The sequence below is a fragment of the Leptinotarsa decemlineata genome, unplaced genomic scaffold, assembly GCF_025532065.1.
Source record: "Leptinotarsa decemlineata unplaced genomic scaffold, Ldec_3_MD MMD2_tig00026328_RagTag_RagTag, whole genome shotgun sequence".
NCBI classification, from domain to species: Eukaryota; Metazoa; Arthropoda; class Insecta; order Coleoptera; family Chrysomelidae; genus Leptinotarsa; species Leptinotarsa decemlineata.
In genome coordinates this window covers 22,383,177-22,455,265 of record NW_027412688.1, presented here as the reverse complement: position 1 = coordinate 22,455,265, position 72,089 = coordinate 22,383,177, and the positions used below count along the sequence as shown (strand labels likewise).

Here is a 72,089-nt window from a genome sequence, read left to right as displayed (position 1 = left end):
GAGTTGAAATGAAAGCTATTAAGTTGGAATTGTGCTGAGATCGAAAGATAAGTAAATATCTTAATCGATTCAACAAGACTCTTTCGTTAAGAGAGGTGAACTTTGGGCTCTATAGCGAGAGTTCTGAACTAATAAAAAGTAGATTTAGGAACTTCATAGACGTGAATTGGAATGGGTTACGAACCTTGTCTACAAAGCTGTATATTACGGGATGTATTATAAAAACGGGATCAAACCCCATACTTTATAATGAATGAATTCCTTTAGTGGAAAGTAAGAAATTTTTTGGCGAATATATATTCGATGTTTGAGTCAGAAATATAATTATATTGTCCCATTTCGAGTCTAAACACAAACCGGTTCTTTATAATCCAATCACAGTGGTTCATTTTCAGAAAAGTTGTATTTCAGGACGATTCTCCCAGTCCTCCTTTTTTTCTGCATCTCACAATTGCAATTATCCGTTGTCCTCAGGAATATTCGAGGTTACGACTGTGGCAACCCCAGAAACTTCTGGCATATGATCAACCATTTATTTTAGATGGAGGATATTCAACTCCATGATAACTCTGGAGGAAGGATTTCCATCAGTCGTTAAGGCCTCCACCGCAACCCGCAAGGGTTTATTGTGGCTCACACATATTCACACTCTACCAAATAACTCCAACTTCTTAACAAAGTACGGTGAGTGGTGTTTCAGGTCGAATTGTGAGAGTACGGCTCTGCCGAACTCTAAAAACCTGATTCAGTCCTCAGCGGGGCAGGCACAATGTATGAGCTCTGGTATTTCATCATTTTCCAAACAGAGGGGACACACACTATTTTCCGACAGTTCGCTCACTTGGAGTGAGCCAATCTTGAAAGATTCTGCCAGAAGTCCATAAATCCGCTTGCCATCCAGGTGTTCAATTTTTGTTTGGCAAAGTCTAAAGCAATGCCAATGACAGGTTCAGGTTCAATGAAGCTGCTTGCAGCACCCTCCTCTGCAAGGGAGTGATCAGCCTCAGACCAGAGACAATATGTTGAGTCTTTCTATCGAGGAGAGTCGTTTCTGGTAATTTGCTACTAATTCGACGTTACTTGGTAGGAACCAAGAGCTTCCAACGCGGTTTGACTGTCCGAGAATATTTTTATTGACTTGTGTATGAAGTTGGATTTATCCAATATCTCCGCATATAAGTCAATAGCATAAACTTCTGCTTGAAATACAGTCGCATAAGTTCCTGGGCAGGCACCAGAACTGAAAGGTGTTTTTGATCCATCTGTGAACCAACAACTATCCGCTCTTAATATTTCCTTCTCCCGGAGGATCCAGTCGTCTCTACTCGGGAACAGTACTTTATAAGGTATTTCGTAGTTGACAGTTGGAGGAAGTCCGAGGTCATTTCCAGAATGTTGTGACTACCAGTGTCAACCAACAGTCTGTTGCATTCTGCATCAAATTGATTTTATGCAGAATGCAACACACATGCACATTGCAATTGGCAATGTGCACAAGTCTATGTGCACTATAAGCATTCTATCTAACCTCTCTCTCTAGAAAAATGTGGAGAAGAGGTAGATCTAGAAGAAACTCTATGACCAATTACGGTATGGTACTGATGGCATTACTGATGACCAGACAAGCCTGTGTCTGTAAGTCAGAGAGCTTCGCTTGGGCTGTTTTCTGTAAAGCCTTCGACCACCAAGCAACTGCACTATAAGTGATCATTGGTCTGACAATCATCACAAAAATCAAAATCCGTTCAGCAAAAGACTTACGTGAAGACCACACTACTGCGACAACAGGTCGAGAAGGTTGGAGACGAAAACTGAAAGGTACATCAAGGCCCGCCAGGATGGTGTTTTCAACACCTCAGTCTACAGTAGTAGCGTAAAAGATATAGACGTTCCTGAGACCCTAATGTACTTGCTATGGGCATATCCGACATGCCGGTCTCAGCTATATCCATCGACATAACGCGGTACTAAGAGTGTTTCATTATTCCAAACAGTATTGACGAGAAACAGGCTTTGCCCTACTCTCCGGGGAAAATTGAATCCGTTGTAGGAAATGATAAGTATCGAATTCATTGAAACTATTCAGTCTTCATCCACAGGCTCATGTAAACTGATAAGCTTGATGTAGTTTTCACCTCCCGATGACGACGAACCATACCGGCTTGCTGCATCAAGGCAGACGTCCTCGCCGGATAAATATAGATGGCTATCATCAGCATGAAAATCATGTTCTGATTTTTGGACCCAGTAATCAGTCTTCTTAAGGCGTGGGGAATTGTCATTGAACGTTGAAGCCACCACGCCCTTCTATAATATCGTAGCTTCATAACCTTTGTCGTGAACATACTGCAACATACAGAGTTGAATACAATGAATACATGAGTTTCGGAATCAGACTGCAAAAGGCAGAAATAACTCTTGGCAGTAAGATAGTGAAAAGAAGCGCTATTCCACTTGACGACGTCTTGCATATACCATTTTTTCAAGGACAAAACACAAGCACTACAGGAACATCTTCAAGTCGCTCTAAAAGCAGTGCCTGTGTGAAAGTAGCGATTCACATTGCATTTGAATCGATGAAGATCAAACCCATTCAGAAAAACGTTCTCAATAAGTTTAATTCAGACAAATCTCCAACCTTTCTTCGATTTTCCAAACTGTCAAAGTTGCAAATGATGTTCACGTCCCTAGTCAGGCGGATAGCTCTTTTCTGCATGGAATCCAGCAGCTTCAGGGTATGCTTAGGGGCGGAGTTCCATACATGAGAACAATACTCCAAGGAAGGTCTGATCTGAGTTTTATAAAGCATCAAAAGTTGCTGAGGTGTGTACAGTTTTCTGATTCGGAACAGTGTTTCAAGCACTTGAGAAGCATCCTTTGCAATTCCAACGACATGATTGTGCCAAGACATATTGATGTCCATTTAAACCCCCAACAATCTTATCGAAGCAGAGGGAAATCGTCTGTCCTGACACTATTATATCCGGTTCGAAAACATTTATATTTTTGGGGAAAACTGATGCCTGGATTTTTGTGGTATTGAATTGAACCTGGTTATTTTTACCCCAATTCGAAATAACTTCTAGATCCTCATTAAGATATGTAACCTCCTGCTGCCGGTGAAGATGTGCATCTGCAGCCGATGTCCAGGAATCAAAATGGAATGACGAGACAAGTGTGCTGTCGTTAGCAAAGCAATATATTGGATTCTTGTTTTTTTTTCAATTAGTCGTGGATATACAATAAAAAGCGGGTTGGAGAAAATATGGATTCCTGTGGAACACCAGATATATATCGAGATATATCCTTCGAAGGCCACTTGCAGGAAACGTTCTTCCAGAAAGCTGCAGAGCCATTCAGAAAAATGATCCGACAAGCCATAGCATTGAAGTTTCGCCAGCAAACCCACATGTCGCACATCGCACATGGTCAAAGGCCTTAGAAATATCAAGCGCAACAGCTCTTGACTCTCCGTGTTTCTCGTTTGCGTTATTCCAAATACGACATACGATAGAATGTCGCCATTTTTTTCGTCATTCGTCTTCTTGTGTTAACTTCTCGGAAACAATTCTTTGCTAAAGGCGTACGAAAAGGCCACAGCGTTACAAAAATGAGAATTTTGACCCGCTCTCATGACACTTCTGGTTAGAAGTGGTCACCGGATGCGACTAACAAATCTTGTTTTTTCAGTAGGCACTGAAATAAGTTCAGAGAGAATTAGTATTCTCAAATCGCCATGTTCGAAAGATCAAAGCAATTATTCCAGTGACATCTTTATATGCATGGCTAATTGAAAATTGAACGAGTTTTATTTCTAGGTCTTTTTTGACATCCGGTTTTACATTATTCAGCGTTCCTATAAATACTCAAATGTTCGCGTTTATGACAAATTAATTCACTTGGTGATTCTGAATTATGTGGAAAATATTTTTTCAGGCATAATTACTTCGTAGGACTGTTAATAGAAGACTGAAATCAAATGGATAAGTCATACTACTTTTATCTGCAAAATATAGTGTAACAAATTAAAGAATTAACTGTCTCTAACAAATTTATTTTCAACAATATTTCACTAATCACGAACTGATTTATTTATTACAACACTTAGCATTTTTTTTATTTCCACTATTTGAATTTCTTGTTCAGCCATTCGATTCACTTTATGAACTGCCCTCTTCGGTCGGGAAGACCTGCTTATACCGGTAACGGTCCTTTCTAGAAATCTATAGTCTGTTCGGTCCTAGAATTTTACCGGCGATTCCCGACTGCGTTCTTCCGCAGTGATGTCATGTGTTTGTTGGCTGAGTCGGCCGGCATATCGGTCAGGGGTGGCTTTAGATTTGTTACAATAGGCAAATACGAGTGATTGTGAAATAAAATAGAATTGCCTACATTTGAAATAGCAATAAATTTCCATAATGCAATTACTTCATGAGACACATGGATGAAACTGGAGAGGAATATATGTCGTGAAATCATCTTTCTCATGAACGAGGCCTTTTTTTTCTTATCTCGGCGTGTTTCTTCAACCAAGGTGTCTTCTGGCTACTATATTCGTTCATGCATTTCAACTTTCTTTATTTGTTACTAATATTGGGAAAATTTCATTACATAGTCATATATCATTGCTTTCAATCAGTAAATTCTAAAAAGGAAATATAATTTCATCGTTCTATAGCCCCTTTCCGTGCCATGATGAATGACTATAGACTATTGTTTTAAAAAATCGGGTGAAGTCATGAGAATAGGTTGATATCCAGCTACTCACGCTGAATTATGAAACTTTCTTCTGGAAAATGGAAATGCGGATAAGAAGTGTTACCTTGCTCAAAGAAGCAATGGAAAGAGAAAATCAATAGACCCACACAAACAACCTCGTTATTGAGAGAGTCGTATAAGAAACTAGATCCTTCAGCAAAAGGAGTCTCTACAATTGTGCAGAGCTAGTACATCTGCAAATGAACTATTAGAAACTATGGCCATAAATGAACATAAAAATGAACAACCAGATAAGGGGGAGAAATAGGATGCAAAGTTTTGCTTTGCGACACTGATTTGAGGAGAGAAGAAAGATCGCCAACATTCGAGGTGAGACGCAGAGTAAAAGCACTTATCACTAACCCCGGAAGGAATATAAAGATTTCTAATGAATAGAACACAGCAAGATAATATACGTTTTGAGATCGATGTAATATAACATGGGCTGAAAAGTCACGGGCCTAAGAAAGAGAACGCGTTTTATTGTCCAGTTGGCTTTATTCATCAACGTAATCTCTGTTAAGAGCCGCTCTAACATTTTAATATCTTTTGCCTCAAAATAGGCCTTAGTTTCAGCAATAACCTCTTAAAAATCTCTTACCGGTGAGCATTTTTTTTTAGGTCTGCAAATAGCCAGTAGTCGCTGGTCGCAAAATCTGGCGAATACAATGTATGTGGGAGTAATTTGAAGTTCATTTCATATAGTTTTGGTTTTATTTTGATTGACTTGTGACACGGTGCGTTGTCTTGATGAAACACCTTCAACAGCTTCCTTTCGAAGATAAGTAGGTACTATCTGAATGCAACAAGACCAGCGCCATCTGTTTGTTAGGTCCGAGATTTTTCAGACCAAGTCATAGTAATTATTACCTCAATTTCCATCATTAAAACTGTCAGTGAGGCTTATATTATTTCCTTGGTCCAGAATGTGCTAGAGGTAGTCTGTCAGGATGTTCTCAATTGAATTTCAGTCTAGATTTCAAATTATATAATGTATGGGCCATACTCCCAATTTCATAAAAATTTCATGAGTGAAATTATAGTCTGAAATATCAGTTACTTACATCAACTTTATCCAAGTAATCAGGCAATCACTCAAAATACTTCAAAATATTACAAAATATTATATTATAAAAACATTTCTCACATTGAAATATAATTATATCCTTATTTCTCTCTATTTTTCATACAACTGCTATCAATAAACAACTTTTGTTAGCCAGACTGAACTTCAGAAGTGGAAAACGGGTAGGAAGTATCACATTCCAGAAAAACAGATGCCCCTTGTCGTTGATACCTCTTAGACTGCGAACCTTTGCTTACAAATATCAAACTTAGATAGATAGATAGTAATTAGAATAGTTAAGCTACAGATTGTCTCAGATAACTATGAGTTGCGTAGAGTTTTTTTTAGATAATATCGGCTCCGGAACACATTCGAAATCGGCGGAAGCTAAAGAATAAGTGACGTACCTTAAATGTCCCTCAAAATTATGTACCATCGTGGTGGACTATGTTGAAGATTCGAAATCAGATTTTCAAAGCACTCTCAGTACGTGTCACATGACCAAGTTTGAAGGAAGTGTAATTGTATCAAATACTCTCTCACTAAAGGAACATCAGTTTTTTCATTTAACGAAATGATTCCGCCACTATATCGGCTCCTGAAATACCTGCAACTGTCTAATTCAATATTCTCTTTGTCCTTCAAATTGGATCGAATGCGTACAATCCGATTCTGGCTAACACGAGATGTAATTTCCTGTTGTTCTGTGTAGTAAACATGTAGTTATTTGTTCATTTTCATGAATACAAATTAATTCATAACTTCATTTTAGTCATTTTTGACGAAAAAATTTCCTTTGTCTCTCAATTTAATTTCAATTTAAAATAGTTGAGATACTGCTTCCGTCTCAAGAGAAAATAATAAAAGTATATGAAGAACGAACGAATTCTGAAAGGAATTCATGTCAGTTCAGAAAAGTGCTTTACAATGTTCAATATTGTTTTATAATTTCCGGTTACATCGACGAGATAGTTTTTGCGTCCATAGCAACTAGAAAAAACCTAATGAAAACTGAAATATTCCTCTGAGAAGAAACTTCAACAGGAAGCTCATTAAGTTCCAGTTCAGAGTTCAGTCTACCTCAGATTTGCTCTTGATAACTTTCTTTGATGTGTCTTATATTTATGTCGGAATATGAACCGAAGTCTTATAGTTTTACTTTCCCAGATTAATTAATTTCCCGATGTCAGGAATGCAGAGAGACGTACCAGTCAGTCTCGTGTCTATTTCTAATTACTACCATCAATGGATTCTAAAAATGTACTGGAAAACTGATTTTCAACGGTTACTTCTAATATATTCCTGATTTTCGGAAATACTAAAAAAAATGACTTAGATCAGCCATGAAATATATGCAAAATCCTCACCTTTTTGCTAATAATTTTGTTCTGCCTTCTATCTATTTCTGAGTTCATTTTCACATCTTCCATACTTTTGTGCATTATATGTTTCATAAACTTAAATAGTAATATTATTGAATACACTTATCAGCGGAACGGTAATTGGATATTTATACATGCTTCATTGATTTGTACCTACGAAATAGATCAACAAAGTTATAAAATAAACGAACTACGTTACTTTCTATTGAAGAATTGCTTTTCATTAGTGCATCCACTGAAAAGTCACTCACTTTCACGGTTTTAAATCATTATTAGAAAAATAATAAGCGCATTATCAGTTACTATAAACCCGCCCTTTTTTCTCCCTCATTTTTGTAGTCATAGCACATCAGTTTGTTCATGAATGAAATTTTCGTTTTCATTTGAAGAGCTCTTTCTTGAGTTTCGCCCTCTAGTAATTTCTAGAACAGGTCACAATATTCAAGAGTATTATTTATACTCTGTCCATCCAAGCAACTAAGTGCTTCAAAACATTATCATGCATAGTACACGTGATCTCCCAGACAAGGCTGCTTGTACAGAGTCGTACTAAGCAACGAAGAAATTTCATTGTTTTTTTTAATAATATGCGGTTGGGTGTAGAAAAATGATTTATAATTCAACTAATTGAGAAAACAAAAACAATTTTATGTATTTAACATTAAATGAACTACAAAAGAGGGGTAATTTTATTTCAGCAGGACAAACGGGTAAACAGTTTTGATATCAAATTGACGTTTTAGCGTATAAATAAAAAAAAATAATAAAATTATAAATTCTTTCGTCATTTTAGACCGATTACACAAATTCTGCTACTAGAAGAATCATCATCAAGATTAATCATGAACGGATTTCTGTGAACTAAGTCATCCATTAGATGGTCTAATCTCAACATTCTCATTTCTACTTTATCTTTCACATGCCCCACGCAATTATTTCAGCGGTAATAGATGAAACAGCTTCACTAAAAATATTTTTAATATCACAAAATTTGAAAGTGGTGTTTTTTGGCAACATCGTGTTTCACCCAAATAAGCTATTTGATTTGAGCTCGCAGTGGTGAGAGGAAAGACGTAATACTAATACTATTACTACTATTATGTGCTTTAGCAATTTCGTCAACAATATATTCATTATATTTGGTCTTATGTTTATCCACTACTCTTGAAAATTTTGGTCATGTTATCCTCGACTAGTATACTTTACAAACGCATTCAGTCTTGAATTATAGCTTTCTTTGTGGCTGTAGCAGGAATTTTTTCAGCTTTTCTGGAACGGTATGGAGCATTGTCTGAAACAATTACACAATTTTCTCCTATTTTCAGAACTATGTTCTTAAACCAATCCTCAAATGATGTACCTACCATCCATTTCCTCATGATAGTTGCCCGTTTGACAAAACTGGTTTCGCTTTCTATGTGAATTACTATCAACCTTTTTTTTTCCTGAACAGGGATTAATTTTGTTTTAGTTGAAACAGGAAAAGCGTTTTTTTTCACACGAATAACATCACATAACGATAACAAGTTATCTTGTTCACAAACATACGAGGTTTCTTGAGATTATAATAAAAATTATTCTTACCTGAAGCGTTTTACAAGCCAGTTGAGAGCCATCTGAAAAGGCTTGTCTTGAAGAAGTTATTGATTCATCAACCCAAATTTTGGAGTTAGTATGGCATGCGTTTACCCACGTTTCATACAGGCAATAGATATTTCTATTATCTCTTCTGTAGGCTTTTATGTTAATTGAACATTGTCGTTTCCACAAATACTATTTCTGATTTCTCGAGCAACAAACTATTTCTTTATATTTTTCCGATATCAAACTCAATTTTTTTATAATTTGTGGAATGTCGACTTTTGGAATTTGGTAGATCAGGATCATCGCTTACAACTTTTAGAACTAACTGAATCTATTGTTGGCATTTCGTTTCGAAGAAAAAATGATCTGCTAATACCGTTCACCATACGTCTATCATATCAATAATTTTCTTCCGTGAGGGATATGGTTGTGGAGCCGACAAAGAATACTTTTGTTTATATTCTCTCATAACTCCATAAACACTTGAAGGAGACACGTTTCCTACTTTTCTCTTAATTTCATCAACAGACAATAAAGGATATGCTTCAGTTTGATTTATTCAATGTTCATAATTACCATTCAAGGTGCAGTTTTTTGGTCATTTTTTAGGTGGAGACTTGGGATACAAATTAGCAGTTTTTTCAGCCGTATCAGTACTTGACATTTTGAATATTTCAAACTTTAAAATACCTTATATGTACACACAGCCGTTAAAACGTAACTGACCACTCCGACCCTGTAGCGACTACCTGAAACAATGAATTCCGCCAGCCGATTGCAGCTGATTAACCAGCGGCGTAAGGAGGCTTGTTTATTTTACCCAATAGATGCAAGTGTGCATAGTGATCAGGCTTTGATCACGCATCTATGATTGTTAGGTTAGGTTAGGTCCAAAGTGAGTGGGTCTATTCGACCCTCCACCTTAACCCACAAGGGTTTATTGTGGCTCCACACCTATTCACACTCGACCAAATAAACCCAGCTTCTTAACGAAGCCGATTAGTTTGTATGGTGAGTGGTCTTTCAGGTCAGATGCTTTGTTTGTTTAATGGGTCGATTTTAAAACTGTTCGGGAACATTCCGTAACAACCCAGGTCATTTTTTGAATGCGTAGGGAGACCTATTTGTAAGGGTATATAAAACAAGATTTGTAGACCTCTCATAATTTAAAGTTTATCTAACGTCCACCCAAAATTCATATCAATGCCCTGAGCGAAGTTAGGTACCCCAGCTATTAACTGGTGATCATGATGGAATTTATATAACAAAAGTATGTCGCAACTATAATTTTTGATTCTGAAACAGTTGAGAACCTTTCTCAAAGACAACGCAAAATCAAAATACGACTTTGTCGTATCGGTTTGACAGGCCTCTTGAATTCACTTTCTCACACCATACATTCAACTATGCGATATCAATTTGAATTGTATGGTGTAAAAGGCAGTTTTGATGTGCATTGAATATTAAAGGTAACCAAGGTATTCGGATGATGAGGAATAATATTGTATCCATCTGAATTGATTTCCAATCACCACAGTATCTCAAACATCGAATTAGGTATAGTAAGCTACCCTCAAAAGATATACATTATGCCATCGCGGGCTTTTTTGTAGACCTATGAAAAAAACTGTGAATAGTGGTATGTTTTTATATCTCAGAGGAATTTGGCAGCGTTTTTAACCAGTTTACAAACAGCACGAGAAAACGAATTAATAAATTATACGCATAAAAAATTTCAGCCTTCGAGAATCTAGCGGTACGGAGAAACAGTGCGCATCTTTTACCCACACGGGGGCCGCCCCAGTTGGAATATTTGAAAATACTACCTTAGTGCGCATCTAACACCCAAGCAGCACCTATATACCAAATTTTAGCTTCCTAGGACTTACCAGTACTGAGAAACAAAGATGAATGAGTGAGTGTTAAGTGAGTGACTACCGCATTCTTAAGTATAGATTGAACAGAGTCATTTCCAATTTGAAGTTCAAAGTTATATTTACGATATAAAATTCACTTACTTGGACAGGTTGCACAACATTCTTCTATTATATCACATAGAATTTCTTTCATTGCCCCAGTTACGTTATGTTGTCTCCTGGTTTCCTCATACCCTGGACATTCTACAAGTATATGTTGTACTGTTAGTACTGTTTGGCATGTGATACATAGAGATTGTTGTTCTCCTAGGAGCAAGTAGAGGTGTGTCATTTTTGTATTACCGATTTGCAGCCGAGTGAAAACTACTTGTTCTTTTCTGGTCAATTTCAATAGGTAGATTCGCTAATTCACACTTGGTTTTGAGCATTTTAGTTTCGCGTCAGTTTCATTCCAAAGATATTGCCAGTCAGATTCTTCTTTGGTTTTATTTTAATTCTTCAGATCTTCTACGTGGAGTGGTACATCTTCATGTTTGTTGGAGTTAGCAACCATTCTTGCTACCTTATCCACATCCTCGTAGTTCTTTATGCCACAATGACTGAGCACCCACATGAATCTGACAGTTCTACCAATTTCCTTCATAATATGAATTCTGGCAAGAATAATATTTACAAGGGGATCAAGAGTAAATTTATTTTGAAACGATCTTATGAAACTCAATGAGTCGGTACATATTAGGAAATGAGTTTCGTTTCGTGCAAATTCACAGAATACTAAAGATTGATATATAGCGTATAATTCTGCTGTGTATTCGCTGGTCGTTATGTGCATCAGTCAGCTATAGAGGTGTCCATCTACAAGGAATGCACAGCCCACCCCATACTCGGTGTTTGATCCATCAGTATATATTTTACAGTAGTTAAATTTACTGATATTATTGTGGTAGTTTCGTTTGTGTTGTTGTGAGTTCAATTCTGACTTTTTCATTCCACTTCCCGGAACATTGCAATAGCTAGTTTCCATGGAGGGAACTCCGGGAAAGCGAGCGTAAAAACTTTTGAATCTGCGATAATACGTTGCTCTCTTATGCGTGTACCTGTTGGTCTGATTGCCATGGGTTTTTGTAGGAATGAATCATGAATTTTGTCATTGACCAGTAAAATAATTCTCAACTGTCTATAAATCCTTGGTAAGTAACTCTCTCGCTTTTGCCATGTTTGTTTTATTTGAATAAAATTTGGCAGCTGCTGTCACCAGATGCAGATTTCTCCACATCAAAATTTGGATATCAGGCAATTTCGAAAAGGCTGTACGGTTCGTGCCGATCGCACGAAGGCCGGCCTTTTTGAAACCTGATCATTTGGTATACCTACTTATTTATCCGTCATTATGTGGTTCCAGGACTGAATTTTAATCTCAGTTAAAATGCTTTTCACTTGCTATTCTCTTCTTGATAGATTGACGAAGAAGTCTCTAATTTGTTTTTGTTTTCTTAATTTCATCTTACTCTACGAGGATGGTATTTTTCTCAGTCCAGGGGAAAATGAAAGTCCACGGTTTCAAATATGAAGTATAATAATTAAAACAACGAAATGAAAAAAACAAGGTGTAAAATCTTGTTTAAGAAAATGTCAAATTCTATAAAATGAAAGAAAATAGAACAAATAATTTGCCGCCAATTTGCTATTTACTATCAATGCAACCTGTTGAACTACTACAAATGCACCAACTCAGTACAATTTTAAATTTCGCCCTTTTTTGTAATTGGCTTATGAACTCTAGCTAAACAATCAGCACTAGGAACCCAACAATATATAACCTCTTTGCAAATAGGAAGTGGACTCAGACAAAATAATATGTGAACTCTCTATCAATATCAAATGGTTAGTAAAAAAAACAAACACTCTTTGGTGGTTCATGGTCAACCATAGGTTCCGTTGAACCGGTGTGTCTTCAACACCAGCATTTTTATTTCAAACTCCCCTGTACCTACCCAATACCGGCTTACGATTTCACTACCGATTTTCCTTAAATATTGCACTACGCGCTTAGACAAAATAACACCTTCCTTAGCCTCGAAGCCTGAGAGATAAGACCCCGATCTCGTCTCGTGGGGCTCCGGAGACCGACTTTTTGTGTCTCCTGCAAAAACTCCCAAGCCCTCGTGTCAGCAACGCTAGCCACAAAAACCTCATCTCAGCGTTTCAAACTTTCCCAAGCGTATGATCATTGGCAGCATATAATATATACATTTGTTTAGTCTAGTTCAACTTGAACATGACCACAATGACGCTCGAAGGTCCGATAATCATAAAATAGTTCGAGCGCTTTTTCAACTGGAAACATATCGATACCGAAGAACCGGGTGATTGACCTCGATATCTATTAATAATATAATATTTTTCTTAACCACCGCAATGGCAGTTATTACAGGTTGATAGTATATTTCCACACCATAGTTTGCAAGGAGTCTCGTTTTTCGGAGTTCAAGAGGAGGGGAAGCAGTCTCACAGCAGAGTGACATTACAGAACTCGTTCTGAACTGCTCGTTATCAGCCTAAGAGAATTATTTTGAAGTTTGTTCAAAGTATATTACACTACTATAATCCATTCGAGAGAGAATAAGGCTGCGATAAATATGAAGCAGGATTTCATGGTCTGCTCCCCATTTGATTTCTGCAAGAGCTTTTATGATATTCAGTGGTTTCTAGCATATCTTCATTAAATGCTCTATGTGAGCTTCCCAATTCAGTTTAGAGTCAAATATCATCCCTAGTAATTTTATTTTGAAAAACAACTATTATATAAAAGACTAAAAAGCATAGCAACTTCACAATAAGCCACATTGAACTGTCAAACCACAGCGATACGTCAACAACCATCAGCGCCCACTGATCAAATTTTCTTTTGCCTAAATTTTTCAACCTCCGAAAATGAAAACTATACAAAAATATGTTTCATCAGGTATTATTGATCGCTCTTTATATCCACTAGATAGTATCCAGAGAGTTTAGATTATTAAATGCCATAAACAAATCATTTCCGATCTAACTTCTGGTACCAACAACTCACAATTTCTTTCGTATCTCCACTCTAATCGAACAATAATAATAAGCGAGAGACGAGACGGTCTCGATCGATTTCTTTCGTTCGTTTTTTGTTTGTTTTAGGATCGCTTCTGTCGTAATTGGCATCGGATGAGCGGCTCTTGATATCAAATGAATAAGCCCGTATTGACTGAAATGACACTCGAGCGAATTTTCTATCGAAAATTTCTCATAGCAGATGTTCCACTCTCGAGAGTTCGATAGACATTCCGTCGATTATTTGCTTGTTATAAAACTCAGTCTGCGTGATGGTTCAGCTCATTTATTCATCTGTTATAGTTTACATTGGATTACGAAGTGAATAGTCCAATAATTCAAGTGAAATGATGTAGCCAAACAACCTGATTTGCACGAAAATTTGGATTCCGGTTCTGCTTTTCCTCTACTTCAAACTTGACCATGGGCGTTGCTTTTACGATGGGGGTGGATGTACTCCTCAGGAATAAAACATGTTTAATTGAAAAAAGTCTAAAAATTGACTTATTTTAAGCAACGTTTGTCAATTTTTCATCTAATGAACCCACTATTATAAATAATTATTTTATCCAAAAAATCATTCCTAGGAAAAATTTAGTAAAATAAAAAATGACTAGTATATAGTGTCCGTAGAATAAATACAAATGGATCACTGGCTTCTTTCTTAATCGGCGACTACCAAAATGGAAAGATTCAATGTAAAGTGTTAAAAAATACTGTGTATTCTTCTGGGAAATCTCATAAAACTTTTCTAGCATCAAATCAAAAATCCTTTGTCTTACTTGATAAATAGATGCTTTGATAAGGGGTGTTTTCCAAGGATTCCCAAAGTTGGAATTATCAAGCCACTCCATAAGAGTGGAGATAAATTGAATAAAATCTACTATAGAGCGATTTCACTCATCTCAAATTCTGCGAAAATAATTGAAAAAATACTCAAAATGAGACTGCTGAGCTTCTTGAACAAACATAACGTCATTTCTAGTTTTCTGTTCGGATTCAGAGAAGGAAAATCAACAGAAGATGCGATCTATCATCTTACAAGTTATATTCATAATGCATTGGACAAAAAAACCTACCTTGTGTATCTTTGCCCACCTTTCTAAAGCATCCAATACGGTAATTCATGAAACGCTTTTGATCAAACTAAAATGCAATGGGATAAGAGGAAATATTTATTGAATCTTAGAAAATTATTTATCAGATCGCTAACAAAAAATTGACATTGGTGGTGCTCTCAGTGATCCTATGACTGTTACATATGGCCTACCTCAAGGAACAGTACTGGGTCCTCTTTCAATTATAATCCATATGATACCAAGGATTCTTTTATAAACTTTTTAAATGCTCTCAAATTTGAGTCCCTGTACTGAATGGAGATAGAATTGAAATTTTCAATAGCAGTATATGTAAAGCTCCTCTGGAAAGTAGCTGTCGAATGATGTGGCTGTAGTCCAACAATTGTTTCGTATCAAGCTTCGAAGAGTAAATAAACGCCTTGGAGTGAGCCAATCCTAGAAGATTCTGCCAAAAGTCCATAAATCTTCTTGTCATCCAGGTGTTCAATTTCTGTTTAGCAAAGCGTAAAGCGATGCCAATGACAGATTCTGGTCCGATGAAGCTACTTGCAGTACCACCCTTTGCAAGGGAGTCAGCAGCCTCCTGGCCAGTATGGCCAGGAATCCAGACCAGAGACAACCTGTTGAGTCTTTCTATTCTATCGAGGAAAGTCGTTTTTGACAATTTGCTACCAATTTAGACGTTGTTCGGTAGGAGCCAAGAGTTTCCAACGCCAGCATTGTGATAGACAGACATGGGATCTTCAAATTGAAAATATAGTAGGAAAACTGAGAGAGTCTTTTTACTTAAATTCAAATACTTGAAAGAATGTTTAGATGTAGATCATTTGAAAGTGTTGTTATATGCTCTAGTACAGTCACATATATCTGTATAATTGGCTGGGGAGGTGTTAACGACTATCACTTGGAAATGCTCAATGTTATTCAGAAATTGATACTGAAAATCATCCTTGGAAGAAGAGCTACATATTGCAGTGAAAAATTATTTAAAGAGGCCAATGTATTTGAAGTAAGGCAGGCTTACTGCATCAACTTATTAGTTGATGAGAAAAACAATAAAATTCAACTTGATTCTGTCGATCACAATTGTAGTACCAGAAACAAACAAAACAAGATACCTAGATCGGAAAAAGAAATTGGACAACGATTTTCAAATTACCTCGGACCTCGCCTAGATAATATGCTACCAGACTTCATAAAAAAAATTAGTAGTTCTATTATTTATAGAAAACTTATAAAAGCTTGTTTTATGATTTTGTCAACAAAAGTTTCAAAAAGTGACTAAAGTTGAAACACCAATCGTTTGTATACTCGTATAGCATACATATACACAAAGCTGACCATAAACAGAACATGAGACGATACCCGAATATGACAAAGTATCGAAAGTAGAAGAATTATATACTATGGTGTTATACTTTTCAGTTTCAAGTTTAATATCACATACACGCGATAGTTTTACACATCAAACTTTCGTTTTCGTTTTATTATTATTATATTAACAAAGCTTTGTTGTGATTTATGACACAAATAATGTTGGTTTCTATTCCCTGATTACCATCCTGATTGAAAATAATAGTTACCACTTCATCACTTTGTTTATGTTTTCTAATATATATGATGTTTGACCGGTTCATAGTGCTTAGTTTTGAAAAAAATGAGCTTGAACGGAAAAGAGCACTCTTGTTATTTTGTGAAAAATTGCAGTATAGATGAATGCATAATAATATTCTCTTTATTCTTACTAGGCTTTGAATTATTTTGAAAAAAAGGCAATTTTTACAAACTTCTAAAAATGCTCTGTTCATTTCAAGCTTATATCTTTGTGAAACTAAGCACTTCAAAACGGTTGAACTAGAACATGTACATAGCTGAAGTGGATTGTAAAGTGGTAATGATCATTTTCAATGGGGGTGTTGATTAGAAGGTGATTTTCACATTTTTTTGTCGTTATTAATTTCATCATTACTCATTTAGTATTGATGCTAGGAGTTTATCTAATACATATATATATATATATATATATATATATATATATATATATATATATATATATATATATATATATATATATATATATACCAATGGAAAAAGGTTATTGGACAAAGCACTCATAGGAAGGTGGGCAAACCGCAGACACGTGTTTCTGGCTATCTAGCCTTCGTCAGTACGGTACAGCCAAGTGTAAAGGATATACAACACTTGGTTGCAAGAAAGGGGTCAAACAAAGCAAGCGGATTCATCATCAGGGGCCAACTGCGATTTCGTGTCATCGTTGGAAGATCTTGTGATTACAAGGACTAACTCCCAACTTCGTCACGGGAGCAGCTATAGCAACCTGCGTGACATCCGGGTCCAAGATAAATAAAAAAAAAGATAGAGGGATATTGAGTGAGATGGTATTATCAATGGAAAAAGGTTATTGGACAAAGCACTCATAGGAAGGTGGGCAAACCGCAGACACGTGTTTCTGGCTATCTAGCCTTCGTCAGTACGGTACAGCCAAGTGTAAAAGATATACAACACTTGGTTGCAAGAAAGGGGTCAAACAAAGCAAGCGGATTCATCATCAGGGGCCAACTGCGATTTCGTGTCATCGTTGGAAGATCTGGTGATTACAAGGACTAACTCCCAACTTCGTCACGGGAGCAGCTATAGCAACCTGCGTGACATCCGGGTCCAAGATAAATAAAAAAAAAGATAGAGGGATATTGAGTGAGATGGTATTATCAATGGAAAAAGGTTATTGGACAAAGCATTCATAGGAAGGTGGGCAAACCGCAGACACGTGTCACATGTGTGTCACGTTTTTTGTCCGCGATAGACTTCTAAACTACTTAACCGATTTTAATCATGATTTCTGTTGGCGATATCTATTGACTGGATTGAGTAAGTAATCAATAGATGGCGCTGCTATGTTAAACCTACAAACGTGTCATATAATCTACCATTCAATAGCATAACCATCACGTGTTGTTAAGGCTAAAGTATAAGTTGATTTTATTATGTAGTAAACGAAATCCCGTGAATTTCAATTGTTTTTACTTTTTAAATTTTTGGTGTTAGCATAGCCGGCCACGTGTTACTCAGACTGAAGTGTGAATTAAATGAAAATGAAAGTGTAAATTTTCCAATTAAATTTTTAAATTCCCTAGATATACTTGGAATGCCACCACATAATCTTCAATTGAAGATTGGTTCCCCTATTATTCTCCTACGTAATTTAAATCCACCTCAATTATGAAAGTGTATGCATGGTCATCAAAAAGATCACCGGAAATATTCTTGAAGCAACCATTTTAACTGGGAAGTTTGATGGAAAAGTATTCCTGTTGCCACGCATTCCAATGATACCGTCAGAAGGCTACAGTTTCCAATTCGTTACTAGTCATCTATAAATAAGTCTCAAGTCCAAACAATGTCCATTTGTGGTTTAGATTTGGAAAATCCATGTTTTTCTCATGGACAACAATATGTTGTATGTTCACGTGTAGGGAAACCGTTGAATCTATTTGTGTTAGCTAAAGACAGATTAACCAAAAATATTGTGCACTGCTTAGTGCTAAATTAAATTGAAATTAAAAGTATTTCTTATTCAAAATAATAAATATTATTGTTGAAAATTTAAGACTATCTACCCTACCTACCTCATTCATAAGTTCAAGTGTCACATGTTATTTACTAACAGCTCATTTGTTACAAAATTGAATAAAAATAATAATAAAATTTTAAAATTGAGTCTTCTTTATTAATTTTTGCTTAATATCAACTATACGAAAATTTTAATCAATCGTGTTCAAAGTTCTTCCCCTTCAAATCCCAATGCAGTGGATTTTTATACCAGCTTTAACGTTTCCGTGTTCGTTCGTAAATAATCATTTCATTGTACTGAGGATTACGGTAGTAGAAAATCTGTCATGGAAGTCGTCATATTTTTTTTACAAATGGCATCTATGTGAAAGTATGGTGGTCCCCGTGACTGATGTTCTCCTATCGTTCCTTTTAAATAGTTTACTACAATGTAATATAACAAAAACCTCAGCCACAGCAACGCGTGGCCGGGTCTGCTAGGAGACTTATGAAACACAAACATGTGTGTTTTTTTAAAGAACTTTTTATGTTATTTCACGTTGCATCATTCAATATTGGCATTTGACGAATTTGCCGTTTGTATTGGGTCTGCAGACACTATAAACTCACCATTCATTTAAGGTATATTTTTACTGAGAATGATTTTTAAATGAAATACTTTCACCCAAAACCATCTGAAAACAAGGGTTATTGGTCGAAAAGTATTGATTTTCAAAAAAACTTTCATATACACATATTAAAGGTTTCTTCAAATTAGTCAATCTATCCATTTCAGGACGTATTTTGAATGAAGCTTTTTTACCCTTGAGAAGGGGTGGCAACATCATTCCAAATTTATATGACTATCGTTGCTGGTTGGCGAAATCATAAGGGAAAAGACCAATGTCTGTACTAATATTTTTATTGAAGGTATTGAAATCTATTTATATTCAGCATGAATGCCATGAAATGTTAGAAATAGCTTAGGAGCCATTTTAACACGATTAGCTGGGGCATGAGTCGAGTTCATCATTCTCTTCCTTTTGGAGTATTTTCTGAAGTATCTCGCTCATTTTTATCAATTTTGAACAACCGGTGGAGTCAGTCTTCAAGTTTTTTCCTTTAATATACATATAAGTAACGCAAATGATGTAACTAAAAGACAAAATTACATATGATAAATAAAGTATATCCAGACGAAAACGATATAGAAAGTATCGTTTCTGCAGAACCAATATTCCAGAAAAACGCAGAAGTATTGAATTTTGACATTTTTCCTACAGTTTTATGGAAAGATGATAAATGCCGCCATTTCTCAATAATATTTTTTTAACGCCTTCGTACATCCCAAGCATTTTTTGAATGATTGGAGAGCATTTGTTGACAATTCTTGATGCATATATTCTATCATATGCAGATGATCTGGTGATTCTTGCCCACTGGGAAATTGATGTCGTGAAAAAATGGAAGATTCTAGAAAAATATACTACATGCAATGAGCTGACCGTTAATTTACAAAAAACTAAAATTATGCAATTTGCTCGAGGTGGATATCGTAAACCTAATTGTGCTTTTCAGTTCAACGGGCAACCACTAGAGGTAACAAACAAATATGTTTATCTGGGAGTAACTTTCACCTCGTCAGGATTATTCGGGGAAATGGCTTCAGTTGCTAGCATTGAGGGAAAACAGGCTATTGGCTCTGTAATCCCTATTTTGTCTAAAGCTAAAATTGACACCTGGTATCCACGAGTGTCTATTAAGACACCCAACGCGATAATACGTTAGGAAACGGAACGCGTTAAACTTGTACTTAATATTTTTAAAATTACCTTAAACTGGCTGCACAAGATTCTTACCATGGAGAGTGATCCTTAACCAAGACTTTGTTTTGAACAACAAATAAGATTAATGAATACGACAAGCATAGATCTTCCACCCATCAAAGTTCAATTATTGAACGGCTGAAAGAAGGGTGTTACCCTCAATTTTGTCATGGTTTTCGACTGTCCACAAAATGCAAGGCAGCACTGTAGACCACGCAGTTGTGTATTTAGGTTCGAAATTGTTTGAGGAAGGACAAGCGTATGTGGCCCTGAGGCGATAAAGTCTTTAAAAGGTTTGTTTGAAGGTGATTGACAATGTTTCATGATAAATTTCACTAGTTCGGACTTCCATTGTCCATTATATAAAATTATTTGAAATCCCTGAAACAACTAAAAAAAAGGAATTGAAAATGAATAGCTGAAAATAACAATTATATTAACCCAAATAAACCTGAAATGAAATAATAGTGAAATAAAATACAAGTGAAAATAGAACAATTGAATAAATAAAATAAAGAAATGAAAAAAGAAAATAAAAAAATAAAAAGTGGAGAGATTCCAAGTCACATTAGTTCACGACGTTTCGATTGTTAGTATCTACAAGCGTCTTCGGGTGATGACTGACTTGGAATCTCTCCACTCTTTATTTTTTTATTTTCTTTTTTTTTAGTTGTTTCAGGGATTTCAAATAATTTTATATAGTAGACAATGGAAGTCCGAACTAGTGAAATTCAACTTTAAAAGGTTCATGTATTGAGGAGTAAAATTGCAACAAATCGTCGAGAATTGAACCTTGTAACAATGAGGTACTGAATGAACTAAACAGTATTAGAAGAATTGAGTAACAAAATTCTAAACTGAAAACTTGAAAACAAAATATCAAAAAAAACGGTGTTGAACGAATTTATTGAAAAACAAAAAGATAATAATGATGTAGATAATATACTAAAAGCTAAAAAATAATTCGAAAGGTCCTAGGTAGCAGTCATCACACCACTTTCCTCGTTGGGCCAAATTATCCTTAAATTATCATTTATATACTGCAGGTAACCATAATTAAGACTATCTCTAAGAAATTACCTAAACCTCTACATAACGTACCTGTTCAATTATGATTACCTAAAGCATATTGCCTCACATCTACATCAATAATAATTCTTCCACGATTTTTAAGGAAACAAGTTCAATAATGGTGATCGATTCAAATCTAGTTGGTCATTCATTGAAATGTTTAAATTTTTAAGTTTATTAATTTCTATTGCTTCCAAATTATTCAGTTTCAAACCTTTATTTTCTATGTGGAATCATTCGGAAGTATATAAATAGGATAATTTGATGTACAAATCACTTGAAAAAGCTAATGTCTTAGCGAAACATGTTGTGATATATTTTTCAAATGAAGTTTGTGGAGATCAAATCGTTGAGGGGTAGTTTTTGAAATTAAATGTAAATACTACGCCCAACGATTGTATTATTTTTTCAACTGATCAATACCGTGGAGTACTGAGGAGAGTGATGTGATTACTGCTACCTAGGACCTTTCGATTCATTTTTCAGCTTTCAATGCATTATCTGCATCATTACTATCTTTTGTTTTTTCAATGAAGCCGTTCAACATAATTTTTTTTACCTTATTTCTCCTCGGAGAAACAGACAATAATGAGAAACTAGTGAGCGAGCAGTAAACGATCTAAAATTCCTTGTTGATGTGTTTATTCCGTGGATGCGATTTCATCATTAACGGGATACAACGCTTTCAGGCTGGTATTAGTACTATTAGTCGGATCATGAATGCAATGTTTGAGGTTTTTCATCCTCAAAAAGGGCAATTTTGAGTAAAAAGTGGGAAGGAACGTTAAGTTACGAAAACAATCGCTCATGAAGTTGGAGTTCTACTACATTTATCTTCTTCAAGAGCATTATTGTTTTTCAGTATTATGTTTCTATTCAGTTTTTGTCACTTCATGCTGGAATTCCGTTCAAGTCGCATCATATTCACATGAAACTAACTTTCTGAAAAGATTTGATGACAGTTGGATTACGTGATTCATGATCAATTAGCAGATATCAAGTTTCTGTAATGTCAGATCCCGGAAGAATTATATTGCCAACATCCCCAAAACCTTATTTTCATAGATATTAGTCATCCAAAGATGCATCTGCAACAGGTAATTTTGTTCATAAATAACTATCAAGTCAACCCTATTTATCACAATAAAGATTTCTGAATTTGATTTTATCACTTCAAGCCTAATATTGTTTGAAAATTGATGAGATGGTTTATAAAACAGGACCACAGGAGACAACTAAAATTTGGTGTTTTTTTTCCTGTGACTGAAACCATTTTTTATTTTAATCGAATTAAACAATGTCTCAAAATTTCGAAGTGTCCATAGGCTGAGAACTATATGCTTCTCAGAAATGTAATTTACAATTTATAATCTCTGTTTTGGTATTTTTCTTTCAAAAATAATTCAACTTTATTATAATTATCATTTCAAGCATCGTCAATTCGCTAATTTTTAGATGAGTGACAGATATTTATGCAGACTAGAATCATCATGTATTTATCTATAAATGAATCTGTTTATGCCATGATGGATAGTTTAGTGATCTAATAATATTTCTGGAAAAAGATTGGTCGGGTAATTGGATAATTTTTTTCCTAAAAAAAAAACAATTGTTTTCTTGCCAACGTTCCCAATTCAATTGAATTATTCTTCAGGGCTCTGTAACAATGAATTTTCATAAACATACCTCCCACAAAATTTGTCGTTTCAAGTTTACAAGAAATAATGTGCTCTCAATTAAATTACCCACCGAAAAGCAGTTTCTTCGTGTTAATATTACTATTTCAAAAATTATTAGACATATTAGATACATTAAAAAAAACATTGCAACAACCAAATTTTAGAGACATCAACACAGAACGACATGAAACCAACGAATGGTTTTGTCTGTGATTCTGTTAACGTGGTGTCTGTTTTAATCAATGACAGAAATAAAAAATAATGAAAAAAGGGTAGATTATTTGTTATATTTGCCTGCCACTCATTCTAAGTGTATGCTGGTATAGTGTTTTGTGGTTTGCATTTTTTCCAATCTGCCAAATGAATACAGTTCAACATATCGAGATATCAAGTTCCATGCGTTCTTCGAAATGAAAAACAGTATTATTTTCCATAATATGTGCAGAGTTAGCGTTTTTCTGAAAGCCAGACGGTTCAAATATCATTCCACAGCAGACATTCGAGTAAGATGGTAAAGATTTAGTCGAGGACTTTACGACATTTTTTGTTCTGATACAAACTGTCATTCAAAAATGACTTTTTTCATCAAATTTGTTTTTGAATGGATTATTGCTTATGAAGAAATGATAATAATAAACAACCCATTGAAGCATGATAGTTATAAATCGTCAAAAATACGAAAATGTCGATACATGCACTTAAACATTAAATTTTAAGAAAATTCGTCAACAAGTACAAACTGAGTCTGAGAATTCAAAGAATTTTCAATAACTGTTACTTTTTTTAACTATATGAATGTCATCAAGAAAATTTCTGCAACTACAGAGTAGAGTTATATGTCTTGTTTTTACTCAAATGCCAAAATCATATCAACGACATGTTCACTGATGTATTCCAAACAAAAATTCCAATTCAATTTCTTTTCATATCTAAATTATACCATACTAGTTGACGGCACAAGTTAGCTTATGGCTGACACTTTGGTATCTCTATATCCTAATATCCTCACGGAAACATCATAATTCAATATCTAATAACTCAAAGATTTGAACTCATTTCAGAACACACATAATAACATGTTATTATAATAACATGTTATTATGTGTTGGGAATCACACGTTAAAAGATAAGACCTCGTTAGTCATTAGCTCACACAAGTTTCAACTTCTGAGGGTTGTCGTTCTCGTTCGTAGGGGTGCGACAACTGGTTAACGAAAAAACATATTTTAAACATATTTCAAACATCATAAAACAAGACAATACACGATGATAGAATGTAACCTATTATACCTACAGAAATTTGTACGCTTCATAGCCGACGTCACGAACTGATAGAGCCTTGTGATGTAACAAAGAATTGTTAACTATTTGAATTTTGGCATTTTGTATGGCTTTCTGAATTTGGCATATTAGGAAAATATCTCATGAAAGCAATGTTGAAAGGGTTATTTGTGCCCATGAGAAAACATTTATGAAGCCTATTCAGCAGGAGAAGTTTCACTCAGTGAAAATACTCAAAAAAATAGAAGCATTTTCTGTGTGAGAGAAAATATTCACTATGTTAGATGCACTCAGGATATTTTCAAATCGAACAGCAGATGAACAAAGTTGAACATTATGATGAAAAATAAGTAAATACTCAAATATTATCGTTGTGATACTTGCCTCAAAAAAAAACTAGAAAAATTCAGCCAGATGAGTCACAGCTCAATGAGAAAACACCTATTTGTGGACAAGAAAATTTTCACATAAATGTTTATTTCCCTATTTTAGATATTTTGAGAGTGCAATTAGGCTGGCGTTAAAGTGCATATGAAAAGGTTAACAAAAATCTCAATTTCTTCGACAATTTATCCGAAATAGACACAAACGAATTGAAAAACATTGTCAATAAACTAGTCGATATGTACCCTGACGATCAGGAAGAGACATTAGGGAAAGGATGTATTTATTTACATTATCAACTCAAAGATTCTTCAGCAAATGCGGAAGATGTAGACTCTACAAAAAATATATGTAATTTATTACATTCACGGAATCTTCGAGATGTTTACCCAAATGTAGACATTGCTCCACGTATTTCTTTGAGTATTCCGGCTACAAATGATTCAGGAAAAAGATCTTTCTTCACTTTGAAAAGAGTAAAATCTTATTTACGTGCAAGAATGGGTCAAGATAGACTTAATACACTTGCATTACTACTTATTGAAGCTCAACTAGTCTAGTCTTTGCGCGGACCAAAGCCAGAAAAAAAAACTCCTGAATTGATTAATATAAAAAAATATTTAATCATTTGTCTAATATTTATTACTGATGTATTTGTTATGTCTATTAGTTATGATCAAAAATTATATTCTAACGAAATGGAGTTATTATGAATTTGAAATAATAATATTGAATCAAAATTAATAAAATTAGGGGCGGCGCGATAAACAGGGCCTAGGGCGGCATCAAGCCTAAATCCGCCAATGTTAATATAATACTGTATATATAACTTAACTGTATATATAACTCAAACTTTTTGGATAATATTCAAATAAGTTAGTGTATTTGTATTTCTCCGTTTATTTTGTCAACAGTATTTCAAGGAAATTTCGGATGGGTTACTATATTTGAACCATTCTCATAAACTCCGAACTTCAACTAGAAAATTTTGAACGTTTTTTTTTTTGTTCTGAAGTATGAGTATATGTCCGGAATTTCACTCAAAAGTGCCATGTGACACAGACGATAACCAAAAAAATGTTCGATTTTATGAAGATTGTTTGAATGAGATTTTATTATGGCTACATGATTACGGATCTTTGAACTCGTCCTATTATTGTTCAAGCAGAAATATTTGATGTTAGAAGTGTGTTCAAAAATTCTTTGAAACCCCACCAAATGAATATCTTATCAAGTACCAAAGTAACTTCGGAAGCAATGAAGTCACATGAATTATATATGTTCAAACTAACTGAACTGACAGCAAAAATTCAATGAACTAATCCTAAAAGAATGACCAAAGCATGACCAACGTTTCATCGAAAAAAATTAATAGCTTGTAGGGTGACAAGAAACACGAGCCGGTGTTGCTTTGATAAAATTTAAAAGTAACCAATATCGAAATTATCAAATTTTGCAACAAGTTAGGTACTGATGAGGTTACACACTTAAAACATAAACATCAGATTGAGTTTTGTGGGTTATGCTAGTAGATTTTTTGTTGGTAAAAGTAATATGTTTCATATCGATTCAATTATCGATAACAAAAAAGATATATGAAATGTATCTACCTGTTTTCATTAGCCTTGGCTATCTGGTCCGATCATTGAAAGGATATGGATTCCTTCACACCCTTGACCAGATTTGAGACTCTAGGGTATTTTTTAAAAATGGTAACACAACAGAACATGGTGCAATCTCTCGTACAATTTTAATCATACTACATAGGGCACCTCTTTCAGTTTACAAATGATCGCCACTGCTACTGATGTCACTAATGTCCTATGATATCGTAAAACTGACATTCTGAAGTTTCAGGAATATTCATTTTCAAATAGATTTGAATTACTCGTATGTGCAAAAGTCCTTTCAAGTTATTGTTTAAGTGCTGAAAACGACCATACTTCTATATCTGCATGACATTCAAAAATTAAATTTCTTAAGATAACAGTATACTAGCTAATTTTTGATTTCCGTGGATATCTCTAGATGAACTTTCATTTATACTAGTTCATTATGAAATTAAATCATAATTTGTTGTAGAAGTTTTTACCATGATTTTATCAGGTGATAATGGCTTAAACTCAAACACTTGCTAATCTTTTGAAAGCAATTTATTTTCATAACCCATCGATTCCTATTCGCTTCAAATATAATCTCCCCGTCTATATATTGTGCAAATGTCGCAATATATCATTTTTCAAATAGCTGCAGTTACCGTTCTTCTGTTTGCTTTCAGCTATGGTTGAGTGAAGTGGGTATCAGAGATGTGAGTTGTTGACATTTCCAATGTAACTAACATTATTTACTTTCCTAGGTAAGTTAGTTTTGTGGCATTCTCGATGAGTCCATCAGATAGCGTACATTCTTCGGCGTGATCAAGAATTTAAATTGTATATGTCCATAGAAACTAATTAATTCTGATGAATGTATGAAACTAATGTATTTATATACTAGAATTCAACTTTTCCATGATAATAATTTTAGTAATATATCCCACAAGGAATTTTACAATAATAATATCATACAGGGCTATTCAGAGTTTTTTACATAGTGGAATCTGGAAATGCCTGAAGGGAAACAACTACTTTCCTAGATAATATACTATTATAATAATAATTATTAAACTGTATTTTCGCCAATTGGGTACAATATGGTACATATGGTAAGTCAATTAAAACAAAAAGTATACAATTACACTAATTAGACTCATCAGGAAAAGAACAAAAAACTATATTAAATTATCGTTCAGGTATTTCTGTCGACTATAGTAACACTCATCAAATAAAAATATTTAACACGGTTACAGAACATATTTTCAGATTTCAAAGATTCAATTGAGGTTGGCAGTTTATTATACAGGACGATTCCATTATGGAAGGGTCATTTTTGAAATTATTTGTCCTGTGGGGGTATTCTCTATCAATCGTCATGACGAGAATAAAAATTGTGAAAGGATCCATTAGTTGTGAAAGTAGTAAGATTTTTCCTGATGAAAACTACACACTTGAAAATATACAGTGCTGGGATGGACAACAGTTTCATTCTTATCAATACTGGTTGACAACTTTCACGATATTTCATGTCAAAAATCATTATCAGACTATGAACACCCTGTTGAGATCCGAACTGCACCCCCAAGATATAATATTCAGGAAAATATGTGGGAAAGCCATTGCATAATAGATGCTCATCAGACTTTACTGATCTACATAGTTTTTCATTAGATCTGTTGCAAAGAATGCTTTATTAAGTTTATTCCAGACACCATCAATAGAGAGTTTCAATTCAAGGATTCACCATAATTGTTCCCAAGAATTTTATTTCATGTAACATATCTATTTCAACAATTGAGAATACCACATCTTGAAAATTAGTTTTTCTGTTAAGAAATGTCATTGTCACTGATTTTGAGGTGTTCAAGACTATGCGATTGCGTTCACACTAAGAAAAAAATTCATTGATAATTCTACTACTTTTGGCTACCACGTCATCCATAGTGTGTCCAGTTACTGTAACAGTGGCATCGTCTGCATACATTGTAATGTGACAGTTGCTCACATATTCAGGCAAATCATTATGAACATAATAATGATCCTGAAATTGAGCCCTGAGGAACGCCCAGTTTGACGGCATACCACAACACATATTTATACAAGTTTCCTTTTCAAGAAAAGTTCTGCAAATGCTTCTTGTACATAAAATAAATTCCTAAATCGGATCTGTAGATGATCACTCAATTGATTTCAGCAAGGACCTACTGCAGAAGGAAATGTATGTCCGATATATTTGAAGTTCCGTTATGACAGTGTCCAGGGAGGCATGCATCTCTCCCAACTATCTACACAGAATGTTCTGATAGATGCCTGCCGGAAGACAACTACTTTCCCTGCTAATACCACGCTGGATAACAGAGGTTAGTCTCGAAGATGCTGAAATAATTCGAGTAGATCACCTATAGACCGGTTTCAAGGTATTAGGTACATCTCATCAGTGCAGAAAAGACCTGACCGAAACCGCAAATTACCTGGAACTCGTGAATAAAGCCACGTGGAAGCGTGGAAGAAACATACCATGTACCAATATTCAAACAAAGATAAAAATGTGTCTGAAGACTGTATCGAGAAGAGATATATACGTTTGAGAAACTGAACATTTCAAAATAAAATCTCGAAATATTCATCTCTCCCAACTACATATACAGTATGTTCTGATACTTACCCAGCTGATAGAACGATGGATATTGAATTATATCCGACAGACATTTATGCAAGATAGGTATGTCAGAGAGGTTAGTTAAATTCTGTTATAATTTTGGTACCTGGTTGAAACTGTTATAGTATTTCCAATACTAATTGGAACAGCACAGAGAAGGAATTCCCGCCTCAACATAGGCGTCGGCATATTATTTTTCAGTGGTAGTTTTTCAGTTACTTATTCTTACTATCATAGCAATTGACCACCCCATGAAAAAGTTATCTCAACTGAATTTTTCCACCATGGGTACTTATGAAAAACTTCGAAATTTAAGGTAGTTGATTTCCGAGTCGAAAACTCTAAAATACAATGAAAACACGAATAATCACACCGAATTCTCATCAAACATATATTTACAAAGTAATAGAAGCCAACAAAATTGCTAGAAAAATCAAAACTTTTCTTCGCTATATTCCGATGAGGTGGAATCATCATCGGGTTGAATAACGATCGAATTTATGGAACTTTGCACATAATATTTGTTCTCTTCTTTTATAACGTGGGCCACACAGTTCTTCCACACATCACTATTACCTACTTCATTCACCATTCGCCTTATATTGTCAAGCACTACGGCATTCAAAGTCGGTGACTGATTACATTTCCGCAAGCTTTTTTTCATTGTGGCCCAAACCATTTCAATTGGATTGAACACACAATAGTATGGAGGCAAACGTAACAGAATATGACTACGTATTTCACAAATCGAATCAATAATATACTCTTTTTTGAAATCACGTTGTTTTATGGTCGCCAGTGATACCTTTTTTGTTGGAATCTTTTCGGGTATTTCCATGTCATGATTTCGCATGAAATCAACAATATCTGCTTTTTTTGTGTTACTGTTTGGTATTGTAGTTAATAACTGAAAATGATACAAAGCATTATCCATAACAATAACCGAGTCTACCCAGCCATATTTGATAGCATCATGGGTGTCAAACCAAGTTTCGTCGGAGTAGATTATATGTCTGCTGGATTCTCGGTAGTTTTTCATCGCCTAAAATATTATTGTCGGAGTTGAACAATACGTGTCCATTCCATTATGACCATCCGATTGTTCAATTTTTTATATTTGAAATCACGATACAATAAAACACCTCGTAGAGTTTCTAAAGATTTGTAATTGTAATCGGGATAGTCGAGTAATTTATACCAAATCATTTCCAAGGTTGGTACTTCATTATTTTGGTATATACCATAATATATATATATATTTATATATATATATATATATATATATATATATATATATATATATATATATATATATATATATTATATACCATGAACTTGAACATGTAAGTCCTTATTTTCAAATTCCGGATCCCTGTCGATTGACACAGATTCCTCACACGTAATGTTATCATTTGTTTCAAAAGGTCTCCAGAAAGCCATATTGATGAAAATACCCAAAAACACTAAGATTTTCACAAAAATCGGTTCAAACGATGAAATTGGAACCTTTGGTGTAAAAGTTGAAAACTTTTTCTAGAGATCAATTACCCTAACACCAAAACTGATATTTTTGCACGCGCGTTTCGCTAACAAGGTTAGCATCTTCAGGAGAAGCAAATTGATACTGAATCTAAAGACAAGGGTTAGCTGTTCATATACCTGAAGTTTTTTGGTCCGATGTGGACTTTGTTTGTTGAAAGATGATTATCCTAATTGATTTTTCGGTAATTAACTAGTGGCACCACTACCTGCAAATTAATTTGTCAACAATAGGTTAAAAAGCGGACAAAAATTGACTGTTATTTTTTTGTTTCCAAAAAAGTGAACTCTATCTTCTTCTTGCATAGATCAATTGGAAATCTAGTTATACTTTGCCAAAATAACCTTCAATGAATCGTGAAAAAATTTTCATGAGCAGGATGCTTAATATATTTGATAAAAATCCAATATTTTTTTTATTCAATCAACCTCAAAATAAAATCATTATAAAATAATTTTACTTTGTTACAATTTTAATTCTCTCCATAAGGGGCCGTTCAAGTATTACGTAAGCACTATTGGGGCGGGGTTTCTTTGCTTAGTTTGATGACATGGGGGTGATTACGTCAGCTGTGATTATTTACATTTCTACACATATGTAGATATGTACATATATGTTCGAGAAATGCATATGACAATGTTTACGTAAGGATGGGAGGGAAAGACAAGAGTTTTGCTTACTTTTGCTGACAAGGGGGATGGAGGGGAGGAGGTAAATAATCGAAATAAATATGCTTATGTAATACTTTAACGGCCCCTAAGTTCCAAACAGTTTTTTCATTATCATTTTCATGCATTATATCACATATTAGAGAAATAATGCTTCTTATTATGATTTCATAATTTTCTCTAACTCTTTATTTATAAAAAAGATATTCGATGACGTAAAATGATGTTGATGCTATCTATGTGTAATCCATAAAAAATGTTTCAAGACCTCTCTGACATAATATTCCAACAATCATTGATTGTGTACAATGACTATCTTGATACCTACCTTGATATCATCGACAGCAAATATTTTGTAATTACTTCGAGTAAATATAGCGATGAAAATAATATCCAGCACTTTTTATTCAGCTATGTATTCGAAACATTCACTAAGTTGCTTGGATCCGTGAAGAAAACTTCCGTTTTTTTACAAAATGAAGTGTTTTGTAGATAGGAGGGCTGGAAGTTTCGCCCTCGAGAAATTCTTTGAAGAGTCCAGGACATTCGAGCAATTCAAGAGCAATCTACAACATTTCAGAACATTTGAGCATGAACATGTTGAGGTATCCCTCTATCCCTAATCCATGAAGAAGGTTCACGTTTTATATCGTAACTTTTTTGTGGATCATTGTGTAGAGAAATATTGACACTATTTTAGAAATACCCTGCATACAGGGTGTTTATTAAACATGCGGCAAACATTCAAGGGATTCTTACTTGGATTATTCTAAGGATATTATGTCCTTTGATGATTTTTAATAGGTTTCGAAGATACGGAGTGGAAAAGAATTTCGACAATAACAATTCGTTACCAAAAAGTACATGTAATGTTTCTTAATCTACAAGAACTGTTGAAAATGACCCCGCTCGTATGCAAGAAACCAATCTTCACCTCATCGACTCCCGAACTCTTTCAAAAACACCAAGATCACTCATGAGACATACTATTCAAATTGAATGTCTGCAGCCGTTTGTAGTAATCAAAATGTTATTTATAGGTACCAACAGAATTGTTAGATTTTCCATTACTTGGTAGGTCCAGTGTAGTATGCTAAACTTTTATTTCGGCTACGTTAATAATTTTAAAATTACCAAATTGTTATTGTCGAAATTATTTTTCACCCCGTTTCTTCGAAACAAAGCGTCCTAACAAAAATCATCAGAGGAAAAAATATTCCAAGGAATAGTCCCTTGATTTTTTGCCACATATTTAATAAACAGCCTGAATATGTCAGAAGATTCGATCATAAAATTTCATTTCACAATATTTATAAGTTGACTTTGGTTGATTTGGTCACTTTTTCCGATACCTTGAACATTTCAACTTCAATCTGTCTTCAAAAGATGCCATACATCAGTCACTTGGATCCTGAATGTCAACCCTATCATAGTATCCTCTTTTCTCTAAACAGTTACCAATGTGATATATGTTAGACCGCCTTTGTCTCCGCCTGATCAAATTACTTTTCATACTTCTTTCGGGAGTAATTTTGCCTCCAGAATAGTCTTGAACAGTTCCCAGGTTCCCAGTTCCTCAGATTTATTTTCAGGAGAACCACCTTTCTGCATAAAAATTTGAGATACTTATTATGATTAGAAATCTTGAACAATTCCCGAAAAGTCTATCATTCGAGGTGGTGAACTATTACTTGCTATTGTTACATCATGAGGATATTTCCTAGATTTGCCCCTCCCTGGAATATGAAACCCCGAGTTCTACCCAAACATTCAAACATATATTTTATTTCAATATTGGAAGCTTTATCGGTACTCTCAGCAATCAATTTAATTGATAATTTCACTTTTCGTTTCATGGTGAATTGCGACATTCTTCATAACTCATCAAGTTGAACATAGTCATTTCTCTCTGGCTTGAAGTATTGCTCTCCGGAGACAGCATGAAATAATGCACTCTTGTCTGGAAATGCATCATAAATGACTCGTTTTTCTTTCATTCCAGGCTGAAGAACTGAACTCGATAGTAGGCAATGCTTTCAAGATGGCTTACGCGGCGCAGCTGCAAAAACAGACGAGCTTTCAAGATGTAATTGCTTCCCAAATGGATCAAACACAACCGGATAAAGTACTTTGGGTAAGCGTCTACAGACATGCCTTCAACGAGATTACGTTCAGAATTCTCCACACTTTCACCTCGGCAGTGTTTAGGGAGATTTTTTCTTATTTCGCCTCGCGTTCAATCAAACTTGGCGGATGGGGGTTGTTGATGGCTTTTTATCTCTGGTAATAAGGTTTAGCAGACGAGGCAAATCTGACAAAAAGAACTCGAAAATAAACGATTTTCAGGGTATGAAACATTTCTCATGATTTATTGGCGCTCTGGCTTGTTATTGTTTGGATACGATTGAATGATAATATTAAACTCATTTATGGTAATTCTTTATGAGTTCTACTTAGAACTATTTCGAAAAGTAAACAATGTAGAATATTTTTATAAAAAACGAAAAGTAACTGATTGAAATCGATTCATTTGAAATTTTTTCAATCCACCTTCTTTTTGGTTATATCGAAAACTGGTAAGAACCCTCAAAAGTATATAATCGGCGATTATGTTTTCATTTCCAGGATATACTCGTAGATCATCCTAGTGCCGCTAATGATACTTTTTTTCTCATTAAAAGTAATGAGGTGTATTTTCTCAAGGCAGAAATTTTGAAAGTTGTGAAAAAGTTGATAACCCTAGTCAAGCCTACATTGTGGAGCTCTTCAAAATCTTTTCAAGAGACAAGATGTGGAGTTTCCATAGCCCATCACAAAGACATCAACATACGTTTTTTTTTTTCAAGGATGAAACACAAGCACTTCAGGAAACTCCTTAAGGCGCTCTTAGAGCGGTGCCTGTGCGAAAATAGTGATTCACGTTGGATTTGAATCGCTGGACATTAAATCTGTTTGAAAAAACTTCCTCAGGAAGTTGATTCCACATAAACGCAGTTCACCAATAGAAAGAATTCTTGAACGGTGAAGTTTGAGGTGTACTGAGTTGAACCTCAAAACGATGAGCAGTCACAGTCCGTCGCGTATTTCTGATATGTACTGTTTTTGGTGGAATCAAATGTGCCAAGTCACTTGAACACTTCCCGTGAAAGTATCTATAAATAGAGACAAATCTCCAACCTTTCTTCGTTGATCCAGACTATCAGGGTTGCAAGTGACATTCGCGTCTCCAATCAAACGGATGTCTGAATGGAATCCAACAGCTTCAGGGTATGTTTGGGGGTGGACCTGCATACATGAGAAGCATCAAAAGTTGCTGGGGTGTGTACAGTTTTCTGGTTCGGAACAGTGTTCCAAGCTTTTGAGAAGCATCCTTTGCAATTTCAGCGACATGATTGTACTTAGACATATTGTTGACCGTTTTAACCCCCAACAAACTCATCGAAGCAGAAAGCGGAATTGTCTGTCCTGACATTATTATATCTAGTTCGGAGACATTTATCTTCTTGGAGAAAACCCATGTCTGGGTTTTTGTGGAATTGAATTGAACCTGGTCACTTCCACCCCAAGTCGAAATTACTTCTAGATCCTCACTAGAATATGAAGATGTGCATCCACAGCCGATGTCTTCGAACCCAAATGTAATGACGAGACAAGTATACTATCATCAGCAAAGCAGTATATTGGATTCTTGGTTTTTTCCAATGATTCGTTGATATACAATGATCTGAATCTAAAACTGAACTAAATAACCTCTTATAAAACGGTTATTGAACAATAGTATATGACTGTAGCTGTAATAACATAGGAAAGATATGACTTCATACCTATCAAATCCAAACCAGATGAAGGTTTTTAGCAGGTCCACAAAATTTGCAGAGTAACTACGCAGAAAATCCTTCAAACCATTTCTGTAAAATTTGGCTCAGTTATAAGATTTCATTTCATGAGATAATCAATTGAAAATGAAATTGCATGAATAGGCATGGGTAGTTTTCATTTCAGAACTCAAGATGTCATATCGCTGTCCTTTTGGAAATAAATACATGCTTCTCTTCATTCTTAAGAATTACTCTGTATATACTGAGCTTCAAGTTCATAGTGGGTTCTCTGGTAATAATGATAATAATAATACGTGTATTTACATTATATAATCATTATACAAAAATACTACATTCACTGTCATATGGCTGGAAAGTTCCATGGATATAGGCTCTCAAATAAAAGAGGAACAAATTGTAAAATGAAATAAAAAACACACATGTATGTATATGAGGATACACCATACATATTTCTTGTGAAAGATGATTTATATTTGAATTTGCATAAGTAAATAGCGCCAGTCTTTTCGTTATCTGAATACATAATTGATATCTAACTGGGTGCATAAACGTAGTAGCAAAGCCTACGCTTTTAAAAATGGTAAATTGAGTGAGATGCTATTTATTTGTACAGAGTGGGCCAAATTGGACCCTTTCAAAGGGAAACTCTTGTCTGAGGGTTAAATTTTATGATAAACTCAATGGTGAAAACAATATCTGTCATCGTTTCTGTGTTACAGTATGTTTTCCGAAAATGTGCATTTTCGAAAAGTTGCTGTAACTTTTTTCCTGTCAAAAATTTCTTGTTTCTATGAAAACATTTTCAAAATACTTTTTCACGTAGAATTCAATGGTGTAAAAACTAATTTTTTCAAAAATGTGGCACACTTGATGTTTTGCTAGAGTGATCTTTGAAATACAGAGCTTTTAGCCTTTTTTACGTAGACTTCGAAACGCACACTTTGATTAAGTAGGCTTTGAACGATGTGGCGATAAAACAGAATGCAAATCTTCACTGATAGCTGTCAAATTTTGAGTGAAGCAGTAAAGACGCTCTTCAATTGGTGGATTTTGTTCAATTTTCAAACGCATTCGCAATGAAATATGAGAATTATAAAAAATGAGATATGATAGTTTGTTTTATACAAACTGGAAAAAATGCAGAAGCAGCAAGCAACCTAATTAATGGTGGTCAATTTGAAAAAAAAAGGCGAAAATTATATGAATCGAATAGGGATGAAGAGTTGGAAGAAATACCTAATCGTTTTAGGACCTGTTGAAAATAATCTTTCTGTTTTATCGCCACGTTGTCCAAAGCCTACTTGATCAAAGTGTGCGTTTCAAAGTCTACATGAAAAAACCCTGAAAGCTCTGTATTTCAAAAATGACTCTAGCACACACAAGTGTGCTACATTTTGGCAAAGGTAATTTTAAGTTCTATTGAAATATGCAGGAATATCCAGGGTGTTTCTTTACAAAATTATTTTTCGTCAATAACTATTCATGTCTCATTTGAAAAAATTAGTTTTTTTCACCATCAAATTCTACGTGAAAAACTGTTTATAAATGTTTAAATAGAAACAAGAAATTTTTGACAGAAAGAAAGTTACAGCAACTTTTCGAAAACAATTATAGATATCGAAATGTTTGCATAAAAGACCCTCACACACAACCATCAGTTTTCATCTAACTAGTTTGATAACAGGAGTTTCCCTTCAAAAGTGTTCAATTTGGCCCATTCTGTACGAAATTACACAACAATCGTATTTTGATAAAAAAATAATATTTTCATCACTTCCAGAATTGGGAATTATAGAAATATTCAGTATTAAAATTGATTCATGAGAAGTCAGCCTTGAAACGAGGATAATTGTAATAAAAAAACTTACGAAAGAGGAAAATACGAATGTTCGTTATATTATCGAAATTAATGCTTGATGTCTGAGGTTTGCCAATAGTTGAATACGTTTTGAAGGAATCAAAACAATTCACAAAAGACCTAACGAAAGGACCATTATTAAAAATTGTTGTTTCTGGTGATCCTAGTTATTTCTGATGAAGCGCTATAAAAATATCAAACATTATATACCACTGGATTGTGATTTCAACGCTCTATCAATATTTGTGATTAAAATGACGGGTGCGTATTTGAAAAATAGACTGATGGTGGTCGTTTTGACACGAAACGTTCAACCAAGAGAGTTCTAGTTACATAATTATAGTACATTTCTAATAAAATAGACCCGTCTTCTTCGAAAACAGCATTTTTAGTTTTCCATGTATAACTCGAGAAGAGTGAAAGTCTTTGACCATTGTACTACTGTTCCCGACGATAGTTGACGTTTTCCCCATTCAATCATCCTCATATCTGTTACGGTTTACAATATAGCAAAGTAAATCCACCAAGAAAAAATCAATCAATTTCAATTTTAATATTCTCAATATCCCACTGCGATTGAATTTAAACACAGGCAACTTCCTGTTCCAAAGATCGCACGCACAGGCAGTCTTATTTCTACCAATCCACCATAGATAATATAATAATCAAAATAGATCTTGCAACTCCCACCATATATAATACATCAAAATAGATGTCAACTTGTTCATGGTTGAAGCGTTCATGGTTCCAGTTCAGTGCTGTCATCTTGAGAGTATTTCGTTTATCCGTCGCGTCGGGTTGGCGAACTTTGACAACAAACTAGATATATTGGTAATTTTTATGTGGAATTTTTATTGAAAATTAACGATAGGTGTAGTTGAAATATAAATTTTGAACATGATTAAAATGTATGTAAATTAATCAATGTTTATGTTTGTGAATTTCCAAGGATTCTAAATAATGGAGTGTGAATCTTTGGAAATTCACAAACATAAACATTGTGGGTGGAACCTGTTAAATGATCAAATTGATATACTCAGGTACTCAATCAAGCCAAGTATCTCTATTATTGCCTACAGGGGTGCTATATAAAGGCTAATAATGGTAATAAACCATTGTTAGTTCAATGTATAAGTTTGTAAATGTCCTTATAGGACGAAACTGCAGTAATGATAGTCACAAATAAAAGTGGTAAAAAACATAGGAAGTTTCAATTCTCTTTTCTTCATTATGATTTCCTACCACGTAGTGGCTACATCCATCAATTTATTTTTCTCGCTACATCTAGAACGGCAGCGAACATTGAACACTCGCTCGCTCTAAGCTACGTCACAATTGGTTTATAGCTACCAGTGGTGGCCGTTGTTATTTTCTTAAGGGCATGATTTACAACAATACCTTGATCCTGTTGACACCTTGAGCATTCGACTTGATATCTAAAAGTGCACTATAACCTGACTTTCATCAATTGACATGAAGGAAAACTCATTAACACCTTTTTTTCTGTCAGTAGAAAAATAATTCAAATTATCAAGATCTGGAGTCAAGTGTGTATGAGAAGATTATATGAAAAATGTATCAATGTCATCCGGATTCGTGGGATTCTCTGGAAGATCGTGTGATCTATTATTTTCGTATATGTTCATGCTTTTGAGTTGACTTTTCATCATGTCATTGCAAATAAGCTTTTTTCTCATTGTATTATGTCCAAAGTGCATCATTTTTTTATTTCGTCAATGTGATTCCGAAGTTCATTCATCAGTTTTGAAACATCCATCAGCCAAGGTTTGTTTCTTTTCACCCAGCATGATATGCTACGTTGCATATACATTTAACTTATCACCTTTCAATTCAATATTCTCTGTTTCATAAATCTGGTGGAGAGAGATAAAGGAACATTCTTGAACTAAGCTATCCACAATAATTCATTCATTTCAAATTTCTCAACTAACTTATCTATCTATAATATATGTATACTCTCAACTATATACAGTGTGTAACAACGAAAACTTAACAGAGACGTTTTTGAATATTAAAAGTGAGATTTTTAAAAAAAGATCGGACACGTCGATTTTTAATTAAAGGGGGACACCTTTCAGACTGATCAGATTTTTTGTAGTACGCACCCCCTCGGAGGGGTGCGTTCTACGACCCTTATTTAGATAGGGAAAGTAGGTCGAGTGGCACCTTGTTTTAAAGGTCTTCCGAATACCTTTACATCTCTGTTAAAAGAAAATTTTTGTAACGATTACTTTTCGAGATAATTTGAAGATTTAAAAGTATTTTTATTGAGTACAACTCTTTTTAAAATAAATCAAATTGTTTTTAAGGTACAATTTACATTCAGAACTTTCATAAAAAAAATAAATTTTTGCGTTTTATGACAACCTGTTAATACGTGTCCATTTGATTTCGTAAAAAAGTAAGAATTATTTGTTTATTACGAGGTGATTTTTTCGGAGGATGGGGTTGGTTACCACCCTTACATTTTAGGTAAATTGAGTGGCACCTCCTTATGAAGGTTGCCTTTTGACGTGGATATTTTATGCTTCTGATAAAAAAGTGAATCATACTAAAAACTCACCTACACAACGAATACAACCTGCTGATTTCCTTGAATGCTGATGACACAGAAAAGTTCAAAAAACTGTTTTAGGGTTAATAAATCCCAATTGTTTTTAAAGCACACATAAAAAAAGTAACACCTAATAAGGGTAACTCACATAGGAAATTTAGACTAAATGTTCAAAATGTGCGCCATTTTGCTTCATGCAACAATGAAGATTTTGTTCGAATTTTGCTCTTACATTATTCAACATCTCAGGAGTTATAGCTCATTCATCAATAATTCTACGACTTAATTCATCCAAATTGGCTGGCTGTGTAGCATAAACTTGAGACTTTAAATATCCCCACAAAAAGTAGTCCACTGGTGTTAAATCTGGTGATCGTGCTGGTCATTCAATAGGATGTCTTCTGCCAATCCATTGTCCATCAAAATGATTATTCAAACAATTTCGAACCTGCTGGGCATAATGGGGAGGTGCACCGTCTTGTTGAAAATGGATGAATTCATCTTGACATCTTGGATCCTGTTCAATTATTTCAACTATACGAAGTTGTATTGCCTCTTCAAGAAGTTGTAAATAAGAATCACCAGTTAAATTTCCATCAATGAAAAATGGACCTATAATATGATTGCCTAATATTCCGGCCCAGATATTCAACTTTTGGGGATGTTGGGTACGTATTTCTGCGTATTGTCTTGGGTTTTCATCCGACCAATAACGGCAATTGTGACGGTTCACGCAACCATTTAAATAAAATGAGCTTTCGTCCGAAAAACAGATGTTATAAAGCAGCTCGGGATTTTGCATTAATCTCTCACTCATGCCCTCACAAAACTCCTGTCTTCGGTCAAAATCATCCTCATTAAGTTAATGAACAAGTTTAATTTTGTAAGGATGGAATTTGTGGCTTTTAAGGATTCTCCATGCGCTCATATGACTTATTCCGGCCATTGCTGATAAACCTCTGGTACTTAACCTGGGATTGGCGATGACTTGACCAATTACTCCAATCGCATTATCGTCATTCACTACCCTTCTCTGAACATTTCTTTTCTTCTTCAAAACCGAACCAGTGCCCCCTAAATTTTGTGACCAAATCCAGAACGTGATTTCTGCTTAGGTGTTTACCAGGGTTTTGCTCGTTAAATAAAATTGATGGTCTATTAGCATTCTGGTCGTTACCAAAAAATTAAGCAATAACTGAAACCCTTTCAGCAGTAGTGTAAGGCATTTTTAAACAAATAACAATACACGACCCGTTTAAACAAAACAATCGAACGATGTACTAATGAAAACTGGAAGAGGAGGAGTGGGTATTGATTTTAAAAAAAGGATTTTATTTAACAAAAAACGGATAAGAAGAACTGCTCGAAAAAAATTTTATTTAGGCATACAAGTTACCGAGTGGTTTGTCTAATGCAATATTAACATGGCAATTTTAACCTCAATTTATCTCGAAAACTAATCGTTACAAAAATTTTCTTTTAACAAAGTTGTAAAAGTACTCGAAAGACTTTTAAAACAAAATGCCACTCGACCTACTTTCCCTATCTAAATAAGGGTCGTCGGACGCACCCCTCCGAGGGGGTGCGTACTACAAAAAAGTTGATTAGTCTGAAAGGTGTCACCCTTTAATTAGAAATCGACGTGTCTGAGTTTTTTTGAAAATCTAACTTTTCATATTCAAAAACGGCTTTGTTAAGTTTTCGTTGTTACACACTGTATACTGTTATGTGAAGAGTGAGTTAGAAGAAGTATGAATAACAGAAGGGAACCAATCCAAAAATATTTAGATGTATTTTCAAATTTTTTCGAAGTCAGTAATCTATTTATTCCGCCATGAGGAATTCTGAAATATTTATTCAGGAAAATAATTGAAAACTCAACTTTAAGTTTTCATAATTTTCGTATAGAAAATCAATTATAGTCGTTAATTGATTGACTTGTTTGTCGAAACGAAAAAATTATTATATTGTCTGTCAAGTCTTTATCTTATTCTGGATGCTGAGATTCTGTGCGATGAATTGATAAAATCAATATTCCAATAAGGAAATAGTATCCGATCAGCTCAAAAATTACCGATCTCGTGAAGATTGCGGTTTCAAAACATGTGGGAAAATTGATTCGCAATAAAATATTGAAACCTTTCATTATATTCGAAAGGCAACACGTGGAGAATATGAAATTGCTCTTGTCCGTTGGAACTGGCACTCATTCTGCAATTTGTTGAACTTTAATATTCATTAAATGTTTTATCGCCTTTGCTTGCTTTGCAAATTAACATATATTATCGCAAAATTGGTCTGAATTTCTATAAAGCTGCACATCCTGTTGACGTAATTATTAAATAATGATTGTCTCAGGAGGCTGCGGTGCCGTGAATTTTTAATTGCTCCCATTATAACATTAAGAGTTATGTTCAGATCCAGTTGTACTCGTATTAGCATATATTATGTTTTCCTTGGCCGGTAGATTATACGTTTCAATGAAATATAAGACCATTATCCCATTCCTTCGTGATTTCCACATTGATACTGTAATGTGAAGAGTGAGTTAGAAGAAGTAGGAATGACCGAAGGGGACAAGTGAAGGCGAGTTACATTCAAAAATAATAATATACAACTCGTTTCATTCAATACTTGCATATATTTTCTAATTGTTTGGAAGACATTAATCTAGTTATTTTGCCCTGAGGAATTCTGGAATATTTTTAAAGTACTAACATCCGATTTATCTGATCTAAGTTGAAAGTTTTCAGTTTATATAAATGAACTTTTTCACTTAAAATGAGAATGAACATTTTTGGAAAGAATCAAAATACAACGAAATAAATAAAACGTCCTCTGACTTCTACTTAATATTTTTATACAAAATACTGCTAGTATGAAGTATTAATTACATAATGAGACGGGCTAGCTTTCAATAATTGAAATGCAAAAAATATATGGTCCTTATTAGAATCAAATTATATTTTCAGTTTGAATCACAGGTATCTCTACTTTCAAAAACAACATATGACCTCAGTGCACTACAAATACTCTAACTACTTCAAGAATTTTTAACATAACGACTTCTGAGGGTTGTCTTTCGTAGGTGTGCGACAGCTGGTTAACGGAAAAACAGATTTTAAAACAAAAATCCCCCACAGAAACCATTCAATATACCGGATGTCCCAGAGCTTTTAGGCCAGCAGATATCGCAGTCACCTGCAGAAAAAAATTGAAAAAAAAATATGTATATCATAGAAGACCACCAGCACTTTCGTGTAGCAGAGCAAAATCCACCCCCTCGCGAGCAACCCCTGCGAAACCACCCCTAACTTTTGTTTTTCAAATGGCAACCCCATGTTGTTTGTCGTTCAACTGACAGCTCTTGTTATTTCTCAACCAACGATATATCATAATTGTTCGAGAAAATTGAATACGTTAGTGGGTACTATTAACTGGACTGATCGAATTGTTCTGCATTGTAGACACCAGAAAAAGTGGACGCTACGCAGAAAAAGAGGCGATAAAATGTTAGAACTTTTTGTGCTTCCTTTCATTCCTCTGATATCTGGATGACACATTGCCATCAGTCGTGATATTTTTGTTATATATCAAAATGCCTTTTACCTTCACTCCCAACGAATACGTTGATATGCTTTTAATTTTTGGTGAATGCCGAAAGAATAAACGTGCTGCGGAGAGGCTGTATGGGCAGCGCTTTCCTGATCGTCGACAACCAGGTCGTAATACGTTTTCGTATGTAGAAAATACCATGCGAACGGGATCATTTCCAGGAAAAACAGATCAAGTACATCCTACTCCCGTGCGAACTGAGGAAAATTGCATAAATGTGTTGGCCTACGCCGAAGCACATCCTCATATTTCGGTTCGTGCATTGGCGGTAGAGATTGGGATCAGTAAGTCATATGTGCAAAGAATTTTCAAACAGTACAAGTATCATCCCTTCAAAATTCATTTACACCAAGGACTCAGACCTATCGATTTCGAAAGACGAACGGCATTCATTGCTCACATTCAAGTTTTAGTCCATGACAATCCAAACATCCTCAATCAAATCTTGTGGAGTGACGAATCCCGCTTCCATAATAATGGTACTGTTAATCGACATAACATGCACTATTGGTCACAGGACAACCCTCACTGGATTAGAGAAACCAATTTCCAAACAATGTGGGGTGTGAACGTGTGGTGTGGTTTACATAATGGACGACTCATCGGGCCCCATTTTTTCCAAGACACTTTGACGGGCCACCGATATTTACATTTCTTGGAAAATTGTTTACCTGCCCTCCTGGAAGATATTCCACTTGAAGAACGACAACAAATGTGGTGGCAACAAGATGGTGCTCCTGCACATAACCATAATGTAGTTACTACATTCCTCAATGATACTTTTCGAGACCTTTGGATTGGAAATAGTGGACCTGTGCGATGGCCTGCACGTTCTCCAGATCTCACGCCACTGGACTTTTTCCTGTGGGGATATCTGAAACGAGTTGCCTTCGAAACACAACCAATGAATATTGACGATTTAACCCAAAAAATTTTAGAGGCTTGTCATACCGTTACTCCGGAAATGATTAGGGCTTCCTGTACTCGCGCGCTGATTCGGCGACTTGAAGCATGTGTGGCAAGTGCTGGCCAACATTTGGAACATTTTCTGTAGTATCATGTATCAAAATACAGATGACCTTAAACATTAATATTTCATTTGTGTTTTTATTTTCTATGATTCTGCATGTCATTCTACCTACCATGATACATCATTGACCGAGAAATGAAAAAGACTGTAAGTTGAACCAAAACAAACATGGGCGTGCCATTTGAAAAACAAAAGTTAGGGGTGGTTTCTTAGGGGTTGTTTACCAGGGGGTGGATTTTGCTATGCTGCATGAAAGTGCTTGTGTTCTCCTATGATACATATTTTTGTTTTAATTTTTATTCTGCAGGTAACTGAGATATCTGCTGGCCTAAAAGCTCTGGGACACCCGGTATATAATGATATCCTCAACATTACATACAATTTACAAGATTGAAACTTTGTACCATCTCTATATAATAACATTTGTAGAAAATAATCAATTTGATAAACATTTTCTATACATCAATCATGTAACTCTCAATGTTTGGATTCGAAAATGAGCCCCAAAGTGGTCGACCTACAAGGAATTCAGGACGAGGATTTGACCCTTTACAAATGGTTCATGGGATGGCGGGAGAACTAGGCGTCAGCTCGTCAAAAAGCTCGAAAAGCGGGTGCTCCACGATTTGAACGATCGACTGAAAATGTCATGTTTCGAAGTCTGTACTTCTTTGCTTCTGGGCAACCAAAACAATCATTTTTTTGGATCGGATCGTCATTATAAAAAGTGTTTCCTCTACGATAACAGGAGACGTATAGGACAGTGGTTGGAAACCGATGAGCTACCCAGGCCCTTCCCAGAGGCGAAAACCCACCAAAACGACCATGGTTACTGTATGATGGTAAGCGGCTGGTAGGATTCACTATAACTTTCTGCAACAGTGCCAAACTATTGTGAGTAAATTAACGTTATGTACCGAAAATATCGCTAGCAGCAGACGACACCGCTCAACAAAAGAGGTTCGATTCTTCATCAAAAACGCTCGTTCTCAAGTTGAATTGAACGAATTGAGCTTCATAGTTCTGCCTCATCCACCATACTCCCCAGACCTGTTGCCAACTGACTACTATCTTGTCAAGCACTTTGATAACTTTCTCACCGGTAGAACCTTCGCCAATCAGAAGCAGGCATAAACGACCTTCGTCAACTTTGTCGAATCCCGAGAACAAAATTTTCTTGCTAAGGGAATTCATTGACTTGTTGGCAGAGGTGTACTGATTCAAATAGCGCACATTTTAATTGAATTGAATCAGTATTCACTGATATATAACAGTAGACTCATAAAAAGCGAAAAAACTTTTGAAATAACCCAATAAATGCATTCGGGATCTGACATTATTATTTCACTAATTTACTTCGCTAGATATCTCTATCCCATTTGGTTCCAGACTGATCTTTCCCAACTGCTGTAAAATATAAAACAGAAAAATCTCGATCTTTCTATTGATGGATGTAGCCGTTACTACGTGGTAGAGAATTTAAACTTTCTATATTTTTTACCACTTTTATTTGTAACTAACGTTACTGCAGATTCGTCCTATAAGGATATTTTCAAACTTATAAGACGAAACGTTAGTTACGTTAGAGCGCCCGTACACGAGCCACGTTTTGCGGTCGGATCGACCATACAAGTGCAGTCACGTTTCAGCGAACTCAAGCCACCCATAAGAAACACTGTACAAAAGTCAAAACGGGTGTCTGCAGTCAACTTGCTGCTGATCTCCCCCGAGATGTCATCGCGGCATCCGCCGTACACTAACCACAAACTTGCAGTCGTACCCAACCGCGTACACCGTCTGTACTTTTTCTCATATTGGTCTCTCAGCATTCAATTTTTAATTTCAAAATTCAAATCAATTCATCAAAAGAACTAATGGACATTCTGAAGTAATCAAAATGTTTTTTTCGTCTTACCGGAGTTTACCGGTTGTTGCTTGTATGTTATTCTATTGTAATTTCAGTTTTTTAATTAATAAAATTGATTCCTTCAGGTATTTCAAATAAATTCATATCATATTAAACGATGGAGGTCCGAATTGATGAAATGCACCACGAAAAATTGTCAACCACCTTCAAAGAAAATATAAAAATTTCCTTCCTGTTGTCGCGCAACCAGAAGTGGATGTACTCAAAACGATCGTACTTTCCTATGTCTTCTCCTTCTCCTCAAAATAAGAAGTAGTATTGCTACTTCTACGAAATCCATATTGAAACTGGCACTAAACTCTGACACCACAAAATATAGATGTCCGTTGCCTCAACTGCAAGTGCGGTTTATATGACCGCAAGTCGACCACAAAAATGTGGTTGAGTCAACCGCGAAGTGCAGTCAACGTGGCCACAATGTTGTGGTTGCCTCAACTGCAAATATGTGGTCCGTGTACGGCCGGACTTAGTTACAAGTGGTAAAAAACATAGGTTAGAGAAAAAATCGCAAAATTATTCAGTTTTATCCAGAACTCTTTTTGGTTTCAAGGAAGTACTTTGAATCCGAACGATTAGTTATTATTTTCAATGAATCAGATTCTGTATATTTTTGTAGAAAGATTCGTTCCTCAAATTAAATTAGTTGTGAGAGTTTTGTCTTAGAATTTCATAATACAATTATGTTTGTGATTTTCATTCTCAAACTCAACTCAAAAAAATTGAATATGTCTAGCTATATTTTCCCAAATATTTATGTTTAATTTTTTTGACTGTTAGGCATAAACGACAGGTTGAAAATACCTAATACATATACAGAAATCATTCATACAGATTGCAATGCAAGCTTCAAACAATCATTCTGGAACTTATTCTGGAAGGATACTGACATTCAATTTAAAAACGGAATATTTCTTAACCTGTGGAATTTTTTTTGTATGACTATGAAGTCATAAAACGTTTTCCCAAATATATTGATGTTTTTCATACTTTCATTTAGTTAGTGTATGTTCCATTACTATTTGCATCACTAATAATTTTTTCTTTTTCAGGCCAAAGAACTATCAAATGCTTTCAAAAAAGATCGCCCTCCCAATCAGCAGCAGAAAAATCTCCCCAGTTCCGATAAAGACGTTCAGCTCACGGCCCAAGATGCTGCGACTCTTCGCGTGGTTCCACCTACAAATATACCAGGACTCAAAACGAACCAACAGCAAAAGTTCAATGTCCTCGGACCGACAACCGTGGAGAAAAATAATTCCCAGCTCTCGACACCCAGCAGTGATGAGAGTAACTCGCCTACTGAGATGAACTCGTACAAAAGGATGTTGGAGAAGCCTACATTAATCAAAAGGATAACTATGGGGTTGACGGGCAATAGTACCAATAGCGATGAGGATAGCTGCCCCTTGGTTGGGGAGACTAACACTCCTAGTACCCCGGGTGAGTTGGATTCGAATTTTCTATGATTTTGGATTAATCATCCAATTATGAATCAAACAATGAAGGGATCTATGTCATCTCCAACATTTTTTCTTTAGTTTATCGATGTAAGATTTTTCATTATATTTTTCTTTCCTAGATCAATCAGGATATACAGCTTGTTGAATCTAGGAAGCGACTTCTAAGGCTCGGCTTGGGACCTCTCCTAAGATGCGCGTTCGTTAGGAAACTGTGTGAGAGAAAAAAAGAGAGATAAAATTCTCAAGTCTCTTCCTAGTTTCGACAAGCTGTACGTAAAGAAGTATCTGTTTAGTGATTGCTTTCTGATGTTCTAATATAACTTCTGGGTATGCTCCGGGGTTCTAACTTGAGGTCTCTACTGCTTTCTATATTTATCAATGAAATTTTTAAATATACTGCATTTCTTTAATGTCCCCCCCTACAGTAACGTCAATATCTCTAAAAATATTTAATATTCTCTGCCGCATATCCAATATCAAAGCAGGTCAGTTTCGTACACCTTTTGCTTCAAATAGTCCCATAAATCCAATCCAACGACTGGGAAAAGTAGTATCCAAATAGTTTCTTACTTGTGAGTAATGCGGTGGTGCTCCATCTTGTTGGAATACAATATCCATATCGAATTCATTAGGATTCGCTTCGACGATTTCAGTGATGAGAGGGTCAACAGTAGTTTTCAGTATATTCAAAAACAGTTCCCCTGTTGAATTTCAAACAATAAATAGGGGTCCTACAATATGGTTTCCCAATATTCCTGCCCAAAACGTAAATTTTTTCTGGATATTGGGTATGTGTTTCCCGGAAAACGTGAGGGTTAGTGTCATTCTAATAACGGCAGTTTTTTCTGTGAACATTGTCGTTTAAAAAAATGTACATTCGTCACTGAAACAAATATTGTGGTAGGATGCCTTACAATGGTTTCCGTCATGATTTCGCAGAATTCTGTTCTTCGCTCAGGGTTATCTTCAGTTATTTGGTGTACCATTTTAATTTTGTATGGATGATAAATATTCCTCTTCAAAAGTCTCCACACAGTAGAAGGACATACCTCACAAACTGTTCAGGATTTACTACCATCTCACCAATTATTTGCTCTTGCTGTTCTTCAGGAATGAACGGATGAACTGGGGGCTTTTTGTTATGTACACTACCGGTAGTTGTGAATTTGGATACAAGTTTTCTCAAATACTTTCTACAGATAGGACGATTCGGAAAACGTTCATTGAAAATCCTTTCAGTCTCGTGAAAGTTACGCGTCGCACAGTAATTTTTTTTTTCCAATGGACGAGAATTGACCATTTTAGAGATCAATATTAATGGAGTTTTTTTCCAACACCAAATCGTTATTTTTAACACCTCGACACGTGTTTCGATCACCAAGTGATCATCTTCAAAGAGGAAGATTAAAACTAGAAACTAATGCGAGCTAGCCCTATTTATGCTATATAGGTATCCCATTTAGGTAAATCATCCAGGCGTACCACCCATACAGGTATACCAACCTAAATTAATTCTACAATTTTGCCGTATCTATTATTTTACAATATATGTTTATATAAAACAATTTTCAGCTATGTAAAAATTAATTTCACAATATTGCCTATCCATATTTATTTTTGCAATGTGTCCTTATGTAGTAATCAGTAAACTCAAAAACATTATTTTATTTTAACAAGCTATATAGTATGCTCTTTGGTATAGGTTTGTCATCGTTATTCATAATATAATTGTGTTTACTTATTTCTACACTCTCATAGGCATTTAGTTGCCTGTTGTTGTTAACTTGTCTAACTAATCTTAATGAACTGAAGTCTATGGAATGGTTTTGTTGCAAAATATGATGGGCGACTGCTGATTTTTCCGGTCTTCCATATTTTAAGTGTGGCTATGTGTTCTTTACATCTTACTTTAATAGATATTTTTGTCTGTCCATAATATTTTGCATCGCAGTCCCTACTTCATTGCCGTTATTTTATGAACGTACATTCAAGTTGCATTCAAAATTTGATTTGAAATTTTATTTTTTTGTGGAAACTTGGTTTAAAAATAAATATAAAGTGGGAAAGAAAGTTTTTGGCTTTCTTCTACTCCATCTTGATACAAAAAACGTGGGAATCTTTCAACGAAAGGAAGAAATTAATCAATTTTAAAATAAGTAACTCTATACATGGATGTGTAGATCATGCAAAGAAGTAAATTTCAGACAGAAACTGTAAGAAAAAAGCCCTCCTGAAATAGCTACTGTCATACAAACATTGAATTACACGAAAGAAAAATAATTTCAAAGACAATATCCTCTACTCAGTTTGTATTCGAAGCATTCGTTATGAAATCAGATATCATTCACGGGAGTTCTACACTGAATGAATGGTGAAAAAATTGCACTTACATGAAACACTGCCATCCTCACTTCAATACCAATCTGGACAACATAAGAAAAAACACACAGTTCATTCATGAATTACGATTTTTATGTCACGAAATAAGTTTGATCTACTTATGTCATCGATGACATCGTAAAGACATTCATTCACCTATTTGATCTAATCACAGCCAAGAGGAATCTTATTTGAATTGAAGGGGTTATATTTTTAGGAGTGACTAATTTTGAAATTGGTTACGTTCTTCCTTTCTATGGAAGATTTCCACATTTTTTTGTATCAAGATGGAGTAGTAGAAAGCCAAAAACTTTCTTTCCCAAAAGTTAGTCACTCCTAAAAATATAACCCTTTCGATATAAAGAATATAAGTTGTTTTTATGTTTTTGGTTATCAAAACAACAAAGCATATATGATCATATTTTAAAGCATATCTGATCATATTCACGGATTTTTCACAAGAATAAAGGTATTTTATTGATTCGTGTTCCCCATAATCATCAGTTGATTTCATAAATATTATTTTCAATAGAAAAATTAGTTTCAATAATAATTGGAAGAACAGTTATCTGTTAATGTTATTTCTAAAGTTGCCAAAACGTCGAGAATATTGTTTTTACATCTCTTGTCTTGTTATACAGGCAAATGAATTTTGTTGGAATAATTCAAGACCAGATCATTATTACCTACCTATTTATGAAATATAAATTTAATATTTGAATTTACTTCTAGGCAGTCCGATGCATCGAGCTGTTTCGGACGGTTATGTCAACGAAAATGAAGAACTGAGGAATAAATCAAACAACAAAACAGATAATCCACGAATCTCAGGTGAAGAATACAATTCAAATAGGACCAAACACTTAGATATAGACAGAAGCAGTCCACTGAAGAAAAACGAAAAGGACTTGCAATGCAACCGAATTTCGCAAATCAGCTCAAGCAGTTCCAGTTCTGGACAACCTACTGCTCCTGAAGGCCACATGGGAAGTTTTACCGGAGCCCCAAACTTACCTGAGAGAACCGACTCCCTGAACAACATAGAACCCGAAGAACTCCGCCAAGCTGGTTGGTTTCAAGCAGGTATACCTAGGGAAATAGCTTTGGAGATACTGTCGAGAGAGCCAGTGGGAGCGTTTATGGTTAGGGATAGTACAACGAAACCTGGATGTTTCGCACTATCTCTGAGGGTACCGAGGAGTTTTCAACCCACTGGCATTGCGCATTATCTAATACTAGGAGTAAATAAAGGCTACAAAATCAAGGTGAGAGTCTTGCAAATTTTTAACTAATTCAAATGTAGGTAAATCATTCTTGACCAAATAGCCCAAAACCGGTTTATAAGTGTGCCCGTTAAAATAAGTGAAAATCGATTCCAGCAGTTGTATCGTCAACAGCACACACAGAAATTACTTCTGTGGAGTAATTTCTTCTGCACTGACACCTGTCGTATATAATCCAACGCCCTTCGTAGTATTAGCCAGGGAAGTAGTTGATTAATGTCAGTTCATCAACCTACAGTGTAGGTGAGTTGAGACTGGCCTGGACAGCCAGTCTTCAAGTATGCTCCTTTACTATATGTGCTTCATCAGTAGGTAGTAATAGTACACACACTGGTCTACAATTCTTATAGACAACAGTAGTAGTTACCTCACCTAATAATCTCAGTTTTTGAACTGTAAGTAAATTTTGAATATAAATGATTCTTGTTATCGGTATACTGATGTGTTGCTGTGGGTGATTAGAATGATTGTTTTTATGGGTCTGTATGGGGTTGTTTGTGAGTTACGAAATCGTGTTTGTTATGTATACCACTGAATTTTTATCTAGGAAAGACTTTCTTTGTCAATATTCATTGAACATGGTACTATATGTTTGAAACAAAAAAAACATTCGTGATAATTCAAATGTGACTGTTTTCATGTTACCACTAACTTTATCATATCTACAAGCGCCATTTGGATGTAGTTGTGAAATAACATATTCCATTTCAACTACATTTGTTGATTTCAAGAGCATAGTTTGAACAGTTAATACTTTTGCATGAAGCTGGAATTTCAGAACCCAATGTTCTAGCAATATCAACAAAATTATTATTTAGTTCATCACAGAGTCAATTCGGCTTTCTAACTTTCATATTATTCATTTCTCAAACTTTTTATCTGCTTATTTTTTCCTCTGCTTCCTGGGAGTCGTCTGACTTGTCCATTTTTTCCAAGTCCCCAACCATTTAAATCACATACATTTCAACAATCTTGCTTTCTGTATCAGTCTGTACAATAAGTCTCTTGCTGGACGTGTGTCATATTCAATATGCGCATAAATTATGAGTAACTGTCTCTGTCTCTTTATTGCATTTCTTGAAGATAAGATATTCGTTATATAGCCCTGAATTTGTTCATTATCATTACTATTAATAAGTGTGTTATGCATTAGTGATTTTATACCATTTCAATTCTTCTTTGGGGTTACATCGGACCGTTGGTGTACTTCTTGTTCCAAATGTTTCCTTGTTTTGACTAGTTTGTTAATTTTTCAACATGATATATTGCATCAGGAATTTTTCCTTGTGTAAAAATAGTTTTTTCATTTTTGACTCTTTTCTTCGTTTTATTGATTTTTTAATGTTTAACAAAACTTTATGATACCATTCAAATTCAGTAAGATGTATTATTTGGTATATTTCAATTTACTGATATCAAATGGTTCTATTTCAATATTTACTTCATTTATTGGTTGCGATGAATTTTATATCAATTCAAGTGATAAACATTTTTGGATTTCTTAAACTGTTTTGATTTTTTGCTGAGATATATTAATATTCATTTTTCCAAAAAACAGTGACAATACTTTTCTTCAAACGAACTTTTTTTTGTGGAGGACTTAATACTTTATACTGTTTTTCTTTTGGTTTATAACCTTCCACAATCTGAAATAATTAAAGGTAAATCGATGCAGAATCTGCTGAAGTGTAGTAAAGGCCAAACTGAAAAGTTCAACCCGAAAAGCTACAGCGTAATGTAAACTACTGGAAAGTCCAATAAGCCAGTAACTTGTACAAATTGAAAAAAAATCTATTGAAAAAATGAAATATTGAAACTTAACTTTTTTTAGTGGTCAGCGTTTCGAAAAATAATTCTTCTCCATTTTCAAAACCTGTATTCTCTATAAAAATCTCGTGGTATTTCTAATTTTTTTTGACACAAGTATCGATATTTAATTTTTTCAATTGATTTTTTCAATTTGTAGGTAAAATTTGTGAATACGACAAGTTACTGACTAATTGGACTTTCGAGTAGTTTATATTACGCAGTAACTTTTTGGGGTGAATTTTTCAGTTTGCCCTTCACTACACTTCAGCAGATTCTCTATCGATTTATCTTTCATTTTTTCAGATTGTGGGAGGTTATAAACCCAAAAAAACAGTATAAAATAATGTTACTGTTATTATTATTAAAACCATTAGGTATCTCATAGAAAAAATTAAAAAATATTTATTAAATTTTGGTAGTCTACATGCGCCGCAAAACAATGAATTTGGAGATATGATTCTCATTACAACGTATGTTAACGGAATTTTCCTTTCTTTTCTACCTCAAATTCAAGTGTTTCTTTATAAAAATATCAACACCACCTCCTTGTTTCTTCCTACAAAATAAATAGATGTGGAACCTTTATTCCTTTCTTCTTCCTCAGTGAACCAAATTTCATGACGAGTATATAAACGTGAAGATTATTGATCATCATCTCTAATTCATTTATTTTATTATTATACATCTTAAATTTATAACATATTGCTTTCGTTCTTCATGAGTGAAACTCACAAGAAATGTATTGTTGAACCGCCTAATTTGTCTCTATTAATATTCTTCAGCACAATTGGAAAAGTTATTTTCAATTTTCTCCGATGTTTATTTTTCCAAATATATGAATAATTACTTTTTTCTAGGGCTTCACGAAGGAATTCAGTTCCCTCACTTCTCTGATCACACACCACTCAGTAATGCCGGAGCTACTTCCCTGTCCTCTCTCGCTTAGCCGTTATCAACCTAATTTCGTAAAATCGGAATCAGAAAGAGACTTTGCTGACGTTGACATTGCACCTGACTACAACACCCTAGTGGACTTCAGAAAAATGATGGCTGACTTGAATGTGTAGTTCCAAAATTTGCACATCTAGAAAGAAAAGAATTATTGGAGGTTGACGCAGTGAATCTTTGAAAACAACCAATCATACTCTGGCCAACGGATCATTATTGAAGAGTCTGAAACCACTTCTGATGTAAAAAAGGTTTGTCATCATCGATTACTATAAGAATTCTTCAGCACGAACGAATATAATATTGCATTTTCCAATTAAATATATGTGTGAAAACTGGAACTGAATATGCGATATGAATACTTGTTTGTCGAATCATAATCTGTTTTTTCTTCTTTTGTGTTGTAAGAGAGACAGTTATTATCATCGCTTTTTCCAGATATCGCCATGAATAGTTATACCTACAGTTTTTTTCTTTTGTTTTTTATTCAGAGTTATATATCATTATTATTTATATCATATAAATACTAGCTTTTACCCGCGGCTTCGCTCGAATTGGATTGGATTGGATATTGTCGTGACTGTGAATAATACAGTGCGACGGTATTACGGTACCAAGGGTTGGAACTTCATTACTGGAATGCTAGATGACGTTAAAGTAGCTAGATTTTGAGTTTTTTTGAAAAACAATTTTTTTATCTTGTATAAAAAAAATTTGTTCATATCCTATGTTACTTCTATTACCTCCAAGAACATGTGTACAAAATTCCATGATGATCGGTTGAGTAGTTTTCGTGTGAAACCGTAAGAAACAAAGTTACATTCGAATTTATAATATTAGCAGGGATAGTAGGGATATCATGTCGAGATTGAACATGATTTGTCAATTTGTTATTTTATGTACAACTTATCAGTACTGATGTTTTCAAATATGTCCTGTAATTGAGTGTTTCCTATTGGCAATAATTGATACTATTATTATTATCATTTTTTTATTGTTATCATTATTGACAATGGATTGTTAATCGAAATTTTTTGTTCTATACTCAGCACATCAACTACTATCATCTACTTATGAATTCAGTACATAATTCCTAGGTTAAGTTGTTTTAAATACTCTTAAATAGTCACACAGAGAAATTTGGCTTAGAATATTTCGATTTGGTTAACAATGACCTGTGTTGCATATTAAATGTGTTTTGACTTCCATTACGTATCTAAAACTTTCGTCACCCACGTGTAAAAATACCTACGTTTCAATTGTGTTGATCATTTCATGTTCAAATAGGTATAACGTACCGTCTTTATTTTCGTTATTCATCCTAATTATTTCACTTTTTTCAGGATTGACAAGAAAAACCAGAACCCAATCCACCAATCCTGTCTACATCTGGGAAGATTCAAATGTACTCAGAAACTACTACTCAGCAGTGAATAATATTGCAGCTGTTTCGCTATATTCAATTGAGCTGCTTGCCGTATTATTTTGGTTTGCGTCCGCCTTGAGAATGAAAAGCTGTGTGTTGAGTAGAATCATTCTTTCAACAATAAGATTTGCTCAATCAACCTCCATATTCTTCGGTCGTGATATACTTTTTGCGTGTAGTGACCTAGTCGTTGATATTTATTTGTGTAACACTATCGTTTTATAAAGACGCAATCGATTTGTGTACCTTGTGATACCTCGGGTCCAGGAACTTCTCAAGAAGTGTTGGAATTCTCCTATTGTTTATTATTCTATGTACCGGAGCGCAGGACTTGTGATTTTGATACTGTTTTCCAAGAAATATTTCTATAAGATTCTTGTATATTACATGAATGATTTGATATTATTTTTGTAGATATCGTGTAAGCTGGTAGGGATCCATCATGATTCACACTTACAAAAAATAAAAGTCAACTCTCGAACGTGTATCCTGTAGAGACGTAATGTGATATGCAAGAATCTATAAGAAACTCCAAGCATTTGATGTATTATATAGATATATCAATGTCCTACTGTTTTCATTTTACATATGGTTGTTTTACTGTTCAAAGAAAGTGTCGAGCTCGTAAAATAATTGTGAACTTCTGTAAATTATACAATAATTTTTCAGAAATCACGAAAGTTACAAGACTAATTCCAATTTGTGAATAATCGTTGAACCATAATAAAATATTTTCCACTAAATGTATATTAATATTCAGGATTCATATTTATACAATAACAAAATGATGTTTTGTTTCTTGAAAGAAAAATAAAAATATATATAAAATGTAGATGATATCTATTTTTTCCTATCATTATTTTTCAACAAGCATTATTCAAATATTCAGAGTGCATGTAATATAATATTGTTGATGTAGTATTTCACATACCGGGTGTCAACAAATCTATTAGCCAAGTCAAAACTTTTGGTTAGGTGTATCAAAATGAGATTTGGTAAATGAAAATTTACTTTAGTGAATTTTTCAAGAAATTGGTATATTGCAAAAAATGTGAGTGCATCACTGAAATTATAAGTTGATTTTGTAAGATTTGTTAATCCAATCGCAAATGAATTAGTAACGTTACATTTAAAACTCATTAATACAGTTTATTGTATGATTTTCATAATGGAGGGTTTTACAAAAACCGCCACACGTGTTTCTAAATCGTAAAATGATAAATAACTTCTAAATTATAACTAATTTATATTATAACATATTACCTATTTGTATGCCTGAAAAGGTTAGGTATAAATCAATTAACTATATGAATAATTTAAACTTTTGAAAGTGCTGTAATTATACTCAAATTTTCTCACCTGGAAATAAACAGATAAGTTTTAAACCTTTCTTCGGGAAATGTTGGGTCTTGAATTCATGGTTGAACTCATGACCCTCTGTGATTGAATGAGTGGCATATGTGGTTTTTTTTTCATTCTGGAAACTGTTTCTGTGTTCTTTGAACGTTCTTCCAGTTTGACCTAAATAAAACATTGGACATGACCCACATGATAATTTATACACTCCCGATTTTTCTGGAACTGAACTTTTATCTTTGTTATTCTTAATGTGCATGCCTAAGTTATTGTTGGTTTTGAAAGCAATATTTACACCTCTGTTGTCTAGAAAATTTGAAATATTCGTAGTGGGTTGACCAAAGTAGGTTAAAGTTTTATAACTTTAATCCTCATCTCTTCAAATTATGTAAACTTCCTTCAAAGCTTGGCTGTATAACTTTTTTGTTAATAAAGAATGGTTTAGTCTGCTATCGTAATAATTGTTGGCGGCTATTTGTTTTATTATGTTCAGTTCTTCATTGAAATTCGCATCTGACATTTATCAGTCTGTGTATCATACTTCTTTGTGCTCATACGGGTAGGTGGACGAATTATGAATGATAAATATCTGTATGTGCTGGTTTAAAATAAAATGAAAATTTATCTTTATTGTTAGCTTTCGTTATTATCAAGTCCAAAAAATTTATAGAATCGTCCTTTTCCATCTCCATGGTGAATGTGAGGGAAGGGAGGAGAGAATTGATGAAATTCAAGTCAATTGTCTGTTCGTTCCTGTGAAACGTACCAGGATGGGACTAAGTGGGTTTCCCAGTATGAGACCTTTAGGTACATTGAATTAGAAGTAATCTTGTGACAAACAAACCGTAAGCAAATCTACTAGTTCCTCTTTCATTCGATGTAAAGGATCTATTTCCCAGCATCTTGAAATTTTTTTACTCATCCTGCAAAGGTCTCATAGTGGGAATCCCATTCAGTTCCATTTTGGCAGAAATCTTCATGAAGATTTGGGGAGAAAAATACACAGTAAACTAATAGTCAAAAGTTCCGCGTATCGGTATAGATATGTCGATGATATCCTGATTTGTTTCACAGGAACGAACAACTAATTAACTAAGTTATTGAATTTCATCAATTCTCTCTACCCTTCTATCACATTCACCATGAAGATGAAAAAAGACGACTCAACAAATTTTTTGGACTTGACAATAACGAAAGTTACTAATAAACATGATTTTGAATTTATAAAGATGACAACGCAATTAATCACATTTTGAAGTTTATGTAGTTGGAATTAATGAATGTAGGGATATATCTTATTACCTACGCTCGGCTATATACACTCCGATATTTCTCTTAGGTCAGTAGTAGAATACTTGAGAATGGTGTAAGAACCGAAACTTTTGTCGTTTTAATATCAATACATATCAATATAAATAAGTCATCAATATCACAAGCAAATATATTCTTATTCACCAATTATGTTTACAAAACTTTTGAGAATGATCAGCAACTTGATACGATTTATACAGATTTTTCGAAACTATCGATAAAGTTGATCATGACATATTGCTTTCAAAACTCAACAAATTTGGTATCAACCATGGTTTAATCAATAATTACCTCCAGAATGGTATCTTTGTAATCAGATATAATGGTTTTTACTTTGATCGCTATGAAATCAACTTGGGTGACCCACAGGGATCAAACTTGGGGCCTTTGCCGTTTGTTTTATTTATCAATGATCTAACATCATGTTTACATTTTTCTAAAGGGCTCATTTTTGCAGATTATTTCAAAAGCTTTAAAGAAATTCACACCATCAGAGATTGTGTTTCACTACAAAAAGGCATTGATAGAATATATAATTGGACCATAGAAAATAAATTATAATTCAATATTGCGAAAAAACCCCATTGAATTTAATCACAGAATTGGAGATACTTTCCATGACAGAAATAATGAAGTGAAAGATCTTGGGATTATTTATGATCATACTTTGTCATTCTCGAAACATTTTGATGAAAATTTTGAAAGGGCTAACGAAATGTTGGGATTTATTATCGTTTGTGAACGTATTCACGATAAAACATCTTATTTCACACCTGTAAGACCAATATTACAATGGGAAATGTTCCTCCTGACGAAAATTAAGTAGTTTTCATAAAAGAGCTCTAAAAAACGCATTTTAAACTTATCATTTCAACATTTTTCTTTAAAAAATTTATTGAATACTTAAAAAAGAGGAATGAAATAATGCATTCAACATTTAAAGGGATTCGTTTCTATTTCACCATTTGGCAACATCGGTTATAACTAATAAAGGACAATGAATCTGTTATCTGTATGAAACATATGACATATTTCAGAGGCGTGCTGTTCTGTCTACTTATGTTTCGAGTTCCGAGACATTCTGTGACATATGACATTTTGTGCACCTAACCTATCTTCCTCTATATGAATAAATAACCAAACAACTGTTCTTTATGTGACCTGTGGAGGTGGTATTGAACTATAATTTATATTTTGCCTTAATTGTTGATTTATAAAGATAATTTTCCTTTTTTTTAAGTAGAATATCTAGGTACGTATAAATTATTCCAACTTGATATAGGCGATGTTGCCAATATGTGAATTAGAATCGAATCCCTCTGAAAATTAAAACCCAACATTTAAAATCTGTCTGTTTAAAATCTGTTTTTCCGTTAATCAGCTGTCGCACCCCTACGAACGACAACCCTCAGAAGTCGAAACTTGTGCGAGCTAAGGATTAACGAGGTCTTACCTTTTAACGTGTGATTCCTAACACGGGTTGGACGGTAGCAAGTGAAGATCGATCGTTCAGACTAGGGCTTGAACCACCAACCAACACGGCAGTCAATTCGAGTGAGTGAACAAAGCACCCACGCCGAACCGCTTGGCTACCGACTGACCGACTGAAACATCAATTTGAATACTTTTCGAAGTGAATTTGAAAAACTCATGAATTAAACTCAACTTTATTTTCTTCAAACTTGCATTTGCTGTAATAACCCAAATTGAGGAACATTCCCCATTTGATTCGCTCATTTGGCAATACCAACCACAGATGTATTTAAACAGAATCGAAAAATACAAAATACGTTACTGAGATATCTATATTATAAAGAAAAACATTGCAGATCAATGGATTCGAGGCAGCATTTTAAAATATCATCTCTTTACATTAGGCGGTATGTAACACAAAAAATATTTTTATAAAAGGTGATAAACAACAATATTACAGTTTTAAACATACTCGAACTCGTAGATTTTATTGTTCCTCAGTATCCTACAAGAAGTCCAATCTTTTTTTAAATACACAAGGCAAGAAAACAAAATAACTGCTCTGAGTCCTCTCACAACCATGCTTCGTAAAGCAAATGAAATTAATGTTTTAACCAATTTAGATTTCAGTAATTTCTTCTCAGGTTTCAGATATGATGTTAATAATTATTTATTAGAAATATAACAACTGTGATCGTAGAGAATAAGTTTGAAAATAAACGTTTCAGTATATATGTATAGAAGTAAGCTCACAATTTATTTGTAATAGGAATTTTCATATAATTAGGCAGTTAAGTCTGTATAGAAAATAAAATAAAATGAAATAAAATAGAATAAAATGAAATAAAATAAAATAAAGTGAAATAAAGTAAAATAAAATAAAATAAAATGAAATAAAATAAAATGAAATGAAATAAAAATAAACAAGATTCCTATGGCTGGGATTCAATCAAGTAAGCGAGTGAATGCCATCACATACTGCCATCAAAGACATGGGTATATTCAACTCATTATTCATGATCGAAAGTCGTAATTTTATGAATGAATTGAGTGCTTCATCTCATAATGTTATCCAGATTTGGTGCTGAAGAGGCGATAAGGCAAGTGTCTTATGGCGAAACATCGTATGTCCACCAGTGTCCATGTAAGTGAAATTTTACCTTTTTCATTTATTTTATTGTGTAGCAATTCCGAAAATGATATTCGATTCAATTCCACGACGAATATCTGGAATACAAACTAGGAAAAGTGTTTTTTGGTCAGTTTTCATGTAAAAGTATTCATTTCAAAAGTATTTTTCTTTCGAAAAATTCAATGTTCATATGAACATATCTGTTTCGAGAAGGCTTTTCTTCCCCTTCATGTCCAAAAGTAACTTTTTTGCATGATCTACACATCCTTGTATTGAGATTCTCACTTTTTTGAGAAGTTGAATGCCATAACCTGTCTTTTCTTAAAATTAATTTCTCCTATAAATATAGCCCATTCAATGTAACCATTTTCTTTTCATAATGAAAATTTTAAGTTGACAATATGGTTTTTTCTTCAAATATTTCACGAGATTTTCATCGATTCTGCAGGGATCCCCCGGCACAAATAAGTAACACTCAATGGGACTGACAGAATTTGAAATGGAAATTTCAGATATTGTTCACTTGATTATCAATTATCATTGTAAAAATATCAAAATAAAACATCAAATGTCAATAGAGTGAGAGTCGCTTTAAAAGGATTAAAACATTTGATTGAAGTAATGTTACGCCTATGAGTAAGTGAAATATTCATTGAGAAATGTATTCAAAATACAAGAATAGAACTCAAAATAGTGTAATTTTCCTATTACTATCAAAAAAGGCAACAATAACGGCATTAATTATTTTATCGTTTCTTGTCTCTCAGGCAAGCAAAAGCAGGGCAGCAAAAATATCGAATGAAAATACTAATGATCATGATAAGACAATAGTTGAAAGTTATCATATTCATTTGACGTGACATTATCGTTGATATTGAACACGTTTGTGATTAATATCAATGATTATTTTAATTTATTCATAAATTCATTCAGTTTTGTAAACACAAATGAGGAATATAACGTAAAACTGGAACCTCTGGCGTAGAACAAATCTAAACACGAGCATTTTTTCCAATCACCAGAAATACACTACTATTTTCGACGCGCGTTCCAGCAACTGAGTTGCCGTCTTCAGGAGGTGAAGAAAACTGTTTCGTCAGTCATATTTGCTGATTGCTGGGAACACTGAAAGTTACATTGTGGAAATGACCTGGAACCTATCTACGAACTGCCTCATAAAGTCATTTGGAATCAAAATACTTTCATGCGGCAAGCTGGTATGATCTTGGAATTCAAGAGTAGAGAGAGCACCATTTCACCAAGAACCGTAATAACCAGAACAACAATTCTTATACAGTGGTCTGGATAGAGTCTGAGGAGTTCGAAGTAAAATGTCGTGGTTCACCCGTTCCACGAAATTCTACTCTGATGGTAGAGAAGTACTACATCAGGCTTCCACATCGAGAACTGAGTCTTCTGTCGCTCCTACAGGCGTCTTCGTAAGGGCAAAAAATGTCATCGCCTCTATTTTCCCGAGTTTGTCCCCAGCCTAGCACCACTGATGAGACCTATGGAGAGTCAGTCGAAAAAGCACTATCTTGTGTTGTGTCATATATGCCTTGTTTTTGGATTCCAGTGTCAACTATCATTTTTATTTCCAAAACACTCACAAATCATATTCGAGCAGCTGAAATTATGCCCATCATGCATTACGTTGCACCCTTTATATTTGTTAAATACATAATTTATGTATGAATTCTAATAAGAAAACCATTGACTAATTGGTTTTCAAATCAAGGCCACCTCCACAGATGAAATAAATAAAGCAATTTCTTATTTACAGAAAGAATCAATATTTGCTACTATGTCAATACAAAAAGCTAGTGACTGCATCATAATCTTTTATCAGAAAAAAATTTCGACTTGTCTAATGAACTTGGGTATATTTATTTAATGATAACAACTCTTGATACCTGAATATGTTTACCCACTTCACAATGAAGAATAATTCTGTATGAAAACAGGCCTAAAGAACTGTTTATCATTGGATTCCAGGAATTGTATTGAAACAACCTGCTATCTGTGATCTCAATTGTATAACAATTAATGCACAAATGCAAGTAAAACACACTTAGGCCCGTCTACTTGGCGTTTATAAAAGGTCACGCTGTGAACTGTTCAATGTTAATTTTTGTTGGAGTTAGTTAGCGCAGAACAAAAAGTCGATAATTTACCACTGTCGCTTCATCTATCGAACTATAAGTCATTTACCTTTTCTTAGTAAGTTCATAAGTTTATAACCTACTAGCGAAATAATCAATATGATAGTTCACGAAATGAGCGAAGATGATCCTGATCATTGACTTCAGAAAAAAAATTAAAACACTCACTAGAGAACGAAAGAGTTCCAGCAATATGGTGCACCTCCCACATTTCAAAGTTTGTGTGGAACACTTCTTGCAAGAATGTTTTCAATGCATTGGATCGGTAAACCAATGAAGTGGCTAACTAGATCTGCGTATCTTATACCCTGGATTTTTTCATAAGGATAACTGAATTTGAAAGTTTACGCTACTAGTTCTAGAATGAGTTGCAACATAAAATTGTTCGGGGATGCCAATTAATAACTTAGACATCTTTAACGATGTAAGGACATTTACTGAAACTAAATGAAGGTCAATTCGAGCAATATATCTAACAAATCCGTTGCCACTGAAGTTCGTTATTAATTTCTCTCAATGAAATTTATTGATAACGAATACAGAGATAATAGATGCACCTCATGCAATTGAAAAAAATATGGAAGTTGCTGCTGCTCAGAAAGGGATGAATTGCGAGTGTGACTGAGCTGTAAAATTTGATGTATGAGTATATACACTAATAGTTGTCTTTACGAAACTGTCACGTAGTGCTTTTGTGAAGTTACTACGTTAATTAAAGTTCCTTCTGCAAGTAATCAACTGAATTATCTTGCCAACATGAATTTCATATCAGAATTGAATTTTTTTCGAAACATCGATAGACCAATTTTGAGGTACTCGCCCCATCATCAGTACCTGACACATCTCTTCATAACGGAGTGAACCGTCTGAGTGTCATGACCAAACAAATATGATTTCAGCTAGTCAAACTCCACAAACACACTCCGGGGGGGGAGCCGGAATAATGAGTATTCCGGAGAGGTGCGTATGATATGCTCAGGTTCAGGTGAAAACACCTACGACTTTGTAGGTACGTGTGGCAGATACCCGACGGAATAACAACAACAAATCCAGTTAATGTCGCGCATATATATATATATATATATATATATATATATATATATATATATATATATATATATATATATATATATATATATATGATGAGCTGTTTTCTCGGGTTTCGCTCCGTGTTCTGTGTATTTTCTCCCCATAAGGATTATTTTCACAACGTTTCGGCAAAGTCTCATTTGCCATCTTCTGGTGATGTCTGGTTTTTTCAACTAGACTGATTACTTCGAACTCTGTGTCTCAATTTATAGGGATGGATGTTTCCCTTTACCTGCGTTGCTGCCACTACCTGTGTTTGTTCGACTACCTGTTTTGGTCTTATTACCTGAGCTGCCTCTCCTGTCTCTGTTATTGTACCTGTATTGTCATGTACCGAGTTTTGCCTCTGAAGTTGAGCGGTCTGATTGCTTGTGCGAAGTGATAAAACGGATCTCCATGTTGATGGTAATCTTTGCGCATCATCCCTCTTGTTCATATTATTAGGTCGTTTTTCAATTTCGATTGCCTCTCTGATTGTTCGTGAGTAAAAGTTTTCGTTGCTTGCTAGCATTTTTGTGTTGTCGAAATTGATGTTATGTCCTGTTTGAAGTACGTGTTGGAAGAGAGAAGACGTGGTGACTTTTCCCTTCACTGCTAGTTTGTGTTCATCTTTGCGAATGTTGATTCGTCTGTTGGTCTGGCCGATGTAAGTCCTGTCACAATCATGGCATGGTACTTCATACACTCCTTGTGATTCCAGTGGTATCTGATCCTTGGGATTACGAAGCATGGACCTTATTGTTCGTTCTGGTACGAACGCAGTTGATATGTTATGTCGGTGAAGAATTCTGCTGATTTTATCTGTTGTTCCTGCAATATATGGTAGTGTGGTTGTTATGACCGGTGTATCTCGAGTTTTTTGTTGTTTCCGTGTGGTCTTGGCAGCCGCTTTTATACTTCTTTCTGAGTAGTTATTCATTTGTAGCGTTGTTTCGATGGTGTTCAACTCTTGTTGTCTGTGATCGTTGTCTGCCAGCCTCCTCGAACGTGTAATGAGTGTTTTTGCCACCGCGTGAATTTGTTTTGGGTGGTGGTGTGAATTTGCGTTTAGGTACCTGTTCGTGTGTGTTGGCTTTCGATATACCGTGTGACCTAATGTTCCGTCTGGCTTTTTCATAATCAGTACATCGAGAAATGCGAGCTGGTTGCCTTCTTCAACTTCTTTCGTAAATTTAATGCGTGGATGGATTTCATTCAAATGATTAAAAAACCTGGACAGTTCCTGGTGACCATGAGACCAAATCACGAAGATGTCATCGACATACCTCAGCCAGAGTTTAGGTTTCAAGGGTGACGTTGCTATTGCTTCGGTTTCGATTTCTTCCATAAAGAGATTGGCAACAACGGGTGATAGTGGCGAGCCCATTGGTGCCCCTTCAATTTGTCTGTATCGTTGGTCGTTATAGATGAAGTAAGTGTTTTTGATGCAATGTTCCGCCAATGTGATGATATGCTCTTCCGGTTTGTATTTCTTTTTGATTATTTCTAGTGCCTCTCCGGTGGGTACCTGGGTAAATAACGAGGTTACGTCAAAGCTGACAAGGATGTCGTCCGGACTAACGGTTTGTGTTTTCAATATGTCTATGAGGTGGTCGGCATTGCGCACATATGAATCGACCTTTTCCGCATGTGGTTGAAGTACATGAGCAACGTGTTTCGCTAATTGATGCACTGGCGAACCTACCGAGCTCACGATTGGCCTGAGTGGTGCCCCTTCCTTGTGGACTTTGGGGAGTCCATAAAGTTTAGGGCACTTGGATGATTTCTCTCTTGGAATCAGATGTCTTTTGATTTCGTCGTCGATAGGAGAATTATAATTCTCTCTTGGAATCAGATGTCTTTTGATTTCGTCGTCGATAGGAGAATTATAATTCTCCTATCGACGACGAAATCAAAAGACATCTGATTCCAAGAGAGAAATCATCCAAGTGCCCTAAACTTTATGGACTCCCCAAAGTCCACAAGGAAGGGGCACCACTCAGGCCAATCGTGAGCTCGGTAGGTTCGCCAGTGCATCAATTAGCGAAACACGTTGCTCATGTACTTCAACCACATGCGGAAAAGGTCGATTCATATGTGCGCAATGCCGACCACCTCATAGACATATTGAAAACACAAACCGTTAGTCCGGACGACATCCTTGTCAGCTTTGACGTAACCTCGTTATTTACCCAGGTACCCACCGGAGAGGCACTAGAAATAATCAAAAAGAAATACAAACCGGAAGAGCATATCATCACATTGGCGGAACATTGCATCAAAAACACTTACTTCATCTATAACGACCAACGATACAGACAAATTGAAGGGGCACCAATGGGCTCGCCACTATCACCCGTTGTTGCCAATCTCTTTATGGAAGAAATCGAAACCGAAGCAATAGCAACGTCACCCTTGAAACCTAAACTCTGGCTGAGGTATGTCGATGACATCTTCGTGATTTGGTCTCATGGTCACCAGGAACTGTCCAGGTTTTTTAATCATTTGAATGAAATCCATCCACGCATTAAATTTACGAAAGAAGTTGAAGAAGGCAACCAGCTCGCATTTCTCGATGTACTGATTATGAAAAAGCCAGACGGAACATTAGGTCACACGGTATATCGAAAGCCAACACACACGAACAGGTACCTAAACGCAAATTCACACCACCACCCAAAACAAATTCACGCGGTGGCAAAAACACTCATTACACGTTCGAGGAGGCTGGCAGACAACGATCACAGACAACAAGAGTTGAACACCATCGAAACAACGCTACAAATGAATAACTACTCAGAAAGAAGTATAAAAGCGGCTGCCAAGACCACACGGAAACAACAAAAAACTCGAGATACACCGGTCATAACAACCACACTACCATATATTGCAGGAACAACAGATAAAATCAGCAGAATTCTTCACCGACATAACATATCAACTGCGTTCGTACCAGAACGAACAATAAGGTCCATGCTTCGTAATCCCAAGGATCAGATACCACTGGAATCACAAGGAGTGTATGAAGTACCATGCCATGATTGTGACAGGACTTACATCGGCCAGACCAACAGACGAATCAACATTCGCAAAGATGAACACAAACTAGCAGTGAAGGGAAAAGTCACCACGTCTTCTCTCTTCCAACACGTACTTCAAACAGGACATAACATCAATTTCGACAACACAAAAATGCTAGCAAGCAACGAAAACTTTTACTCACGAACAATCAGAGAGGCAATCGAAATTGAAAAACGACCTAATAATATGAACAAGAGGGATGATGCGCAAAGATTACCATCAACATGGAGATCCGTTTTATCACTTCGCACAAGCAATCAGACCGCTCAACTTCAGAGGCAAAACTCGGTACATGACAATACAGGTACAATAACAGAGACAGGAGAGGCAGCTCAGGTAATAAGACCAAAACAGGTAGTCGAACAAACACAGGTAGTGGCAGCAACGCAGGTAAAGGGAAACATCCATCCCTATAAATTGAGACACAGAGTTCGAAGTAATCAGTCTAGTTGAAAAAACCAGACATCACCAGAAGATGGCAAATGAGACTTTGCCGAAACGTTGTGAAAATAATCCTTATGGGGAGAAAATACACAGAACACGGAGCGAAACCCGAGAAAACAGCTCATCATACTTTATCCGTGAGAATCTTCGAGTTAACATATATATATATATATATATATATATATATATATATATATATATATATATATATATATATATATATATAGATAGATAGATATAAATAGATAAGTACTCTTTGATAATTCCCATATTGATTTCAATTTAAGAGCCACTGGTATACAGCTGTTTCAGCCTATTAGGCATCGTCCGTACCGGGCAGGCGGTCCTCGATTGAAGACAAAATGAGAAAAAACCAAGAAAGTACTTAATAAAAATAGCTGCGTAAAAGCAAGCGAAACAGAAGTGGAACCACCCATTGGTGTGACACCAATTGAAATCAATATGGGAATGATCAAAGAGTACTTATCTATTTATTTTTTTACAACTACAATAATGAGAATATATATCTTGTAAAAAATATATGAATATGGAGAACTTACTAACGTGAGAATAGTTATATTTTTTTATCTCATTTGGCGAGTAAAGGTAATCTTTCGAAGCCGTGCAGTTTTCCTGAGTCGAATTCGTTTTCAAGAAATAATCAAAACAGCTAATTTGTAAAGTCAGATTTTTTCAATGCTGCAGTTTATTTGTTGTTTCATTCAGTTGTATAGTAAACTAAATACTGCCCCGGCTCCGCAAGGGTGCAGTTCTGATATACTAATATATTCTGATATACCGGTATATACTAAAGAATGTCTTTATATACAAAGTTCACAGAAACAGTGATGGAAAGGTAATATTCATAAGTGAACGTGCCACTTTTTTACCCACCGGGGTGCCACCGTTGGAATATTTGAAAATTCTTTCTTAGTGCGATATAAGACCTGAGGAGCAACTATATGCCAAATTTTAGCTTCCTAGGACTTACCAGTACGGAGAAACAGGAATGAACGTATTCCAAAAACACTTTATTGTGAGATTTTCACTAAATTGTTTTACAAAAACGCAACACGTGTTTCGCCATACAATGGCTTCATCTGGCGTGTCTTTCAACTAATTCTACACATTCAATACTAAATATATATATATAGTTTATGGAGTACCTGAAATCAAAGTACCTGTAAACGAAGTACCTGAATTTTAAGTAGCTGATATTTTACCTGAGTTTCTAACGAATTAAATTACCTGCACTTATGATCCATTTTCACATTTGAAAAAATATATTCAGTAACGGAGAGTTATTGAGTTCTAATTGATCATTCAGTAAATTACCCGAATTCCTGAATCTATTGATTTCTAAACATTCTAGATGATTAAGTTTCAAACTCTTCTCTTCTAAATGTAACACCTCGTACTCATGATTGAACTCGTGTCCTTCTGCTAAAAGATGGTTTGCAAATGTGGAATTGGTCTTTCTATTTACAAAACTACTCCTATGTTCTTTAATTCGTTGGAAAAATGTTCTTCCTGTTTGCCCAATATACAGTTTTGGACAGGAGCCACAAGTCAGCTTATATACTCCTGATCTATCCGACACCAAAGTTTTGTCCTTATTGTTTTTAATAAATTTACTTAGGTTATTATTCGTTCTATAAGCTACGTTTACGCCTTCTTTCTTCAAAAAACGGGCAATATTCCTGTTTGATTCCCCCACAGGAATGAATGAGTGAGTGTTAAGCGAGTGCAATTTGTCACGTCGACTAATTGAATATGGATTGAATATGATGTTGATTTGTTCAATGTAATTTACTTCTAATATCAGTACCTCTTTTTTGAATCCCATTATAACTAGTGTTCAGTATTAGGATTCAAATTTAATTGTTGTTTATATCATACGTACCTTTTACATTTCAGTTTGAATAGATAAATTGATCATACCATAAAAATAAATATAGTCACTGTCAACGATATCATAAAAGATAAACTACACACATCACCTAAATTCTCGAACACCTCTTGTAAATTGGCTTTTCATACATTCGATCTGTTTAAAAAAATCCGTTAACCTGCTGTCGCACCTCTACGAACGACAACCCCAAGAAGTCGAAAATTGTGCGAGCTAAGGATTACCGAGGTCTTACCTTTCAACCTGTGAATCCTAACACAATTTCCTCTAATTTCAGATACCAGTGTTTAATAAGTGCTTCATAGCGATTTATCGAGTTTAAAAGTAATTGTTGAGATTTTCTATGCCATGAGTACTGTGTTCCTTAGGCCAAGAATATTGACATTGCATGATGAGGGTCTACCGAATCATCAATTCGCGGATAGACTGAGGATTCCCCGCGCTTCAGTTATGCGAATAGTGCATTGTACCAGGAAACAGCCCTGACGGGATACGTAGAACTGGGCTTCCTTGGGGGTAACTAATGCAAAAGAATATTGGTATCTAGCAGGATATGCACGCCGGAATCAAAACATAACAGACTCAACTGTCTGAACTTATTTAAGAAGAACGTTTGTTCGATTAATTTCCAGGACAATAAGGAGACGTATACTTGTTAGAGCCAATTTGCGATCCAAAAGGTCATTAGGAGTACCAAGGTTACATCCTAGAACTAGGCACAGCTCGTCCACAGTGGGTAGAAGAACACGGAGGCTGGCTTTCAGCTCAGTGGCAAAATGTCTTTTTTTCTGACGAAACCAGATTTGGTTTAGTTACTGATAGTCGATGACACAGAGATTGGAGAGGGCCAGGGCAACAAGAAAGACTATCTTCTGCCATTCCATACAAAAGATGGTGTTTTGGGGAGTCATAATGCATGGTCGTCGTATGCAGCTTATTCTAATTGCAATTGGAGCCAATTTCGTTTTCAATAATGACAATTCTAGGCTCTACCGCATGAGAAGAGGTCATAATGCACTAGAGAATGAGAATATTCAGACTACCGTGGCGAGCCAATTCGCCGGATATGAATCCCATTGAGCAAATATGGTATTTCGTTGAACGAGCAATCTCAAACAGAATAATTCCTTCTATTACCCATCAGAAACTCACCTTCGAAACCCAAGAAGAATGAAAAAACGTTCCAATGGATACCATTAACGCCCTTAGTGTTTTCATGCACAAGCGAGTTATCACCTCACTATAGAACAGATTTCAGATTCTGGTAATCATTTTATTATGCACTTTGTTTCGTTTGTATTTTTTCTCTTGTTCAGCCAATTTGCATTTGATACTTAACAAAACTTATTGACTTATCATAATAGTGTCTTATCTACACAAATATAAACATATAGCATTTTCGGGCGTTACAATACTAGTATTGTGACGCCTGAAGATTTTATCGTATAGCGAAAAACGTGTCGCGGTTTTGTAAACTTTCAAGTAGAAATATTACATAACAGTGGTTTTTTCAAATACGTGATAATCGATACTTCAAAATGTAGATTATGGCTAATCGATAATTTGAATTATCCACATATCTACTGACACTTTTCATCTCAACCATGTTGAAGAATATATAATATAAAAATAATGTTTGTTCAAATCACACTTCCAATAGAAAAAATGATATTAATCAGATCTGTAAGGTTCTCGAAAGAATTATTGAAATGCAAATTCGTCTTTTTATTGAAGATAAAAACATTATGCCACCTAAGCAGTCCGGATTTAGACTTAGTTTCAATTGTGTAACTGCACTAACTTGTGAAATAATCAGAGGCTTTGATGAAGGTGAAGCTACTGTTCTCATTCACTCGATTCAATCAATCATAGAATACTTTTGGAAAAAATGCCCTATTTAGGTTTCAATCAATCAGCCTGCCATCATATTGCTTCATTTTGATCAACTAGCTCCCAACCAGTTATTTTTAATGAACAGGCTTCACAATTTCCACATGTGACTTGCGGAGTGCCTCAAGGTATCAAATCAGGACCACTTTTGTTTCACTTCAACACTTGGAGATTATTTGCAACATTGCAATTATCACAAATATGCTGATGACACCCAAGTATATAACATTTGCAACCTGCAAGGGTGATGAAGAATAACAATGAAACTTATCACACACTATCTTGATCTTATCTATAATATCAGCCTGCATCAGAAAGAGCATCGATGCATGGTGACTCAACAGAAATGATTATGAGTAGCGAACTTTGAGACATTAATGATAGAGAAGATAAAATGTCTGTTCCATCAAATAATATTGTGCTGCAACGGAAAATGCTACGCTGTTCATCTAAATCACAACTATCTTACTATTTATTATCTTAAATTTCACTTGCTTGCAAATGAACTTTGTCCTTTCAGTATCAATCTTTCAATCATTCGAAGTTTCCGCAGCTAGAAGACTCCGGCTCTAAGGTCTCAATCTGCCTACTCCTTAGATTGAAGTACAGGAGTAGGCAGGATTGAGATCTTCGATGCAGCTCGTGACTCAGGTGAAAAACACTTTACCCCTTGCCTCTCATGTGAATCTATGACTTTGTAGGTTCGTGTGACAGATACCCGATGAAAAAAACAACAAGTATTCCAGCTAATGCCGCACAGAAAGCTGAAGTTAAACCTTCAGGCACCTGTGCAACGTCTTCCATTTGGAAGATTCGTCGCAAGAAACTTCCTACATATGAAAGGAAGAAATTGATTACATTTGGTCGGGACGATCACCGATAGACCAGTTTCGGGATACTTGCTCCTCATAAGTGCTGGTCAGGTCATTTCAGACGGGGTGAACCATCTAAGTATCCCGAAAAAACAAAATTAATTCCATCTAGTCATAAACTCAATTAATTCATAAACTG

At 34.9% G+C, this 72,089-nt stretch overlaps 1 protein-coding gene across 1 annotated transcript; it reads left to right on the top strand.

Moving 5' to 3' along the window:
* The first annotated feature begins 26,928 nt into the window (after nt 1-26,928).
* Nucleotides 26,929-56,084, top strand: LOC111502647 (EGFR adapter protein). The gene is made up of 6 exons (XM_074181928.1): nt 26,929-26,949; nt 33,106-33,237; nt 46,997-47,387; nt 50,519-51,051; nt 53,736-54,077; nt 55,170-56,084. Exons 2-5 carry the CDS (start codon nt 33,145-33,147, stop codon nt 53,943-53,945), a joined length of 1,227 nt encoding a protein of 408 aa, XP_074038029.1. The 5' UTR covers nt 26,929-26,949; nt 33,106-33,144; the 3' UTR covers nt 53,946-54,077; nt 55,170-56,084.
* The last annotated feature ends 16,005 nt before the right edge of the window (nt 56,085-72,089 follow it).

Coding starts and splice junctions, on each gene's coding strand:
- LOC111502647 (XM_074181928.1), top strand. CDS start 33,145: ATGGCTTACGCGGCGCAGCTGCAAAAACAGACGAGCTTTCAAGATGTA. Junction 33,238..46,996: donor AACCGGATAAAGTACTTTGG/GTAAGCGTCTAC, acceptor TTTCTTTTTCAG/GCCAAAGAACTATCAAATGC. Junction 47,388..50,518: donor TAACACTCCTAGTACCCCGG/GTGAGTTGGATT, acceptor ATTTACTTCTAG/GCAGTCCGATGCATCGAGCT.